At 42.6% G+C, this 62736-nt stretch overlaps 5 protein-coding genes across 6 annotated transcripts in view; 3 read left to right on the plus strand and 2 right to left on the minus strand.

The window, feature by feature from the left end:
* The window catches only part of LOC113164580 (cadherin-7-like), a 12191-nt gene extending 2045 nt beyond the window's left edge, over window positions 1-10146 (plus strand). The window contains exons 3-11 of the mRNA XM_033326498.1: window positions 1-81; window positions 5276-5443; window positions 5853-6040; window positions 6494-6747; window positions 7396-7532; window positions 7608-7729; window positions 8511-8628; window positions 9190-9438; window positions 9695-10146. The exon at window positions 1-81 is cut by the window's left edge and continues 39 nt beyond it. Of these exons, the coding sequence (XP_033182389.1) occupies window positions 1-81; window positions 5276-5443; window positions 5853-6040; window positions 6494-6747; window positions 7396-7532; window positions 7608-7729; window positions 8511-8628; window positions 9190-9438; window positions 9695-10146 (1769 nt within the window). The remainder of the gene's footprint in view (window positions 82-5275; window positions 5444-5852; window positions 6041-6493; window positions 6748-7395; window positions 7533-7607; window positions 7730-8510; window positions 8629-9189; window positions 9439-9694) is intronic.
* Window positions 10147-11276: 1130 nt separating this feature from the next.
* On the plus strand, window positions 11277-16096 carry LOC113163919 (cadherin-7-like). Its single transcript, XM_026362974.1, has 8 exons — window positions 11277-11289; window positions 12168-12414; window positions 12592-12699; window positions 13346-13482; window positions 13558-13679; window positions 14460-14577; window positions 15139-15387; window positions 15645-16096. Exons 1-8 carry the CDS (start codon window positions 11277-11279, stop codon window positions 16094-16096), a joined length of 1446 nt encoding a protein of 481 aa, XP_026218759.1.
* A 1828-nt stretch (window positions 16097-17924) lies between these two features.
* Window positions 17925-19630, minus strand: mplkip (M-phase specific PLK1 interacting protein). The gene is made up of 2 exons (XM_026363938.1): window positions 19192-19630; window positions 17925-18255 (listed from the first exon to the last, which is right to left on the minus strand). Exons 1-2 carry the CDS (start codon window positions 19501-19503, stop codon window positions 18142-18144), a joined length of 426 nt encoding a protein of 141 aa, XP_026219723.1. The 5' UTR covers window positions 19504-19630; the 3' UTR covers window positions 17925-18141.
* A 10008-nt stretch (window positions 19631-29638) lies between these two features.
* On the minus strand, window positions 29639-35170 carry inhbab (inhibin subunit beta Ab). 2 transcript variants are annotated; one of them, XM_026361402.1, is made up of 3 exons: window positions 34288-35170; window positions 30551-31360; window positions 29639-30231 (listed from the first exon to the last, which is right to left on the minus strand). In XM_026361402.1, exons 1-2 carry the CDS (start codon window positions 34706-34708, stop codon window positions 30579-30581), a joined length of 1203 nt encoding a protein of 400 aa, XP_026217187.1. In that variant the 5' UTR covers window positions 34709-35170; the 3' UTR covers window positions 29639-30231; window positions 30551-30578. The 2 variants fall into 2 exon arrangements, with proteins under 2 accessions (XP_026217187.1, XP_026217186.1); XM_026361401.1 differs by having other exon boundaries at window positions 29639-31360.
* Window positions 35171-36562: 1392 nt separating this feature from the next.
* On the plus strand, window positions 36563-60223 carry amph (amphiphysin). The gene is made up of 23 exons (XM_026363977.1): window positions 36563-36694; window positions 38667-38747; window positions 41504-41558; window positions 42046-42140; window positions 42338-42433; window positions 42505-42612; window positions 42701-42786; window positions 44171-44246; window positions 44507-44589; window positions 44785-44923; window positions 51643-51762; window positions 51851-51934; window positions 52141-52167; window positions 52389-52412; window positions 52831-53079; window positions 54897-54926; window positions 55422-55463; window positions 55988-56350; window positions 56919-56960; window positions 57859-57906; window positions 58685-58873; window positions 59025-59126; window positions 59251-60223. The coding sequence occupies exons 1-23, from the start codon at window positions 36626-36628 to the stop codon at window positions 59353-59355; spliced, it is 2313 nt and encodes a 770-aa protein (XP_026219762.1). The 5' UTR covers window positions 36563-36625; the 3' UTR covers window positions 59356-60223.
* The last annotated feature ends 2513 nt before the right edge of the window (window positions 60224-62736 follow it).

The following is a 62736-nucleotide window of genomic DNA, read 5'->3' on the forward strand; positions in this document are numbered from 1 at the left end:
ATCCAACATATGGAAACTCTGCCAGACTGGTTTACAGCATCCTGCGGGGTCATCCGTACTTCTCTGTGGAACCAAAGACAGGTGAGAACACACGTGAATACTCCAGGACCCTGTTCTGCACTAAACTAATCCAGGATCTAAAGAGTAATGCTGGATAGTGTGATCCTGTTCCAAGCACTGTACAAGTGTTACATCCCAGTATCATCACCTGCCAAAGAACAGTGTACCCCTAGTTGGATCCACTTCCTGTTCCAACCCAGTTCAAATTCAACCAGGATCTTGTTTAAACTGACTAATCCTGAGAAAACCCAGCTCCTGAGCAGGGATATTGTGAAGGTGTCAACATCATTAATTTACCTCTTACCTGTACTGAAGAACTGGGCCCTGATGTTCGGACGTGTCTGAATTAAACTCGCTGTTCTTGCTCCTCCTATCACAGTGGTAAAATTGGTTTGAGTCTGAATATTCAACAGACTGTCGGCTGAAACCGCAGATCTGATCTCATTTTTACTCAGAATATGTTCTAAAATTTGCAGCATTTTGTCTTCACACATACACCATCAAACTATACAACACTTTATAGGAAGGAACAAATGTAATTATTTAACTTGTAAGGTGACACCAGAATATTACAGGTGACATCAAAATATTACAGAATATTACAGTTTCTGGGAGCAGTCAGCAGCAACAGATTTTCTTCCCAATTAAACCTGTACATTTCTGTAATATTCTGGTGTCACCTGTAATATTTTGGTGTCACCTGTAATATTTTGGTGTCATCCGTAATAATAATGTATACTTTATTGATCCCCCTGCAAGACTGAGTTGGCGCTACTACGGGGTTTCAGTGTCTTGTCCAGGGACACCTCAGCTAGTAGCCAGGAGGAACCAGGAATTGAACCACTCACCCTGGGGTTCGTAGGCGACTGCTCTACCACCTGAGCTACTGCCGCCCCTAATATTTCGGTGTCACCTGTAATATTCTGGTGTCACCTGTAATATTTCGGTGTCACCTGTAATATTTCGGTGTCACCTGTAATCTTCTGTAATATTCTGGTGTCACCTGCTATATTTTGGTGTCACCTGTAATTTTCTGTTATATTTTGGTGTCACCTGTAATTTTCTGTAGTATTCTGCAATATTTCGCTGTCTCCTGAAATATTCTGTAATATTTCAGTGTCTCCTGTAATACACTTCTAACTGAACCAAGCACGCACATTTACATTTACATTTACATTTAGTCATTTAGCACATGCTTTAATCCAAAGCAACTTACAAGTGAGGAACAAGGCAAGCAAACAAAATCTAAGTCAAGAAGAAACACGGGATGTAGACTTGAATGATTAAATTGAGATAAGATGGAGCTGTGGAGTTAACCACTCTGTAGGCAAGAGACAGAGCTTTGAACTTGATCCTTGCAGCCACAGGAAGCCAGTGCAAAGATCTGAAGAGCGGTGTGACATGAGACCTTTTTGATTGATTAAAAATGAGGCGTGGTGCTGCATTTTGGATCATCTGGAGGGGTTTGGTCGTGGATGCTGGTAAACCCATCACTAGTGCATTGCCGTAATCCAGGCGAGATAAGATCAACGCCTGTACAATGAGTTGGGTTGTGTACTCCGTCAGATAGTATCTGATCTTTCTGATATTGTGGAGGGCATATCTACACGACCTAGAGACTGTGTGTCAGCTGATCATCAATGATGACCCCCAGGTTTCTGGCTGACTTAGTAGGGACAATCACCGCAGATCCAATGTTAATGCTGATGTTGTGTTGAGTTGAAGGTCTGGCAGGGAAGACTAGAAGTTCAGTTTTGGGAATGTTGAGTTGAAGGTGTCTTTTTCTCATCCAGGCAGAGATGTCAGAGAGACAGGCAGAGATGCGAGATGAGACAGTTGAGTCATCCGGCGGAAAAGACAGGGAGGGCTGTGTCTCATCTGCATAGCAGTGATAAGAAAAGTGAATGAGAATGGATGATAGAGCCTAGAGAAGAAGTATAGATTGAAAAAAGAAGACGACCAAGGACTGAGCCCTGCGGTACACCGGTGGAGAGGTTATGAGAGTCAGAGACACGCCCCTACCAGGATACCTTAAAGGTTCGCTCGGACAAGTATTACCGAAGCCAGGCTAGAGCTGATCCAGAGATGCCCAGGTCTGAGAATGCAGTCATGAGAATCTGATGGTTCACAGTGTCAGAGGCTGCAGATAGATCTAATAGAATAAGGACAGAAGAGTTACCTGCAGCTTTAGCCACCCGCAGGGATTCCACAACAGTCAGAAGTGCCGTCTCTGTGGAGTGACCACTCTTGAAGCCAGACTGATTGACATCAAGGAGGTTGTTCCGGGAAAGAAATTTAGAGAGTTGGTTGAAGGCTGCACGTTCCAGAGTCTTGGCCAGGAATGAAGAGAGACCGGTCTGTAGTTCTCCACAAGGGAGGGATCCAGAGAAGGCTTCTTCAACAGTGGAGTAATCTGGGCCTGCTTAAATGAGGTGGGAAAGGTGCCTGTTGTGAAAGAGGTGTTGATGATCTGTGTAATGGCTGGTATTAGTGTTGGTGCGATAGCTTGAAGAAGAGTAGAGGGGATCGGATCCAGAGAGCAGGTGGTCGGGCGATTGGAGAGGAGGAGGGTGGATACATCGTCCTCTGACGAACGAAAAAGGGTGTTGAAAAAGTGAAGTGAGATGCATCGTCAGGTTCAGTAAGCAGAATGTCATAGTCAGGAGGAGTGAACTGGGAGCTGATGGCTGCCACCTTGTTGGTAAAAAAGGAGGCAAAGTCGTCAGCTGTGAGACGGGCTAGTGGAGGTGGGGGTGGATAGAGTAGAGACTTGAAAGTTGAGAAGAGCTTTCTGGTGTCTGTGGTGTTGCTGAGCTTGTCCTGGTAGTATTCAGTCTTCACCCTGGTGACACTGTAAGAGAAAGATTGAAGCAAATCCTGATACTCAGTTAGAGCCGGTTGAGACTTGGATTTGCGCCACTTCCTCTCAGCACTCCTGAGCACTGTGCGTTGTTCACGGATCTGGTCAGTGAGCCACGAGTTGGAAGCTGAAGGACGAGCAGGTCTAGTAGATGTCAGGCACAGGCTATCCAGGCAGAACGAAAGAGTATCACAGAGCCTGTCCATGGCTGCGTCGGTGTCTTAGGTGGATAAAACCTGCGATGAGGGCAGCGCTGCAGAAGCCAGGGAAGAAAACTGCTCCGGGTTGATATCTGAGGTTGCGGCGGAAAGTTTCCAATGCAATGGAAGAATGAGATGGTGTAGAGATGAAGACTGTGAGCTGAATGAAGAAGTGATCCGACAAATGCAGAGGAGTGACAGAGATGTCGTCCACAGTGCAATTTCGGATCAGAACGAGGTCCAGGTTGTTGCCAGCTTTGTGAGTTGGAGGAGTGGAGACTAGTCTCAGGTCAAACGTGTTCAGAAGAGTGAGCATGTCAGATGCCGCACATTTAGGTACAATTACAGTTGTTATATACTTTTTGCTTATTTAGTAAATTGATCCATTTCTATTTGTCTTTTGAGCTACCTAGTTCAATTTCCTTCTGGCTTGTGTGTGGAGGTGTGTTGTATGTGTCGTCATTTAGTTCTGGGTTAGGTTTAGGTTTCGTGAACTGACAGATGTCTGTTTTCTTTGTATGTCCTTCTGTTTAAGATCGGCCTGATCAGCCAGAATATATTCTCTCCTTTGTGTTTAGTTGATTAGAACAAATTCTGAACATATTAGTTGTATCACATGGAAGTTTTTGAGATATTAATATAGACAGAATGACAACTTACAGACTGTCCCTAACTCTTTCTAACAATGTACCAGTAGCTCAGGTTCTGTTTCCCGAATCACAAACACCAGACACAGATCGGTGGATCTGTCTCCCGGAGAAGTTTCAGCCGAATGTCTGTTGAATCTCCGGCCTCAAACTAATTTCACTGCAGTCCTCCTATCGGCTGTAAATGACGCTGATGGTCGAGAGATTAATCTGCGGATTACTGATGATCCTCTGCTCGACATATTTAACCTGATAATTTAGTCACACGTGCTCTCATCTCATTTCAATCTGATGATTTTCTTTCTGTCAGACTGGCAGATCCCTCTGCTTCTCCTGCTCAGTCCAGCTCAGTGTGTCTTATTCACTGACTCATAGGTGTCGAGCCAAAAAGTGACAGAAACCGACCACCGTAGTCGGATCTCCCTGTTTATCTCCGACTCCAGCTGATTATGTTGGTATCAAACCGTCAAAGGTTAAAAGCTGTCCACTGAATACGTTCCCGTAGTAACAGTGATGGTATGTCTTTATAAAACTTGAAAGTATGTGGACATTTGAACTAAATGACCACAGTAACAGTCAGAGGAAAATACTTTAATTCAGTCCTCGGTCCAAACTGTTTCGTGTTTAAACCTGTGTGTCATGAATCCAGGACCCACGACACGTTAATGTGTCTAAATGTCTTCATGTGTCGGATTCTGTCTTTACTGATGTGGACTACATGTAAAATAAGAAAATTCTAATGAGTCAAGGACTTTTCCTGCTCTGTGCTCTGCAGGATAAACCATCCAGTGCTGGGTGACTAGTGAGAAATCGATGGGGAAATTAATAATACTGACATGTTTATAATCTCTTGTTTTGATCATTTGAGGTTTAGATCTAGGGATTTTAGTGTCACTTACATGGGCTATTACCACTGCACTATCCAGGCACTGTATCTAATTATCTGCACTCCTACTAATACTCCTACTCCTACTAATACAAAGATCTAGTACAATGTTCTTTCTTAGGCTCCAAGTGAGACTTGATTTCATGCACTGGGGAACAGCTGCTCAATCTTGTTGAGCTGCCTAGTATTAGAAACGTCTTATTGTTGCAACACTGCAACCATAACCTCTCTTAAAAACTTTATCTTCGAGTCTTTGAGACTCCAGAGACCACGTCCTGACCACATCTGTGTTTTAGACATAAGTCTAGGTTCAGGAAAATGGTTTAAGTGTGTATAGTCTCTTTATTTTTCTGTATGAAACCATCTTTCTATGACCTGAATTAGGACCGGAGGGTCTGAGCAAAACCTGAAACTGTTTTATAAAACTCACAGGAACTCTTCATGGTTTTCCAGGATCAAATGTTCTACTGGATGCTTTGACACTCCTAGAATCGACTGATATCTATTAATATAAAGTTTAAAACATGAAATAAGACGAAAAAAGAACACATTTAGAACCACCTGGCGAATCTGTTATTGTGGACTCTGTAGAGATGTGGTTTGGGCCTCACCTTTCCTGCAGGTGTGGTGCGAACAGCTCTGCCTGATCTGGATCGGGAGGTGCGGGACCGTTACCTGCTGGTGGTCCAGGCTAAAGACATGATTGGTCAGATGGGGGGTCTGTCTGGAACCACCTCTGTCACAGTGATCCTGACCGATGTCAATGACAACCCACCTCGCTTTCCCCGCAGTGAGTCAGACCACTAGAGTACTAGACCCTCAGACCACCAGTACACTCTGCTCCTAATGTAAAGGATCCATTTTGTTTAATGTGAGTAAACACGTGATGAACTTTAACACCAACAAAGCAGAAGTAGTTTACAGGGACCAACAAAGAGGAAAGTGATCGTTTCAGCTCATTCCTGTTCTGTCTGACTGCTCATTAGTGAGCTGAACATTCAAAGTTTAGTTCAAACCTGGCAACAGAATCGTTAAGTTTCCACATTATACAATAAACAGTGCAATTAAAAACAGATGATCATTATTGATTTCCGGCATAAACAAATGCACAAATACCCCAAATGGAAAAAAAAAACCACATACCCAAGGACCTATACCTGTAAGTATCTGTGTCTACTTACACGTGTGTACTCCTACAGAAAGTTACCGGTTCAGTGTTCCAGAATCTGTAGAGGTTTCAGCTGCTGTTGCCAAGATCAAAGCTCTGGATCTGGATGTTGGTCCTAATGCTGAGATGGACTACAGGATTTTGGATGGAGATGGTCTGGGAACCTTTAGGATCCTTACTGACCCAAGCACACAGGAAGGACTGGTTATCCTACAGAAGGTACAAATTTATTCCTAGTAAGGACTGGTTATAGTACAAGGGGACTGTTTCTTTGTAGTGAGCAGAAGTTCGCATTGCCCAGTTACTACTTCTTGTTTGTGTTTGATGTTTTTTTGCTTCATAATTGGAACAAGCAGCATCTGATTCAAAGTCCATCTCGTACGACATCTGCAGTTTGTCAGTCCCAGGAGAATCCTTCCTGCTGAACAGCTGCGTTTAAATTTAGATTCATGTCAGAGACTCTAGAACAAATCATCTGTTGTTTGTACCAAATAAAAATCCTCTGTGCCCAGTCTGAACCCTGATGTTTGAGGCCAGGGCTGGAGATGTGACGAGATAATTATGAAATCGTGCTCCAAGGCCAACAGATGGATTGATGTTAGAGTCCAGCAGAAATGAATCCAGCCGGAACAACAACCATCAGTTTTACTGTTTTTCTGTTTCTTCCTCGAGAGTCTGGACTTTGAGACCAAGTCCATCTACACTCTGCATGTTGAGGCGTCCAACCGTTATGTGGACACTCGTTTCCTGTCGTCAGGGCCGTACAGCGACACAGCCTTGATTTCTCTGCTGGTGGAGAACATGGACGAGCCCCCAGTCTTTTCCTCCCCTGTCAGCATGATGGTGGTCTCTGAAGCGGCTGCAGTGGGAACTGATGTGGGATCAGTTTCAGCTCATGACCCAGACTTCATAAACAGTCCAGTCAGGTACAATGAATTAGAGTTTCATTCAGCCTCAGTAGTAAAAGGTATTTTTACTCCTCCAGGTTTAGTTACTGCACAAGTGCTTGTTTAAAGCAGCTTCTGCCTCTGGAGTCACACACTCTGTCTTTAATCATTCATTACTACAAATGCTTCTTTGTAAGATTTTTCACCAGTTTACAGAACAAAGCTCAAATAAATATTGTCTTCTTTTAAAAACTCTCCAGCATTTGATTTTTATTTCTACTAAATAAAAGTTCAGTTTGTGGCAGTAACTGTTCAGATCCCAGGTTGTTGAATCTGTTCACAAATTAAACTTAACATATTGGATTCTGCAGAAACCGGATTTTTGAGACTCATGAGGAACAAATCTGGACACAAACATTCATGTTATCAACAGCATCATGTTTAACACTGCTTCAAATACTTTGTTTCTATATGATAAATTACTTCATTACTGCAGTAATGAAGTTATATCGCACAGTACTGCACAGTTATATACTACTGATGCTTTTGTACATTTTAGAGCACGTTCGTCGTACTTCAGTTTAAATAAACGTTGTATTTCAAGGTCATAGACTTATGCTTTTACTTGAACATAGCTTGTTAACTTCTCTCCTTCTGCTCTGTTTAAACACCTGTGTGATTCTGCAGGTACTCCATAGACAGGAAATCTGACTCAGAGCAGTACTTTAACATTGACAGGACTTCAGGTGTGATCAGAATCTTTCGACCTCTGGACCGGGAGACAGTTGCCCTGCACAACATCACTGTCCTTGCTGCAGAGAGCTGTGAGTTTCATGGTCCTCATGTCCTGTTTGTCCTGTCGTGAAACAATGTACTTGACAGGTGTGTGTCTCTGTCAGTGGATCCGTCTAAGGTGGGGAAAGCTGTGGTTCTGGTCTCTGTGCTGGATGTTAATGACAACGCCCCAAGCTTCGCCATTGAGTACAAAACGTTTGTTTGTGAGAACTCCAGATCCGGACAGGTAAACGCCACCTGAGAATTCACGTTTACACTGCTGTTTATTTTTAAGCGTACAGATCTTATAACTAAGTTTTGTTTAGTGTCTGAAGATGTTTCTTTATTGAGATAGTCGTTCATTTGATGATTTGTTCAAAATGATTCAAAACAACCTGACAATTATCAGACCTCACATTGCTCGGAGGGTCACATGATCCATCAACACACTCAGTGGTTTGGTGGTAACCTCAAAAACGCTTGAGGTGTTGACTCTACAGATGTTAAATATCTGGGGCTGCAGACTTTCATATCTTCAAGAATGTCAATGTGGTCCAGTTGCCACAGAACAGAACCTTTAGACCAGACCTAGGTACATAAGGCCCTTGGACCTGATGCAGCTCAGTGACATTTATCTTAAAAGGAGCAAGTTTTTACTCTAAATATGAAAATGCCAATTAGTAATTTCCAGTAGCACAGTAACTGTATCCTACAGCTTTTCGTGGTGTTCAGCTCGATTTCACAAATTAAAGTTGGCAGAACAGGGTTAGGAGAATTTCAGTCATCAGAGAGTAGAATTTGACATTTTCTTTGACTCAGCACAGCAGACATTTAGAATCCACCGTGGCAGATTACTGATGTCTCCCTCTGTAGAAAACTGTTGTAAACTGGGAGGATAATGAATAAAGGTTTGCATATCCTCCAATTAATCAAAACTAGGATGCTTGTGCATAGGTACATGAAAAACAACAACAAATGAACTTAGAAATTGATTTTAGTGTGAAGCAAATTTTGTGTTTGACCATCAGATCATCGAGACTCTGAGCGCTGTGGACCGAGACGAACCAGAACGCGGACATCACTTCCTGTTCTCTCTGACTGCCGAGGCTGCTGGCAACTTCAACTTCACCCTGAGAGACAACAAAGGTCCAGTCCACCTTAAAAAACTATTTACAACAAAGACAGCCAGATGCAGACATGTTCAGTAGAACGGCAGAATGCTGCTGTTGGTTCTCTTTAACACAGTGGTATAGGGAAAAACACCAGAGACCCCAGAATCAGGACTGTGTGGTCAGGGAGGGGCCAGAGGATTCAAATCTAAACAAAGGTGATCCATTTCTCAGTTTCTACTCACGATATGAACTGTAAGTGTATTATTATATGTGCAGTAAAAAAATTCTAATTTATAATAAAGTCTTGAGGAATCAGAAACTTTATCATTTAGCAACTTGTGAAATCAGCATCAGTGATTTTACTGATGTTTGTTGTAAAGAAGTAAGTGAATCATCTAAAATCAGTTTGTTGTCTGGAACGTGATAAATCCTCAGCTCTGTGAAACTGCGACCAGCAACATAACAGGAAGTTGACCGATGGTAACCATGACAACGATAAATGATAACATCATGTCTTCACAGAACAGGATGCTCATCTTTATCGTTTACCTGCTGACATCACTCAGGTGTCCCTGTCTCACCTGTCTACCCTCAGACAACACAGCATCTGTCCTGACTCAGCGTGCCGGGTTTCTCCAGTGGGACCAGTCGGTCCACGTCCTATCTGTGGTGATTTCAGACCGCGGCAGTCCGCCTCTTAGCAGCACAAACACGCTGTCCATCACCGTTTGTGACTGCGACCTGGACGGTAACCGTCGCTCCTGCAGTCGGGGGACGTCACCGCAGCTTGTGGTCGGACTCAACGTTGCCGCCACTGCCGTCACCTGCATCCTCACTTTGCTTGGTACAACCTGAGAGAACATCTTTTATCTCTTCTGATAAAGTTCAGGTCCAGATTGTGTTTATCCACTGGCTTTACTCTTGGATCCAATCTGATCCGGAGCAGAGTTATTCTGACTCTGGGTAAAAACCGATTCACTTTAACGGGCCCAGGTCAGAATTAGACCTATAGATAAATAAAGCAGCAACATTTCTTTCTTTCAAAATATCAAACCCAAATGACCCCCCCCCCCCCCCCCCGCCTCTTCCTGTCCCTTCAGGTATTGCTACGGTTATAGTCGTCATGAGGCACAGGAGGGCGGAGCTTTTGATGATGGACGACGAGCGAGATGTTCGTGAGAACGTTGTGCGTTATGACGATGAAGGTGGAGGTGAGGAGGACACCGAGGCCTTTGACATGTTCACTCTGAGACACTCTAACCAAACCAACACTGACCCTGTGAGAACAGAGTCCACGTTGGACAAGAACCGGCTGTTCCAAGAATTCATTAGGGACAAACTACAAGAGGCAGACCTGGATCTGACAGCTCCACCTTACGACTCACTGCAGACCTACGCATTCGAGGGCAGCGCGTCGGCTGCCGAGTCACTCAGCTCGTTAAACTCATCAGAGTCTGAGCCGGACTATGGCTCCCTGAAAGAGTGGGGGCCGAAGTTCAGGAAGCTCAGAGACCTGTATGGTCACTGGGAGGGAGGGGGGATCAACTCTTAGTGCTCAGAACGCAGGGACCAGAGCACGCTGCAGGTTAGGTCCAGCCCACCAGGGTCCTGGTCTTGGTTCTGGTTTAATAACGAACTGTTCTGAATGTTATACAGATTAAAAGTCACTGTAACATCCAGTGTTTACTTGTCTAGAGTAATGCATTACATATTACAGATTACTCTAGATTAAAAGTACCATTACTCTAGACTGTAGCTAAATACAATTTTAGGTACTTTGCTTTATCTAGTTCCTGATAAACTGAGATTTGGTCAATTTTGAAATTATTTAATAAAGATTAAAATATGTCAGCCAGCTTCAACACCTAACCCTAACCCCACTTTGTTAGTTTCAAATGCTGTTCGTGTGATGGTTGTTTACTGAGTCTTCCATTTGAACTAGGAAGTTGAAGGAACCTGACTCACCCTGATTTCTTTTTTTTTTCTGGACTGGTCATGATCCACTACAACACCAACTAGGAGTCATCAGGACTCTAGACCCTAGAGTAAAACATCCCCACCTTCAGGGACATCTGAAGACAGCTCTCAAGACCTGTGGACCCATTCAACAAGGCAGCATCCTAGTTCAGAAACTGGACAATGGAACAGTCAATGTACAAACCTGGTTATTCCTTAAATGACTGGGGTGTATCTTCTTCTCTTTCGGCTTTTCCCATCAGGGGTCGCCACAGCGAATCATCCTTTTACACCTAACTCTATCATGGGCATCTTCTACCCTCACACTAACCAACCTCACGTCCTCTGTTATGACATCCATATATCACCCCCTTGGTCGTCCTCTTGACCTCCTGCCTGGCAGCTCCATCTCCAACATCCTTCTACCAATATATTCACGATTCACATGGTTTGTTTTTGGCAATTTTTACGCCGGATGCCCTTCCTGAAGCAACCCTCTCTATTTATCCAGGCTTGGGACCGGCACGGAAGTCACTGACTTGCAACCCCTGTGGCTAGATTGGGTGTATGAGAAGCTAAAAAGATTTTTAGATAACCCAGCATACCTGTCCACTTCGAACTTACTAACACACTTGATGAGCAGTGAAATGTTTCAACCCAACAAGAAGGAAGCCCAGTTACCATGACGCAACTTACCCATAGATCTTTGTTTATCAAAATCGATCGATGACCTGGATATGTAAATACCAAGATATGGATAAGGGTTTTGATTTTCAAATTAAAAGCCAACTTTACCTTTTGCTGTTTTAGATTAATGCTTTGTGTTTGTTGTCTTTCTAGTTACTTGTTACCATAGACACAGTTAATTGTCAATAATGGTGACGACCTTTTCCTCATCCTTTCAAAATAAGACACATGATATTTAAGGACAAACTCCAGCTAAAATTTAAAGTTTTAAATTTTTTTTATTTCAAAACCAAACTAAACTTTTTTAGTGTGAATGAAAAATCGTAGTTTAAAAACTGTGTTTTTGTTAAAAACATAAGATCAGTTAACAAATCAGAACCCTGAAATCAGTAAAGTCTGCTTGTAAATCTGCTGGTGACGAACATAGAGCTGACGTCTGTTAACTGTGGTCCTGTTGTCTGGCTGTTTCCTGTCATGTTGTGTGTCTGGCTGCAGCTGCGTCTGCGGCTGTGATCGGCCTCAGAGCTGCCCAGGGATCCTGTAGCATCAATGGACTGAAATATTTCTCCACTGAGGAGTCTGGGGACTGAAAACACACAAACATTGTTTCTAATGATAAAATGTGACCAAATTTTTTCAGACAAACATGTCCAACTTCATCTATAGAACAGTATAAAATGTTTACAATATAAAAAGTGTGTGTGTGTGTGTGTGTGTGTGTTCAGAACAAAGAGACCCTGAAAGTTCCTGGTTTTGGCCGATAGCTGCTCCACCGAGGACAGCCTGTGAGAAAATATCAGACCATCAACGGTTCACCTACAGTTTAAAACCCTGTTTACACAGAAACCCTGGTCTACTGGGGAGCAGGTGGCGTGTCTGCTGTAAATATGTTCAACTGTGTTTACCACAGGTAGCCTTGTCTACCCTCAGACAACACAGCATCTGTCCTGACTCAGCGTGCCGGGTTTCTCCAGTGGGACCAGTCGGTCCACGTCCTATCTGTGGTGATTTCAGACCGCGGCAGTCCGCCTCTTAGCAGCACAAACACGCTGTCCATCACCGTTTGTGACTGCGACCTGGACGGTAACCGTCGCTCCTGCAGTCGGGGGACGTCACCGCAGCTTGTGGTCGGACTCAACTTGCCCCACTGCCGTCACCTGCATCCTCACTTTGCTTGGTACAACCTGAGAGAACATCTTTTATCTCTTCTGATAAAGTTCAGTCCAGTTGTGTTTATCCACTGGCTTTACTCTTGGATCCAATCTGATCCGGAGCAGAGTTATTCTGACTCTGGGTAAAACCGATTCACTTTAACGGGCCCAGGTCGAATTAGACCTATAGATAAATAAAGCAGCAACATTTCTTTCTTTCAAATATCAAACCCAAATGACCCCCCCCCCCCCCCCCCCCCTGTGGGATCAGTTTCAGCTCATGACCCAGACTTCATAAACAGTCCAGTCAGGTACAATGAATTAGAGTTTCATTCAGCCTCAGTAGTAAAAGGTATTTTTACTCCTCCAGGTTTAGTTACTGCACAAGTGCTTGTTTAAAGCAGCTTCTGCCTCTGGAGTCACACACTCTGTCTTTAATCATTCATTACTACAAATGCTTCTTTGTAAGATTTTTCACCAGTTTACAGAACAAAGCTCAAATAAATATTGTCTTCTTTTAAAACTCTCCAGCATTTGATTTTATTTCTACTAAATAAAAGTTCAGTTTGTGGCAGTAACTGTTCAGATCCCAGGTTGTTGAATCTGTTCACAAATTAAACTTAACATATTGGATTCTGCAGAAACCGGATTTTTGAGACTCATGAGGAACAAATCTGGACACAAACATTCATGTTATCAACAGCATCATGTTTAACACTGCTTCAAATACTTTGTTTCTATATGATAAATTACTTCATTACTGCAGTAATGAAGTTATATCGCACAGTACTGCACAGTTATATACTACTGATGCTTTTGTACATTTTAGAGCACGTTCGTCGTACTTCAGTTTAAATAAACGTTGTATTTCAAGGTCATAGACTTATGCTTTTACTTGAACATAGCTTGTTAACTTCTCTCCTTCTGCTCTGTTTAAACACCTGTGTGATTCTGCAGGTACTCCATAGACAGGAAATCTGACTCAGAGCAGTACTTTAACATTGACAGGACTTCAGGTGTGATCAGAATCTTTCGACCTCTGGACCGGGAGACAGTTGCCCTGCACAACATCACTGTCCTTGCTGCAGAGAGCTGTGAGTTTCATGGTCCTCATGTCCTGTTTGTCCTGTCGTGAAACAATGTACTTGACAGGTGTGTGTCTCTGTCAGTGGATCCGTCTAAGGTGGGGAAAGCTGTGGTTCTGGTCTCTGTGCTGGATGTTAATGACAACGCCCCAAGCTTCGCCATTGAGTACAAAACGTTTGTTTGTGAGAACTCCAGATCCGGACAGGTAAACGCCACCTGAGAATTCACGTTTACACTGCTGTTTATTTTTAAGCGTACAGATCTTATAACTAAGTTTTGTTTAGTGTCTGAAGATATTTCTTTATTGAGATAGTCGTTCATTTGATGATTTGTTCAAAATGATTCAAAACAACCTGACAATTATCAGACCTCACATTGCTCGGAGGGTCACATGATCCATCAACACACTCAGTGGTTGGTGGTAACCTCAAAAACGCTTGAGGTGTTGACTCTACAGATGTTAAATATCTGGGGCTGCAGACTTTCATATCTTCAAGAATGTCAATGTGGTCCAGTTGCCACAGAACAGAACCTTTAGACCAGACCTAGGTACATAAGGCCCTTGGACCTGATGCAGCTCAGTGACATTTATCTTAAAAGGAGCAAGTTTTTACTCTAAATATGAAAATGCCAATTAGTAATTTCCAGTAGCACAGTAACTGTATCCTACAGCTTTTCGTGGTGTTCAGCTCGATTTCACAAATTAAAGTTGGCAGAACAGGGTTAGGAGAATTTCAGTCATCAGAGAGTAGAATTTGACATTTTCTTTGACTCAGCACAGCAGACATTTAGAATCCACCGTGGCAGATTACTGATGTCTCCCTCTGTAGAAAACTGTTGTAAACTGGGAGGATAATGAATAAAGGTTTGCATATCCTCCAATTAATCAAAACTAGGATGCTTGTGCATAGGTACATGAAAAAAAACAACAAATGAACTTAGAAATTGATTTTAGTGTGAAGCAAATTTTGTGTTTGACCATCAGATCATCGAGACTCTGAGCGCTGTGGACCGAGACGAACCAGAACGCGGACATCACTTCCTGTTCTCTCTGACTGCCGAGGCTGCTGGCAACTTCAACTTCACCCTGAGAGACAACAAAGGTCCAGTCCACCTTAAAAAACTATTTACAACAAAGACAGCCAGATGCAGACATGTTCAGTAGAACGGCAGAATGCTGCTGTTGGTTCTCTTTAACACAGTGGTATAGGGAAAAACACCAGAGACCCCAGAATCAGGACTGTGTGGTCAGGGAGGGGCCAGAGGATTCAAATCTAAACAAAGGTGATCCATTTCTCAGTTTCTACTCACGATATGAACTGTAAGTGTATTATTATATGTGCAGTAAAAAAATTCTAATTTATAATAAAGTCTTGAGGAATCAGAAACTTTATCATTTAGCAACTTGTGAAATCAGCATCAGTGATTTTACTGATGTTTGTTGTAAAGAAGTAAGTGAATCATCTAAAATTAGTTTGTTGTCTGGAACGTGATAAATCCTCAGCTCTGTGAAACTGCGACCAGCAACATAACAGGAAGTTGACCGATGGTAACCATGACAACGATAAATGATAACATCATGTCTTCACAGAACAGGATGCTCATCTTTATCGTTTACCTGCTGACATCACTCAGGTGTCCCTGTCTCACCTGTCTACCCTCAGACAACACAGCATCTGTCCTGACTCAGCGTGCCGGGTTTCTCCAGTGGGACCAGTCGGTCCACGTCCTATCTGTGGTGATTTCAGACCGCGGCAGTCCGCCTCTTAGCAGCACAAACACGCTGTCCATCACCGTTTGTGACTGCGACCTGGACGGTAACCGTCGCTCCTGCAGTCGGGGGACGTCACCGCAGCTTGTGGTCGGACTCAACGTTGCCGCCACTGCCGTCACCTGCATCCTCACTTTGCTTGGTACAACCTGAGAGAACATCTTTTATCTCTTCTGATAAAGTTCAGGTCCAGATTGTGTTTATCCACTGGCTTTACTCTTGGATCCAATCTGATCCGGAGCAGAGTTATTCTGACTCTGGGTAAAAACCGATTCACTTTAACGGGCCCAGGTCAGAATTAGACCTATAGATAAATAAAGCAGCAACATTTCTTTCTTTCCAAATATCAAACCCAAATGACCCCCCCCCCCCCCCCCCCGCCTCTTCCTGTCCCTTCAGGTATTGCTACGGTTATAGTCGTCATGAGGCACAGGAGGGCGGAGCTTTTGATGATGGACGACGAGCGAGATGTTCGTGAGAACGTTGTGCGTTATGACGATGAAGGTGGAGGTGAGGAGGACACCGAGGCCTTTGACATGTTCACTCTGAGACACTCTAACCAAACCAACACTGACCCTGTGAGAACAGAGTCCACGTTGGACAAGAACCGGCTGTTCCAAGAATTCATTAGGGACAAACTACAAGAGGCAGACCTGGATCTGACAGCTCCACCTTACGACTCACTGCAGACCTACGCATTCGAGGGCAGCGCGTCGGCTGCCGAGTCACTCAGCTCGTTAAACTCATCAGAGTCTGAGCCGGACTATGGCTCCCTGAAAGAGTGGGGGCCGAAGTTCAGGAAGCTCAGAGACCTGTATGGTCACTGGGAGGGAGGGGGGATCAACTCTTAGTGCTCAGAACGCAGGGACCAGAGCACGCTGCAGGTGAGGTCCAGCCCACCAGGGTCCTGGTCTTGGTTCTGGTTTAATAACGAACTGTTCTGAATGTTATACAGATTAAAAGTCACTGTAACATCCAGTGTTTACTTGTCTAGAGTAATGCATTACATATTACAGATTACTCTAGATTAAAAGTACCATTACTCTAGACTGTAGCTAAATACAATTTTAGGTACTTTGCTTTATCTAGTTCCTGATAAACTGAGATTTGGTCAATTTTGAAATTATTTAATAAAGATTAAAATATGTCAGCCAGCTTCAACACCTAACCCTAACCCCACTTTGTTAGTTTCAAATGCTGTTCGTGTGATGGTTGTTTACTGAGTCTTCCATTTGAACTAGGAAGTTGAAGGAACCTGACTCACCCTGATTTCTTTTTTTTTTCTGGACTGGTCATGATCCACTACAACACCAACTAGGAGTCATCAGGACTCTAGACCCTAGAGTAAAACATCCCCACCTTCAGGGACATCTGAAGACAGCTCTCAAGACCTGTGGACCCATTCAACAAGGCAGCATCCTAGTTCAGAAACTGGACAATGGAACAGTCAATGTACAAACCTGGTTATTCCTTAAATGACTGGGGTGTATCTTCTTCTCTTTCGGCTTTTCCCATCAGGGGTCGCCACAGCGAATCATCCTTTTACACCTAACTCTATCATGGGCATCTTCTACCCTCACAATAACCAACCTCACGTCCTCTGTTATGACATCCATATATCACCCCCTTGGTCGTCCTCTTGACCTCCTGCCTGGCAGCTCCATCTCCAACATCCTTCTACCAATATATTCACGATTCACATGGTTGTTTTTGGCAATTTTTACGCCGGATGCCCTTCCTGAAGCAACCCTCTCTATTTATCCAGGCTTGGGACCGGCACGGAAGTCACTGACTTGCAACCCCTGTGGCTAGATTGGGTGTATGAGAAGCTAAAAAGATTTTTAGATAACCCAGCATACCTGTCCACTTCGAACTTACTAACACACTTAGAGAGAGACTTGTCCATTCCAAAGACCTGACTCCAAAACACAAAATGAGCAATATAGTTTATGCAGTCCAGTGCAGTGAGCTGCACATTGGAGAAACCAAACAGTTGCTACACAGGAGGAGTAACACCTCAGGACCTGAATCAGCTGTGGTGTGAGGGAAGCCTTGAATGTGCAAATCAACACCCTCTCAGTCAACAGAGGTGAAGAACTTAGACACAAACTGTCTCCTATTTATGATGCTGCCCTTTCATCTATCCCCAGAAAGATCAGGACCAGTTCACACCTGCACCAGGTTGGAAACACTTAACGACCCACTTTAGGTGATAGAGGTTGGCAGAGGTGTGACTACTACATTCTTCACATCCTCCTCTTCCATTGTTTCACCTAACAAGCCTATTTAGACCAGAGGGGGAGTGAAACCGACCTGGAGCATAAATTAGTGTCTCTAACCAACTGTCTTCAGACTGAAGAAGCTACTTGATGAGCAGTGAAATGTTTCAACCCAACAAGAAGGAAGCCCAGTTACCATGACGCAACTTACCCATAGATCTTTGTTTATCAAAATCGATCGATGACCTGGATATGTAAATACCAAGATATGGATAAGGGTTTTGATTTTCAAATTAAAAGCCAACTTTACCTTTTGCTGTTTTAGATTAATGCTTTGTGTTTGTTGTCTTTCTAGTTACTTGTTACCATAGACACAGTTAATTGTCAATAATGGTGACGACCTTTTCCTCATCCTTTCAAAATAAGACACATGATATTTAAGGACAAACTCCAGCTAAAATTTAAAGTTTTAAATTTTTTTTATTTCAAAACCAAACTAAACTTTTTTAGTGTGAATGAAAAATCGTAGTTTAAAAACTGTGTTTTTGTTAAAAACATAAGATCAGTTAGAAACAAATCAGAACCCTGAAATCAGTAAAGTCTGCTTGTAAATCTGCTGGTGACGAACATAGAGCTGACGTCTGTTAACTGTGGTCCTGTTGTCTGGCTGTTTCCTGTCATGTTGTGTGTCTGGCTGCAGCTGCGTCTGCGGCTGTGATCGGCCTCAGAGCTGCCCAGGGATCCTGTAGCATCAACGGACTGAAATATTTCTCCACTGAGGAGTCTGGGGACTGAAAACACACAAACATTGTTTCTAATGATAAAATTTGACCAAATTTTTTCAGACAAACATGTCCAACTTCATCTATAGAACAGTATAAAATGTTTACAATATAAAAAGTGTGTGTGTGTGTGTGTGTGTGTGTGTGTGTGTGTGTGTGTTCAGAACAAAGAGACCCTGAAAGTTCCTGGTTTTGGCCGATAGCTGCTCCACCGAGGACAGCCTGTGAGAAAATATCAGACCATCAACGGTTCACCTACAGTTTAAAACCCTGTTTACACAGAAACCCTGGTCTACTGGGGAGCAGGTGGCGTGTCTGCTGTAAATATGTTCAACTGTGTTTACCACAGGTAGCCTTGAATTATTGTGGAGATGTTTAAGGTGACGTTTAACCTGCATGTCAGATTTTTCTGCCTTTGTTAGTGGTGGATGAACCATGGTGAGCCTTTTATAGTCGAGTACAACATGATGATAAAGGACTATGGTCCCAGATTCAGGAATGTGTGGGTGATGAGAAGCTGCAGGAAAAACACTCAGACTACTACAACATGCAGCTTTGGAGAAGGGAGGAATTGATCAAGTTTAAGTAGAAGTGAGATCCTAATAATATGACTGGTTGGGCTGGGTCACCACCTTCTTCTGTTGCCTTCAACATTGCAGCGTAGCCTCAAGTCTAAAACCCATTCGAACTAAACTTCTCACACACACTCCCAGCAGGGTCTGCTTTGATCCCCTTTAGAGTACTAAAGCCGTCCCGAAGGAACAGTGTAAAAGGGGCTTTGTCTGGATTTGGGGGATCAGAGAAAACTGGGTACTGTAGTCTGGATGAATTAGCATAACGAATAATGACAAGCGTTAATTTTTACTTGGTGTGACGTAAAACCATGACGTGGATCAGGTCTGTGTGCCACAAACATCCAAACTGAATTAAAATCTGAAACTTTACCTGGAAGTTCGGACTGAACGGAAGTCGCCGGAAACCGTCGCCTCTGCGCCACATCTGTCCTCCGAACCCCCGCGAACCTCTGCCGAACCCGGCCGGAGAACGGTCCCTGTATACGCGGTCCGAGCCCGGAGAATAGGCCGGAGAACCCGGAGAGAAAGCGGGGCAGCCCTGGGGAGAAGCACCGCGGTGTCCGGAGCCGTTAAACGAGGAGCGAGCTGCGGGGAAACCCCAACAGGAGGCCGGGGAAGAGAACCTTTCGGCCGGCCGCGGAGCTCCAGGACTCCGCTGAGGTCTGACTGGAGCTCGGTACATCTGAACGGTAAACAATGAAGAGGAGAGCGGGAGAATGAAGCGAGACCAGCTGGATTCCGGTTGTGAGAGATCCGGTACAAACACCACAACAAAACACTGAGACTGAACCGGAACCGGAAACAATCAATTTCCCGTCGGGACCTGCAGCGCCGCCAGCGGCTGGAGGCAGGTTTTGTAGTTTCGACCTACTGAAAACATGTTGATATTATTTCTCCTACATTAGCTTCTCTCCATTGGCATTGGCCTGTGGAACCAGCTCCCAGTTCAGGTTCAGGAGGCAGACACCCTCTCTACATTTAAGACTAACTTTCCTTTTTTATAAAGCTTATAGTTAGAGATGGATCAGGTGACTCTGAACCATCTCTTAGTTCTGCTGCTATAGGTCTGTTGGGTGACCTCTACTGATAAACTGAGCTCCTCCTGTCTCTCTCTCGGAGCATTTTCTGAGTTTTTGACAGTATTTCTTTCTTTTTCTTTATTTTTTTCACGGTGGTGTCTTTTTAACCTGTCTAGTCTGGTGGTGGGGGGGATTCACTGGTCAGCGTGCAGGTGGAGATATGCTCTTCACCGAGCTGACGAGGAAGCACAGCCTTGAAAGTGGCCGCTGCCTCCCGGTTCTCGGCGAACGAGTGTGTGGTTGCTGTGGCCGCTGTGGTCGGTCTACAGAGGATGAACGGCTCTTTTCCTGGACAGTGTTGATAAAGTTCACCGCCTGGTTGAAAGTGGTATTGTGATCAGTGACTCCTTTGTTACCGTGTCTCCTCTCACGCAGCCCTCTAAGAAAGTCACTTTCTAATGTTCCACCGTTTATTAGTGACGAGCTGCTGCAGGGAGTTGTCCCGACACAGTAAGATACTTCACGGGGGTTACAGTCAGGGTGTACACAGCCAGAGCTGCGTCATCTCCCACAGACGTCAGGTCTACATGGTGCTGAGCAATAATTAAATTCAAGATTCAAGATTCAAAAAACTTTGTTAATCCCAGAGGGAAATTATTTTGCCTCATTACCATTGTTCTCAAAACAGACAGAAAGGAAAGGGAACCACAACCAGGAAAGATCCAACACAGAAAAACTCAATATAAATACAGAATATGTAAAATAGATAAATGAAATTGGGTCAAAATATATAGATTCACAGAAAGTATATGACACTATCACGTCCCCCACACCTTACAGAGGGGGGAGGAATTGTACAGATTGATTGCCACAGGTAGAAAGGATGGGTGGGAGGGATTGTCCAGGATTGAGAGAGTTTGGACAGAGTTTGGTCAAGTGAGGGTTTGACCAGAGGTCTGAGGGACTCCAGGATCAGCCTCTCAAAAGCCTTCATGATGTGTGATGTCAGAGCCACTGGTGTGAAGTCATTGAGGACTCTGGGACGTGGCGTCTTATTCACTGGAACCAGGCACGACTTTTTCCACCCAAGAGGAACTCTCTTCAGTTGCAGGCTGAGGTTGAAGATGCGTTGGAGAACAACACATAGCTGAGGAGCACAGGCTTTCAGCACCCTTAGGCTGACTCCATCAGGACCCGCCTGTTTTGTGGGGTGAAGCCTGTGCAGTTCTCTTCTCACCTGCTCAGCTGAGATTGTTAGGGTGGTGGCTGAGTCGTGTGGGGGAGGGACTGAGGAGGAGTTAGTGAACTGAAGTGGGCTCTGTGGATCAGCCTGGAATCGATTGAAGAAATTATTCAATTCGTTGGCTCGGTCCACTGTCCCCACAGTTACCTGGCTGCTGGACTTGTAGCCAGTGATGGTCCTCATGCCCCTCCAAACCTCCCTGGTGTTGTTCTGTTGAAGGCTCTGTTCTAGATTTCTCCTGTACATCTCCTTCCCCTACCTGATCCTGACAGACAGCAGTCTCTGGACCCTCCTTGCTGCCTTCCTGTCTCCTGATCTAAATGCCTTCTTTTTGTCATCCAGGATGGCTTTAATGTCCTGAGTGACCCAGGGCTTATTGTTCGGGAAGCAGCGAATGGTTTTTGTGGGTACCTGGGTGTCCACACAGAAATTGATGTAGTCAGAGATGCAGTCTGTCAGTCCATCAATGTCCTCACCATGAGGTTCACAGAGAGTCTTCCAGTCTGTCTCTTCAAAGCATCCCTTCAGGGCAAGATGTGCCCCCTCTGACCACCTCTTTACTGTCTTAATGGAGGATGAAGAACTGAACCTGGTGCTTAAGCTGAGAGTTGTTGATTTTGATTATGTTCTGTTTGTGACATCTGAGACTATGAAGTGTTTTGGCTGTGGGAGGGGAGGACATCTCATCAGAGCTTGTCCTGAAAAGGCAGAGGTCAGGTCTGGTGGTAATACAGCTCATAATGATGGAGTAGAGAGGCATGCAGGTGGGTGGGCAGGAGAATGAATCTGAGGCAGGTGAACTGAGGGGTGACCAGGCTGAGGTGGTGGTGACTGATGCTGCTGATAACACATCAGTTGTAGAGACAGTGAGTAAAGGAGAAGTGGTGACTGAACAGGAAGCAGTGATGGACGAAGGTGACAGTTGTAAAACAGTAACAAGTGGAAAGAAAAAAAGTAAAACTACTGTGAGCAGCTCCCAGAACCAGTCTGGGGCTGTGAAAAAGGTCAGAGGTAGGGCCCTAAGGAGCCTAAAGGCGGCCGAGTCCGACTGTAGTGGGGTCAACGACTCTCCCAGCACAGACACCAAACTGTCTGGTTCTAATTCCTCCCAGCCTCAAAGACAAAGAGTGTACAGTGTTTAAAGGGTTAAACTGTTTCTGCTACGAACTAAAAACTCAAAGGGAGTGAAAATTGAAGCTTATTTTTCTGATAAAGAACTGTTTGTGAACTCAGTCCGTGGTCAGAAGAAGGAGCAGAGGTAAAAGGGGCTACACAGAGCAGGAGATTTACAGGGTCAAGAAGATATTGTTCAAGCTGTGCCAGGAACTTGAGGATGATGGAGGGTTGTTCTCATTCCCTGCCCTGAGTTTCCTGTTGTTGATCTGTGTTGGTTTTATCTTCTCTCTCCCCATGACTACTTTCAGAATTGGCACTTTGAATCTGAATGGGGCCAGAGACCTGAAAAAGAGAATAGTTTTATATGAACTTTTGAAACTGCATCACGTCGACGTGATGTTGGTACAAGAAACACACAGTGATGGCAGTAATGAGGTTGACTGGCACAGGGAGTGGCCTGGACAGGTCCTCTTTTAGGTCCTGTTTGATCACGCCTGTTGGTTTTACTGATCACTCCATGGTTTTGTGTCATGTTTTTATTAATAACATTAAGCACAGGAGCGCATACTGGATTTTTAATGATTCACTGTTGCTTGATGAGTGTTTTAAAGATGGTTTTAGGTTCTTTTGGAAGACTTTTAAAATCCAGAAATCTGATTTTATGAATCTTAGACAGTGGTGGGACTGTGGCCAGGTTAAACAATTCTGCCAACAGTACACTCTCAATGTCACTAGAGACATTACCAGGTCGATTGAAGCTCTAGAGAGTGATATTGTGGAACTGCAGCTTTTGGCAAATTTCACAGGAAACAAAGGACATATTGAAGTCCTCAAATTGAAAAAGGCTCTTCTTGCCGGCCTACTGGGCACCAGAACACAGGGGGCACTGGTCCGGTGCACCATTTTTCTAGAGTTCTACAGAGACCTGTACAGCAGTGAGTACACTGAGGACTTGGTGTGCTACGAGACTTTCTGTGGTGGTCTTCCCAAGGCCTCTGAGGAGGTTAACGTGATACTCGGTGGACCTCTGTCTTTGCAGGAGCTGTCTGTAGCCTTGCAGAGTATGAAGGGAGGGAGGGCTCCTATGCTCAATGGTCTTTCAGTTGAGTTCTTTAAGACTTTTAGGCCTGAACTGGGGAAGGGTTAGGGTTAGATATTTGGATGTGCATTTGGGGAATGAAGAGAGTGTTAACAGGAACTGGGCTGGTGTTGTAGAGAAGGTGGAGGGGAGGCTACAGAAGTGGACATGGCTACTGCCACAGATGTCGTATAGGGGGAGGGCCAGGGTGATCAACAGTTTGGTGGCCAGCAGACTCTGGCATTGCCTGGCCTGTGTAGACACCCCTGCTGATCTTCTTAAACGGGTTCAGTCCATCATTGTGAATTTTTTCTGGGACCAGCTTCACTGGGTGCCACAGTGTGTTTTGTTTTTACCCAAAGATCAAGGCGGTCAAGGTCTGATCCACTTGTCCAGCAGTGTCCACTTTCAGACTGCAATTTGTCCACACGCTTCACCTTGACTCTGCGCTGTTTTTAATGAACTCCACTGGTATTGATATTTCTGTTTTACCTGTGTTTTATCAGAGTGTTTTTAGATCCTGGAGGCTGTTTAGGTGGAGGAGGCTGGAGCCTTCAGTCTCCCTGTACTGGCTCCTGGCTGAGCCCTTGATACACAGGGCCCAGTTGGACGTACACAACAGCTCCACTCCGGGTCTGACTCCTGCTCTGCTCTCTTTACGACTGACAACACTGAAACACCTGGTTCACGTGGCTGGTCCTGACCTAGGAAATGCACTGGCCGTGGCCTTGGCCTTGGGTCTGAGATCAGCCCGTGTTTCTGAGAGGATTTTGAAACTGGTCTTGACTAGACTCTCAGCTGATGAGCAGCAGATGCTGCAGGATTGCTGCAGTGGGGTGGAGAGTCCGGATGAGCGAGATCCTTTTCCTGAACTTGGTTTTACTTTGGATTTTAAAGACTTGACCAGGTGCTTTAACCTCTACACCATCACCTGGGAAGGAGAAGGGAGGACACAGTGTGGAGGAGGAGGCTGTCTCGAGATGTTGGGCTGAAACCTGCATTGAGGGTCCTCTACAAGCCCCCCTAAACAAAAGACCTGGGGACCTGCAGTGGAGGATCTTACATGGGGCGATTGCTGTGAACTCATTCACCCACAAGATCAGCCCACAGGTTTCCTGCACTTGTGCACTGTGGCCTGACGGAGACTGTTTTCCATTGTTTCATGGAGTGTGACAGGCTGCGTGAGCTGTTTGAGGTGTTTACTGTGGTTTTTGAAGGTTTTGATGAAACTTGGACCACGACAATTTTTATCTGTGTTGCTGGGTACCGCAGAACAGATGATAGAAAGATAGGACCTTACTGGTGTCAGAAATGTCTGAACATTTAGGACCTCCTGAACTGATAAAGTCTGGTTGTGGTGGAGTAGCTCTCTGATACTTCGGGTTAATTTGTAATGACTCCTTATGTCCTGTTGAAGGAGCCACTGCTCTTTAATAATGGGGACACAAAACAGTCTGAGGAAACAAAATGAGTTAATTTGTTATGAATAATTATTGACTGTATTTAGTATTTATGTTTTTATATGTTGAAAGGTAATTTTATTAATGTTTTTGTCATACATCAAGTCCATATTGCACTTAAACGAAAATCATAATAAAATATTGCACAGTGAATGTGATACTGCAGGCGACCTGTGTCTCCATCAGTGTTTGGTGCAGATCGAACAGAGTTTGAAGCCATTTGTTAGCAGAGCTAGTAGGAAAGATGATTTGTAGTAGGCCTAGATCAGGATCTCAGGTACTGTGAGGTGACAGTCGGAACTGTGAAACTGATGCAGCAGCTACAGGAATTCAGAGCATTTAGTTAAAATGAAAAGCTTTAGTGTGTTCTTACTGAGGACCACTGCGGTGTATAGGTTTTAATGTGTTTTACTAATGAATCAAACAGTTTAACCAGCAATTTTGAATAAATGCAGCTTTTTTATTTTGTGCTGCAGGTGGAGAAATGAATTAATCTGCATATCAAGAACCATCAAACTTCCCTTTTCTCCACTTGTCTACGTGTCTTTGGACCAGATGCTGATCCCCAGTTTTCTCCCGGTGGCTCAGGCCAGCACCGTCCACAGCAGCTCCCTCATCATTAGGTGTGTGTGGTTGTGACGCTGTGTAAAGTGCTTTTTTGACAGACTAGGTAGAAAAGAGCTTTCAGTTCAGACCATGTTGTTGATTGTTAAAGACCAAAATAAGTTGCATTTTCTGTTAATAAAAACTGTTCTTGTTGGAGCAGTTCCATCCAAAATCTCTCAAGTTATACATTTCCCAAGTTAACACTAAAAATAAATGGCTCTAAGTGCTTCTCCTAAAAATAAGAACAATTTGCTCTTAAAGACATACTGAAAGCAGCAATAGGTGATGAACAAGATGGTGGTGCCCAGTGTTGATGTTTTTCATGTGGTTTCACTGTGAAGATCGATTCTTTTACAGAGTAAATGTGATTTATCAGGGAAGCTGATTTTAGACCTAAACTAGGCCATTCAGTGACAGATTTTTTTCAGATTATTAAAATCTAAACATCTGCACAGATGTTTAAGTCCTGACAGTGTAAATATCTGACAGATCAATAATCAAATCTTGGGTTTCTATTGACTAATTAATGATTTGTATTATATATATATTTATATTATATTATATTTTATTTTTCATTATAATTTATTTATTTATTCTACATTTGTCATTCGTACTTTACTTATTACTACTTATTACTTATATTATAATGAAAGGAGAGAGGAGAGGAGCTCAGAGTATCAGTAGAGTTCCCCCAGCAGACTAACCTATGGCAGCATAACTAAGAGATGGTTCAGAGTCACCTGATCCATCTCTAACTATAAGCTTTATAAAAAAGGAAAGTTTTAAGTCTAGTCTTAAATGTAGAGAGGGTCTGCCTCCAGAACCTGAACTGTGGTTGAGCTTATGAATTAAAGAAATTGTTGAATTGTGTTAAAAGACTCCAAATGTTCACATTCTGTACAACATGCAGCAGGTTTGATGCATGATGCTGTTATTGTGTCTTGATGGGACAGATCTTCCAGGATCACCAAGCCCGTATGCACAGGTTTACTGTGTCCACAAACATACCACCCCAGTTCAAAAAGCTGGACCAGTGCATTCTGGTCTCAGGTCTAATAAATGTTGGTTTTAGAAAAACTGATCCTATTCCACTGAAATTCCTCCTTAATGACCAAACACAGTGACTAATTATACCAGACCGTGGATTTTGTGCAAAAACTCGAGCAGCTTTCTCCTAAAAACTCAGCGACCTGAATCTGCTGCACACGGCAAGTTGTCCGGCATGTGGTGTGTTTGTGTGCACAGTTTTGTTGTTCTCAAGTTGTTTGGCCTAAATTGTATCTACAGTGGATTAAAGGAGCATTCTTCTGAATGTAAAACATGGACAGGCTCTCATCCTCCTCCTCCTGCTGATGTAGATGAGTCATCTGTCACTCTGCTCTGTAGGCGTCAGAACAAACTGACTTGCTGCTGAAGCCAAAATCAAGTGAGAAAAAGATCTCGAACAGCTGACTGAATATCGGACCATAGATCCTGGAGGAGAGACACATCTGGAGCTGGTCTCCTTAAATTCTATCAACCTGCAGATAGTTTCTACTGGACTCAGATGCAACAGCTGGAGTGAGTGAGGGTTTTGGATTCACAAGCGTGGAAATTGAGACAACGTCAAAATACCATTCACTTAGAAACAAGATTAGCAACAGGTAGGAAGACCTGGCCGACACAGATGACACAAAGTGAGGAACCTGTAAATTTACTGTGGGCCAGCATGTGGGCGTCAAGGGTCCAAGTTGGACACATTGTGACATTTTTAAAAGATGATTTTTCCCAGTTTTGATTCATGAAAGAAGAATCATTTAGAGAAGAACTGGACTGTCCCAGCACACAGTTTGATTCTGTGAGGTCTTTAACACTGTAACAAGACTTGAGATGACTTTTGATGCTTCAGAAATAAACTGAATTGACTTTAATAGATTAAAATATTAAAGAAGTGTGAAACTGCGACAGAATTCCTGATGAGTTTTTTCCTGACACCAGCTGCTCGGTGTGGTCTCAGCTCCGGTCCTGACGACTGATCTCTGGTCTAATTTAGCAGGAGCAGAGTGTGAGTGAAGCTGTGGGGGAGAGCGTCTCTGAATAGCAGCAGTGAGTCTGTGCTCAGTGATGGAGTAGCAGTTTGTGGTGGAGGTGGTGTCGAGGTTATCAGGCCTTCCCTCGGCTAACAGCTGACGTGTAACGCAGCCTGCCCACACAGAAAAAATAGATCCTTCAGTTTGACTCACATGACGATCCTCCACCTCTCATCACGTTTGCCCGGACGTCTTCCCTCTGCGCTGTCCGTCTGCACATTCACACCTTTGCTGCCTCCGTCAGCGACATGCTTCATCAAAAACACCTCACCTGTAAAAATAAATGTGCACCCTACAGTGATGTCACAAGAGAGGAGGAGTGTTCATGGGGAATTTGACTCGTGAAACTGTGACATGATGCAATTATTTGAATAAAACCCTTTTCACACACAGGCTCTCTTAAAGTCACAACAAACCCATGAGGAATGTGTCTATGTTATTTTGGTCATGTTGCATATCAACTATACAGTAATCATTTTATCAGCAGAGAGAGTTCATTAAGATTATAACTCGGAGCACTGGTTCAAACCACTCAAACCAGTGCAGTCTCTGTCCTTCTCCCAGTGAAACCAGTGGTTTAGTCTCTGATGTGTTGACCAGCATGGCTTGTTGAGTATGAATGTCTCCAGCTGCAGCTAAAGGTCATTAAACTCAAAATGTTTGTCTAGTTGTCAGTTGGTATCTGATCAGTTTTAACCTGTAATAAACCGGAGCTGATGTGTGGTCAGGTTCACAGCAGTTCACTTAAAGTCAGAACTCTCTATCTGCTTCATATGTATTTGTGAGCGAAGAGAATGTGCACGTCATCTTTGGCTACACTCTGGAGTTAGGATGAGGTAGAAGTGCAGGTCATCACTCAATCACAGAGGTTTTATGTCTTTACGTTAAATGTAGATATTCTGGGTTCACTCTGGTGTGGACATGAACCGATTTTTGGATTATGGATTGGACTCTTTCCTGTGTTTATCTGGCCTTCTGGAACCTGTCTCCTGGCCTCTCTCTGTTCTGATCTCTGGATTGTTTTGGGACTGATGAGAGGGTTTATGGTTTTGTCCTAATGAGATTTCTGAAGTGCTTGTGCAGAATCTGATTCAACGTGGATGATGGCGTCTCTTACTCATCATGAACACTGACCTGCTCCCCTCCTCCAGACAGCCTTCCTGTCTACATGGTTCTGTCACCAGTAAAAACTCTCTTTCATCGTAGGACTCTCAGGATTTCTGAAACTCACCATTGTTTCTTGTGTGCAGGGTTCATATCTTGTCAGAACGGAAGAGAACCCTCACCTTGTCACACTGCTGCCCAGACCGCTCCTCTTCATTCAGTTTCTGCTCTTTCTGGGTCCAAACTTAGGCACAGGCTTTATTATGTCTGAGCTTTTAACTTTGAAGGAAACACACCAGGCGCTCTGAGCTCAGTTATGATGAAAGCTGCACATTTTAATTTGGTTTCAGAATCTCTGACCGTTTTCAGGATGTTACTCTGATGAGCTTCCAGAGTGCTTTGTGTTTGCCTCAGCAGTCGTCTTTGTGTTTCTTAAATCAACTTGTCAACTCAGAGACAGATTTGTAGGTCAGTGAACAAATAGAGCATCACCGTGCCAACCAGCTCACTCCTCCCCGCCTTTACTTTGCCTGTAACGGTTTAAGTTTACCAACATCACCGGACCCCTGGTCCAGCTCCAGCTCCAGCAACCAATAAGAGAGCAGAGGAGGACAGATGAGGAAGTGAAGTACACATAGAAGAGTTAATTGAAAGGAAACACAAAAAAGGCCCATTGTAAGAGGTGCTTTAGAACAAATTAACTCAAGCAATGAAATCAGGTAAGATGCACATACATATTTACACATAACTCATAACACAGACTATAGCTGAAACTATTACTTTTAGGTTAATTTAACTTCAACTGTGTGTAATTGCAGGAAACTGAGGATACGCCCTTAGATGCAAGTGAAGAGTGCCGCGTCAAGTATAACAGAAACATAACTACAACATGACTTAATTCATTCTGTAGGCTCTTAACCTTAGACACACAAAGTGCTTTGATATTATTTTTGTTGTGATTTGATGCTATATGAATAAACGGAATTTAACTATAAGCTTTAAACCTAACCAGGTTTTTCTTATACATTATCTCAACCAACTGAAACAACTCAGAATGTAAACCAGGACATAAATGCATGACAATGAATCAGAATCAAATTTTAGTTTATTGGGATTGTTGGTTGTTGTTGTTTTTATTTATTGCAAATGGTTACACTGTCAGGTTTTGCAGATTTGGCAGCAGAGGCTGGAGCTCAGGGGGTTTTGTGCCTGGTTCATCCCTTTGGTCATTACAAACGTGACCGATTTTGTACTTTCAACACTTTGCCGTCCTGCATTAATCAGGACCTCTACCCTTGTTCCAAATCAGTGGCCACAAAACCTACCTAAAAGGAAGTTGTTGATTTGAGGTGTTTCTTCAAAAATTAGGCTTGATGTGTTTAGAAATATGGACTAAAATAAAAATGAAGCTACTAAATAGTAAATTAGTGACAGACCAGTTATTTATTTAGGAGGCAAATAAAAAGACGAAATAAAAATAAATTATATAACGTTGGCGACAAAGCGAAATGTTCACAATACAACAACAACCATAAAGTGAAGTGTTTCTGCTGCTGCATCTCTTAACCAGAACTAAGTTAATGGTCCAGTTCATTAACCCACTGACGCCAGGTTTATCTCACTAATATTTCAGAAAGTTAACTTGTTTCTTCCTCAGTATCCACAGTCTTTGGCTTTCTTCTGACTCCGACTGAGTCCTGGCTCCGACTTTGAATCTAAGGCAAAATTTTCAGGGATGTTGTTGACATGATAACATGATAAGAATATTAATAATAATTATAAAAATGTTTGGCTCCAGGAGCCAGCTGTCACATTTGTTTCATGTGTGTTAAACCTTAAGATTTTAACACAAGCGAAACCTTCAGTGAACTGTAGATCGTATCAAAAACGATTCAGTGTTTTCTGTAACAGCAGAAAACGAGACAGCTTGACTCTACAGGATCTGTTGCATAGTATTCTCAGGTCATTCCAATGTGGAAAAGAATCTCTCCCAATAAAAAATACGATGCTTCATCACTAAACATAAATACATACTGTTTGGGAAAGTGCTGATCTCAAGTCTTTAGGAGCAGCCACACTCCTCTACAATCATGTTCTGGATGTCTTTCTTGATAATCTTCTGCTCCTCGTTGTAGTAGAGCATCGACATGGCTCTCAGCCTCGTTGGCACGCAGCATGACTTGATATTTTGAAATGGGCTGTAGCCCCTCATGCGATAATGGTTGATGACTGTTGAATGGAAGGAGAGGGACGAGCCGCTCAGACTCGCCATGTGGTTTGGACAGTCACCCTCACAGTAGTTGGCATGATAACCAGATGGAGCAATAATCCAGTCGTTCCAGCCGATGTCTTTAAAGTTCACGTAAAACTGGCGTTTGCAGCAGACACGTATTTTTCCGTCACACTCTAGACCTCGTTTGACTCGTCGCTGCGCTGCCTGCTCTCCAGCTCGCAGCACCACCATGAGGAAAGGTCTGTGCGACTGGTCTCGGCCAGCGGCGCCCTCATTGTCAGCAGACGTCAGAACAGGCGAAGCTCCGGCATCGTCACACAGAGGACACGACACCCTCAGGCTGAGCAGGCTGCCGCCACCATTGAGCAGAGTTTGAACACTGCGAGGCACAGCCAGGGTGTGCCAGCCGCTGCGACGAGTGTCCACCATCTTCTCTGAAACTAGGTCTTCATCGTGCTCGTGATGAAGCTGCAGCAGCCGCAGCATCACTTTGCCCTTCATTCGTGTTCCTTTCGACATCTTCAGGAAGATCCAGATGTTCGCCTGTTCCACAAGCAACGAGTCGCCGTCCTCCATTGAAATGTCAAAGGTCAATGTGTTCAGAGAGTGACCTGCAGCAGAGGGCACAGATTTAAGGCATTAGTTTATCCATTCATATGAAGAACAGGGTTTAGTAAAAGAAAGTCTTGAATGAATCAAATGAATCAGCCAACAAACAAACTTTGACCCGAATGAGGGTCTCTGCTGGTCTCTACTAGACTTTACGTTTCTGGGGCCATAATGTAATCATGAAGTTTAACGAGATGCTCCTGGTGACAGAATTTCCCCCCCTAAAGTCAAGATGCTCCAGGTTATATCCTGCACAGATCACGTTTGTGGTTGATCTTATTAGATATATGCTCAAGTAGTATCGAGTATTTTACAACTGGAAAATAGCAACAGTGACGACTTCTGTCTGTCACAAACAATTACAGCATTTTCAGTTTGTTCCACCTGCAGAGTCACTAGTCACTAAACTACATCATCAGAGAGTGAAAGCCCACAGAATCATAGACTGTCCAGTATTACATTATTTATGAATGGTGACTTGTTTTCTTTCTTACATTAATGACAAAAATGACAAAATTACCAGCATGGCAATAAACATCAGCAAATAAATTGACCAGCGGTCTGTGAGCTAGCTACTTCCCAAGGGTTTTAAACCTTAACCTTGTGATGTAGTCTATGTCTATTCTAGATGTTCGTTACATAGACAATATTCTGAATTTCACCAAGCCTAAATAGAGACTTAAATAGAGACTAACCCTTACCCTACTCCACCTAATGCCCATTATCACTAAGATTATTTTTTAATCAGCCAATCACATCTTCTAAAATAGTATGTCACTTTTGTTATTTCCATCTCAGAGTTGCTGTGAGCACTTTCCTAAATGTGCTACGATTCCTGAAAACATTGAAGAAGCATAAAACTTTAGAACTCAGTTTCTAAACTCACAGTTTCGTCTCTGATAAATAAAAGGGATGATCTGATTATTGGTTTTTGTTATAGTAATTATTTAAAAACAGGTTCCCCCACCCCCTCTCATCTTCTTTTTCTTTGTCTTCTGCTGCACAATAATTACTGAGGCCCAGATTTGTCTGAATGGGGAGATTATTTACGGCCTGAGACCACACGGTATGACCCCCCCCCCCCCTTTCTGTCCTCTAATTTCGGCAAGTCTTTGAGGGGCATTTTGAGTTAAAGATCTTGCTGAAAAGGGGCAACTATTTATAGCACAAAGCCATTATGTGTATTTATGTAAGCGTGGTGTAATGTGGTGTTTATGAAAAACAAAAACAGCCTGTTGTCCTCTGCATCTTAAAATCAAAGATAATCAAAGATGATATTAAGATCAGACTTTATGGAGTCACTCAGTGATTCCAATAGGTTTGAGGCAGATGGCCGCCCACCCTGTGCCTGGTTCTGCTGGAGGTTTCTTCCTCTAAAGGGAGTTTTTCCTCTCCACTGTCTCCTGGTGCTACTCAGTGGGGTTTTCAAGTTTTCTATATAAGTAGTTTCCATGTTGTCTGTCAGCTCTCAAAGAGACGAAACAGGAGTTTTAAACGAGGCCCGACTTTGTAATTTCCCTGAAGGCACCTGCAAAAGGGATCCATACAATTCTATTCTATTCTATATCGTAAGACAGTTGCTGTGATCAGTGCAGTTGCACAGATTCAGCTCAATGTACCGAGAATTGACAGGTCAGTAGCCTCCATGTGAGCCCATGTTTTTCTTACTTTCTGTTCATAGTCACACAAACTAATGCTGCTTTCTGCACTGTAAAAGTCACTAGATAAACTGGCCAGTTTAAACACCATGTTGTAGTCGATCAGTTAATCAGTCATGCTAAAAATCACAGGTTGTGTAGGTGAACTGGACATTTAGGATAAAAACACTAACCCTAACCACCCTCAAAAAATTGCTAAATCTGATCTGGTGCATCTTTCAAATTCTTTCAAAAAGTATGCATATTTATAATGTATACTATAAACTTTGCATTATAATATTATCTACGCTAAGTGGGATTGCAATGTGATTTAACAAGCCTAAAAGTAACTGGCTTTAAAAAAAATCTGTATTAGATCAGATTTTTCAAGTATTTGAAAAGCAGCTGCGGTCTGCTTATGCACCTTGTGCATAGATAGCTGATGTTACTCAGGCATTGAGGAGGCATAGGAGAAATGAAGTAATGTGGTAAGAACATGTGTTTACCCTTCATCTTAATACATTTGGAATGATGGAAGAAAAAATTATTTAAACATATTGTCTCTCCACTGTCTCCTGGTGCTGCTCAGTGGAGTTGTTGGGTTTTCTATATAATTCTGTAAGCAGTTATATTTTGTAAGGTCTTGAACTGTAAAGTGCCTTGAGATGACTTCTGACTTCTGGGATTTAGAGCTATACAAATAGAAATATACAATTCCTGCCACTAAAACCCACTGTATCTCTGCATTACCTTGTATCTGAGTCACTCCAGTGTACTGAAATTCTTGATATGAATGTGTTTCAGAAACAGAAACACAATCTAATCTATCAGCACATGTATTACACCTGGATCTACTACTCAGGTGAGTCCATGTTCTGCTGCTAAATGAATTCATGAATAATCAGAGAATGATAGAACAACATGAGAAACTGCTGTGTCAGAATTCACGTCACCTCAAACAGACTTTACTCTCAGCCGGAGTAGAATCAATAGAATCAGACCAATTATGGGAATTTGTAAGCAAACTTTGAACCTTTAGGGAATTTTGTGAATGGGCTGATGGAAACATCAAGAGAGACAGACAGATGTCTCTACTGCAGCTGATGGATGGTAAATCTCAGTATAGTAGGTACTATGGGCTCCTGACACACCTGAGGCAGGAAATGCACCTCACACACTGGGACGACTGTGGATCTGTCGGCAGGGTAGTTGACTACGAATCTGAGGGTTAGTTATTCAATTCCCGGACCCCCCCCCCCCCCCCCCCCCCCCCGTTTGGTTGTTGGACTCACCTGGCTCTGCAAAGATGATGATTTCAGAGGCAGGTTCAGGTGGTGTCAAGGCCTGGGGGCCCTCCTGGTCCTCATCCTGGATTTCCACACTGCCGTCCTCAGCCACACGGCCCACATGCAGCTTTTTAATGGCGTTGAGCAGCGCCGCTCGAGGGACTGGATGCGTCAGGTTTGGCCGTGAGCTCAGGTGCAGCATGTTAAGAATGTGACGTTTTACAGCCTCCACCATGTCGCTCTGTTCACCTGATGAAGATGAGTTCCTCTTCATCTGAAACAGAGAGCAGGAAGGGCAGTGGGAGGACAGCAGTCCGTCCTGAACCTTAGATGCCTGATTGACACCTGTAGCCGGCGACGCCGTTGGAGAGGAGTCAACCAGAAGACTGACTACGGCAAAGAATAACGTGGTAAACAGAAAAAACATGATATTTCTGACACTGACACTTCAACAGTAGAACTCAGTAGAGTCAATGTCAGTAAAGTCAGTATCTGTCTTTGCAGCAAGGCACTCAGCAGAAATATCACAGCTCCTGATGCAGAAATCCTCACAGACTCAGTAGAGTGCAGCAGCAGAATCAATAGAAACAGCAGTAATAGTAGAGTCAGTAGAAACAGTAAGGACGGATGCTTAAGGGAGAAACTACAGAAACAAAAAGAGCTAAAAGTTGAAAATCCTCACAGACCATCAGCGGAGTTCACAGAGCAGTCTGAAAGTTTGGTTCTCAATCTGGTCCACATTATTTCGGGGTATTGCAGGTCCTAGAACAGGTTTTCTGATCCTGATTAGCTGACAATAGCACGTCCAAGGTTCTGGTTCTCTCTGGTCGGTCCTGAAGTATCTGGTCCTGTCTGGTCCTTTGTGATCTGGTGCTGTGAGCTGTATCAGGGTCACTGTGCTCTCCCTGAGTGCTGTTACTGTAATTATAGCTGAGCCGTGCTGAGCCCTCCCCCATCTCAGAGGTATTTCCCTCTCACTGAGGGAGGAGGTCTCAGAATGTCTCTGGACTGTTTGCGGTGTTTCCTTCTGAACCGACGTCACGATGCCAGAGAGGGAGGAAGGAGGGAAGAGGAGGAAGAGAGAGTCCCTGATTCATTCACACACACACACACACACACACACACAGATGAGTCACTGCGGCGTCACCATCGCCTCACGTGGAGAGATTCTTTTTTAGACTCAAACTAGTTTGTTGTAGTTCAGGGTCTTGGTGGAGACACACAGATGCCTCCTGTTGGAGGGAGTCAGCATCTACAGCCCCCTCACCTGAAGCAGTTAGACAACGGCCCTGGGGTGTTTGAGCAGGAAGGATGAATTTACAGTGAGCTGCTACTCTCTGCTGGACATTTTTAAAGCTGCTGGTGGGTTCAGAAATTCAAGTTTTATACTGAACAAGGACGTTGTCGGTCAGATTAAATAATGTGATTACAGTGTTTGATTCATGTTGTTGTAGTCTATAAAGCCCAGGGTTGGCGGTTCAATCCCCAGTTCCCCCTTGATTTCTGGCCACAGTGTCAGTGTTAGAGGAGCATGTCCACAAGGAATTTCCCCAAGGGGACTAATGAAGTATGAGCATTTAAGAAGTCTCAGGCATAGAAAGTCCTGAGTCTCATTCTGACTTAATATCCAGCTCCTCATGATATTTTAAGCCCTAATGCTCCAACCTCCTTTCAGGTCCAAGAGGTTCTGGGCTGAACATGTATTACTGAGCCGATGAAGGATGGACAGAGGTCATATGCTGGGTGAAGGGTGGGGATCTGGATAATTGAGAAGCAGGTGTACAGGTGATTGTCTGAGGATGAATTGATAAGTAACAGAGGAACACTGAGAGGGAACAGGAAAGAACACTAACTGTATGTAAAAGGCAAAACATTGTATCATACAACAATCTGTAACAAATACTTGTTAGATTACAAAGTTAAACTGCTGAGAGGCATGTTGGGTATTTTTTATATAGGCCAGTATTAGTCAAGTTCACTTAAGTAGAAGTACATGTATAAGCCAAATAGATATTCTGTAAACTGTTCAGTTTACACCAGATACTCTCATTTAGTGTAGTATTTAGACTATACTTGCTTATTTTTAGTTTTTAGAAGTTATACTAATACTTGAATACTACCCCTGTACATCTGTACTACTCCCTACATTTTGGAGGGGTAGTACACGAGTATTGTCTTTGATGACAGTAACTGTACCGAGAACGGGTGGACGGAAACGCTGTGATCAGCTGACTGTCCCTTTAAGCTCCGTCCCTTACACATGCGCGCGCAGGAACACGCGCGCACCTCCCCCTCCTGTCCGCGTCTCTGTCGGTGTTAATCCGCCTCTGTCTCTGCAGTCATCATGGCGGAAATCAAAACAGGAATATTCGCTAAAAACGTGCAAAAGCGGCTGAACCGAGCTCAGGAAAAGGTAGGAACTGAGGATGATGGTGGTGATGGAGGGATGAAGGTGGAGGGTTAGAGGCGGAGGGTGAAGGACAGATGGAGAGGAGCTGACTGGAGGCAGCAGGCCCGTGCGGCGTTTCACTGTTGTTATCACGCATTGCTCACATTGTTGGGTTTAGATCTTTATCAGACGCTGGAGGATCAACGTGATCAAATATCTATCAAAATATGAGCCTCAAATCAAAACGTGACGATAAAATGAACCGATAAAAAACAAACATCAGCAAAAACTGAGGGACAGCGTTCTGATTGGACCAGGCCCACACCGATTGTCATTGCGTCATAAGTGCGTCACTCATTAACTTCACGTTTTAAATAAGAGACGTGAGGAGGGTTGGGGGGTGTCATGCGAAATGACGTAATTCTTGATGCCAAATCCACTGTTACACTGCACAGTATTTATAGAAGGGAAGACGACAGAGCAATACATGTTAAAAAAAACTGCACTGTAACACGTGTACTGGCTATATATGTAATGCACATTGTACTGAGTAGTGTAGTTATACTGTGTACTCAGACACTGTAGATGTACTGTGTGGTGTACTCATATAGTGTAGATGTACTGTGTGGTGTAATTTTGCTGTGTAGTTGTACTGTGTGGTGTAATTTTGCTGTGTAGTTGTACTGTGTGGTGTGCTCATATAGTGTAGTTGTACTGTGTGGTGTACTCACACAGTGTAGTTGTACTGTGTGGTGTACTCACACAGTGTAGTTGTACTGTGTGGTGTACTCACACAGTGTAGTTGTACTGTGTGGTTTACTCATACAGTTGTACTGTGTGGTGTGCTCATATAGTGTAGTTGTACTGTGTGGTGTAGTTACAAAGTGTAGTTGTACTGTGTAGTGTACTCACACAGTGTAGTTGTACTGTGTGGTTTACTCATACAGTTTTACTGTGTTGTGTGCTCATATAGTGTACTTGTACTGTGTAGTTTACTCATACAGTTGTACTGTGTGGTTTACTCATACAGTTGTACTGTGTGGTGTGCTCATATAGTGTAGTTGTACTGTGTGGTGTACTCACACAGTGTAGTTGTACTGTGTGGTGTACTCACACAGTGTAGTTGTACTGTGTGGTTTACTCATACAGTTGTACTGTGTGGTGTAGTCACAAAGTGTACTTGTACTGTGTAGTGTACTCACACAGTGTAGTTGTACTGTGTGGTTTACTCATACAGTTGTACTGTGTGGTGTAGTCACAAAGTGTACTTGTACTGTGTAGTGTACTCACACAGTGTAGTTGTACTGTGTGGTTTACTCATACAGTTGTACTGTGTGGTGTAGTCACAAAGTGTAGTTGTACTGTGTAGTGTACTCACACAGTGTAGTTGTACTAGACCGTGTATAGGACCAGGTTATGACAGTGAGAACTGTCCATGGTGCTGAAAACCCTCAGGGATCCATAGTTCATCTCTGCAGTCACAAGTGCTGTTGATGCTGTGATAATGTTTTTATCAGTGTTTGAACACAGCTGATTATGTCCCCAGCTCCTCCAAGGTCCAAATGCTGCACAGTTTCCAAGACACTGAACCCCAAGTTTCTCTGAGTGTCTTAGGCCAGCACCTCCCACAGCAGCTCCACTCACCTCGTTAGATGTGGTTGTGAAATTGTGTAAAGTGCTACTGTGCATAAACCAAACAAAATCTTCAACATTGATGTGTTTTGTCAGGGTTTGACTTTCTTTGAGTTTCTCTAACCTCCCAGGCTTACTGAAGGTGTCAAATACTAAACCTCCAGAGCCAATTTTTAAATATGGACATAAAGCTGAGGTGCTATTCTTGTTGTCATCACCTTGTTTACTTCCTGTCTCTGCCAACAAATGAAAATGGTTAAATCAGTTATCTAACTAACTAACTAACTAACCAACCCTGTGTTTGTGTGTTTTACGTGTCTCATGTCAGAAGTTATAACATGTTTTATAACAATATTTTTCTCAGGTGCTGCAGAAGCTCGGAAAAGCAGATGAGACCAAAGATGAGCAGTTTGAACAAGTCGTCATTAACTTCAGAAGACAGGAGGTGAGAGGTGTTTGCAGAATTTCCTTTTCTTTAAACTACTTTCAGCTGGACAATAACTGGATAAACAAAAAACACATCATAACAACCACTAAACCTTTTGTTGCTGTCCATCCTGGGATTGTGAGAAACACATTTCATTTCATTTTCAATTTTGTAAGGTTATAAACCTTAAACACTGCAAAGTGCCTTGAGATGACTTCTGTTATGATTTGGCCCTGTACAAATCCAATAAATTGAATTGAATTTAATTGAATAATCCATACTATGGTAGGCAGATTTCAGTCTGGATCCAAGTGATGAACAGAAGTGAGGACAAGCTCTCTACAACAATTTCATCAGAGTTCTGTCAACCTGAAACTTGTTTAGCTTTCGTCGACCAAAAAGTCATTGTTGACTTTTCTTGCACAGCATGTTTGTATTTTGTTCAAATGTTTATTGTCATTATGGTGCTGAGGTATTTAAAGGACTCAACTGTTTCTACAGCCTGGACATTTGTGACAGTGCGGACAGAACCTGGTGCATTACATGTAAAATCAATACACATTTCCTTAGTTTTACTTATATTCAACTCATGAAGGACTCAGACTCAGCATTTAATAAATTCATCCACCACAGGACCATGAGACAACTTGACATTGTTCAGCAGGCAGACGGGCACTGTGTCATCTGTAAATTTCAAATTTCTATTTTTTCAATGATTTTTTTTAAACCTGCTGGTACAGTCGTTTGTGTATGAGATGTATAAGGAGGAGAAAGAACACAGCCCTGTGGTGAACCAGTTGCTGTGGTTTTGTCTGAGAAGTGTCTGTTCACTCTCACTCTCTGAGTCGTGCAGGTTTGAAACTGTTCACTGAGTTTATTCACCATCAGGTGGGGTTGGATGGTGTTAAATGCTGATGAGAAATCCACAAACAGCAGTCCAGCATTATTTCCTGGGTTAGGGTTAGGGTAAATTGCACGAATTGCAAGGGCTCCAAAAAAGGGACGTCTGTGGCTTCATATGACCTTTCAGGTCAATGCAGGTTAGTGCTACAGTTTTTTCTATTCAGTTTTATTTATAAAGCACCAAATCATAATTATTTGAACCCCAGCTGATTTCGTAAGTTTCCCCACTAACAAAGAAATGATCAGTCTATAATTTCAACGGTAGGTTTATTTGAACAGTGAGAGGCACTCACCAACAATAACAAAAAATCCAGAGAAATGCATTTCAAAAACAGTTATAAATTAATTTGTATTTTATCCCTTTGTAGAACGTGCTTTAGTACTTGGTGGCAAAACCTTTGTTGGCAATCACAGAGGTCAGCCATTTCTTGATGGCTTGGTGAGGCAGAGCTTCAGCGGGCCTTCCTTCCTCTTGTGGTGTGTCAGCGACAACCCCCTCCCCATCTGCCCCCACCCGACATGTGCCGCTAACGACCATCTTAACATAATAAAAGCAGCTGTCCACAGGGGGCCAGGTGGTCATTTGACCACACTGCCGGGCTCCTAGGTATATTGTCATTTGGCTCGTCTGTCGTACTTCTGGTGTTAAACATTACATATCTGGAGAGATGGGAAAACATGCACAATTGCAGTTAATTTTTTCAATATATATTGAGTTTGGCCTGCGACTTTGTTCCGGTTTTAATTTTGGCCCACTGCGAGTTTGAGTTTGACACCCTGTGGTATGGTTTGTACTTTTGTTCATGAAGTTTTCTGCAAACAGTAGATGGTGATACCTACACTCTGCCCTCTGGAGGTTCTTCTGATGTCCCTAACAGTTGTTTTATGGTCTTTCTTTACAGCTCTCACAATGTTTCTGTCATCAACTTCTGTTGTCTTCCTCAGTCTACCTCTTTGACGTCTGTTACTTTGTAAACAGTCGTTTCTTTCTTCTTCAGGACATTCCAAATTGTTTTATTGGCTATGGCCAATGTTTTTTTGTGATGCTCTAATGGATTGTCCATATTCTCTCAGCTTCACCTATAGACAGCTCCCTGGTTTTCATGTTGGTTACACCTGTTAACTATAAATACAGTCTGTAGAGATAAACCAAATCTGAGTAGCAAAAATAAAGGAACTGACCTCACTGTTCCAATACATTTCTTCCCATTCAGAGATGTTTCCCATGCTGATGTCGGGTCAGTTCAAACAACACAGATACTGGGACATAAGTTTATTAGTAACACATGGAAAAGAACATCAGCTGCTCCAGTTGTTAGTGGATTACTCAGGTTGGGCAAATGCAGAATTTAAACAATTCTCATTTAAGTTGGTAAACAGATGTAAGGACTTTCATAAAAAGTGGCGTAAAGGGGAACCTTTTTATTAGGTGACTCCAGTAGTAAGAACCAGGCCACATTCTCTTCACTTTCATTACTCTGGGTCACCTCCCCATCTTCATCTCTAGTAATTGTTCTGTACTTTTGTTCTCCATGAAATACCCAACAGGGTAAATACATTTGTTTTCACCATATAACAACCATTTTCATTCATGTTGTAATGTATCCTTAGTTTTCTTCTCTTGATTCTGTAATATTAATATGTACTATTTTGTGAATACGGACAATTCAAACTGTGTAATTACTATATTTACTGTACAAAGTGAGAATTAGCGCTTCATCAGCAACGTTTCTTTCAGTGTCTACAGTGACTGCCAGCTTCACCTGTTAAATAGAAATAATAAAAACAGGATTTTTACCAAAGTAAATTATTGATGTACAATAGTTGTGTGTGTGTGTGTGTGTGTTAACCACACCTCTGTCTTCTGTCAGTCTGAAGGCTCTCGGCTGCAACGGGAGATGAAGGCCTACATCTCTGCGATTAAAGGTAAGAACAAGTCTTTTTTGGTCCCGGGTGAGATAAACAAACAGCAGATATCATCATGTATCATCTTACTCTATGTTGGGTTTAATGTATGAAGTAAAGGAGATATCCTGGTCAAAGATAACTCTGAGATTTCTTACAGTATTACTTGAGGCCAATACTAAGTCATCAAGGATGAGAACGTGATTAGAGATAGTGTCTCTGAGATTTTTAGGCCCAAACAAAAAAACTTCTGTCTTGTCTGAAAATAGGAGAAGGAAATTGGAGGACATCCAGGCCTTTATGTCTTTTAAGAATGCTTGAAGTTTGATTAATTGATTAGTTTCTTCTGGTTTCATAGATAAATATAGCTGGGTATCATCTGCATAACAATGGAAATTTAGAGTGTTAGTGTTTCCTAATTATATGTTTATTATTAATAATAATAATAATGTCAAATATTAACTGCCAAATAACTAAATGTAATGTAATGTCCATTTTGTACCTGTAGGGATGCAACAGGCCTCAATCAATCTGACCCAATCTCTGCATGAAGTCTATGAGCCAGACTGGCACGGAAAAGAAGACGTTGTCACAATTGGGAAGGTTTGAAACATGTAACATTATATGACAGGACAACACGTGAAATGTTGTACAGACGTGTGATGTCTGTGTGATGTCACATGCAGTTAATATTGTGCTCAGGTAAAGTGGCAGGTAAATGCAGTTACCTGGGCATGTTGACCCATAGTGTCGTATAGGATGCTTTTATTTTAGATGTGACATGAGTTGTTTTTCTGCAGGACTGTGATGCCTTGTGGGAAGACTTTCACAACAAAATAGTGGACTCCACACTGCTGAACCTGGATGCATACCTGCAAGAGTTCCCTGACCTGAAGGTAATAACACTTTTCAGAGTCTATACAGAAGTAACTCTGAAAACCTAAACAAAAACCTTGTCATTTTTCAGATTCGTGTGGCCAAAAGAAGTCGGAAACTCATTGACTACGACAGCGCTCGTCATCATGTTGAAACTCTGCAGACATCTGGAATGAAGAATGACCGCAAGATGATGAAGGTGAACCCACAAATGTAAAAGATAACATACAGCAACTCTACACTCTATTTGAGCTGTCCAGGTGTTTTAACTCTGTGTTGATTTGTAGGCAGAAGAAGAGTTGAAAAAGGCTCAGAAAGTGTTTGATGAGCTGAATGCAGGCCTGCAGGATGAGCTTCCCACTCTGTGGGACAGGTGAGTCACATCACAGCCTTGGGGGTACGGGAAAGGAGCTGCAGGGTTACCAAGACTCTGCAGCACTGACTCTAAAAACATTTTTAAAATTGTTCCAGCAGACAAATTCAACTAAATTAATTCAGTTAATTTCAGTTTATTTATAAAACACAAAGTCACAACAGAAGTCATCTCAAGTCACTTTACAGTATTTAAGGTTTAAGACCTTTAAAAATCTAACTGGATACAGAGTTATGTAGAAAACACAACAACCCGTGGAGAGGGAAGAAGAGGAGCTCAATGTATCAGTAAAGGTCCCCCATTAGCTCAGGTGGTAGAGCAGTCGTTTACAAACCTCAAGGTGAGTGGTTCGCTTCACCGATCCTCCTGGCTACTTACAAGACACTGAAATCCCGTATAGTGCTGATATGTACTGTCTGGCAGCTGCCAAACCACAGTTTCCCCAAGGGAATCAATAAAGTATTTCACTATTATTATTATTATTATAACTAAGAGATGGTTCAGAGTCACCTGATACATCTCTAACTATAAGCTTAATAAAAAAGGAAAGTTTTAAGTCTAGTCTTAAATGTAGAGAGGGTGTCTGCCTCCAGAACCAGAACTGGGGGCTGGTTCCACAGAAGAGAAGCTTGATACCTAAAGGCTCTGCCTCCCATTCTACATTTGGAAACTCTAGGAACCACAAGTAAACCTGCAGTCTGAGAGTTCTGCTTGGAAGATATGGACCTATGAGGTCTTTAAGATAAGATGGAGCCTGATTATTAAGTGTTTTATATGTGAGAAGAAGTGTTAATTGCATTAATAGAAGGGCATATGTGAATATGTGAATGGGTTGGGGAGTTAGGCTCATTTGAATGGGATGTTTGTCATCGTGATTTTTAGGCCTTAATTAATCTGGATGAAATTTCCTTTTGTGTTTATGCTTAAAAACAAATGAAACACAGAAATCCCTCTTTAAATATTGCTACCTCCCCCAAGTTTGGACCTGTTGTCAGTCACACAAATTGTCTTAGTAGATCATCTGCAAATTTGCCCAAAAATTAAACATGCAATTTAGGACTCTCTATTTGGAGTTGGGCCATATATTTTAGCAGTGGACAATCCTAAACACAACAAAGGTATGCAAAAAATAGAACATATGAAGGTGTCATGAACAGAAAAAGTGGAACAACATGAGCAACAGCTGTGACCCAAAGGGAGTGTGTGTGTCTCTGACAGATGAGTGGGGTAAAAGGCAATACATCATAATTAAATGATCTTGGTCTTTCAGCCGCTTTTTTTTTGTACACGTGAGAATTTAGGATTAAAACATTTAGATATTAACATGAGTTCATCAATCCTTTTTTATGAATTAATCATAACTTCATTATTTCTCTTTCTGCAGACGAGTCGGCTTCTACATCAGCACCTACAAGAGTGTGACGAACCTCGAGGCAAAGTTTCACCGTGAGATCTCTCTGGTGAGTTTTTCATTAAAAAGGTGACACTAAAACAATAAAAGTGTTCCAGCTGCTTTGAATGTGAAATAATGCAGAAAAAGAATCTGTGTGAGGCAGAACAGACAACCGCTCTGTCCCCAATCACACCCCTTAGTTACCTGGGAAGATGTTTTAGTGGGTGGTTAAAGCTCATGCTTCATATAAAGGTGAACTAAAATGTTGCACTAGTTTTTTTAAATAGATGTCACTAACAAAAATTTAACTTCACTCTACTTGTCCAGGTGTGTAGGCAGCTGTATGAAGTGATGACCAAACTGGGTGAGCAGCACTCTGACAAAATGTTTACGATCCAAGGAGCACCAAGGTCAGTCCAAGGTTTCACACGAAACAATTATGATTCTTTTGTCTGTTGGAATTTTAAAAACTTCAGAGATTAAATGAAATAAACTGGTTAGACCAAGCTACTTTGTGTCATTGCAAACACTTGGCATACAGGTACTGACAGTGCCCCATCAATAAGAAGACTCTCATGTCATATGGTTTCTTTCTTGTCTCTCAGTGATTCAGGACCACTACGACTCGCAAGAACTCCATCACCACCAGAGGACGAGAGTCCACCTGAGAGTCCAGAAGCCAGCTCCAATCATATGCTCCGTCCCATCTCACCTGGACCACCACGGCCCAAATCCCCCACACAGGTAAATTTTTTGCTAACTGGATCGAAAGCGCATCACAGGTAATCTGAGCCATAAGATCGGATAAACTGTAGATTAAGAGACAGATAACAGTGAATATCTTAAAGATAAACTGTGTTTAGTTTAAACCTTATTAATGAAATTTATAATGCTGATGTTTGCGTGTTAATTAAATATATTAAACTTTACTCATTAGCCACAACTTAAAAACCACCAGGTCAGTTGTTGTGGGTAATCTGTCTGTAATTTAATGGAATTGAAATGAGTGTTTTCAGTTAACTTCACAATAACTCTCTGTGTTTTCTTTGCTGCACTTTTGTCTGTTTTTGGTGAGTGAAAATGTAACATCAGTGTTTTCTCATTTGTCTGTTATGTGATACAAATATATATATATATATATGTGTGTGTGTGTGTGTATGTGTATGTGTATGTGTATGTGTATGTGTATATATATATATATATATATATATATATATATATATATATATACACACACACACACACACACACACACACACATATATATATATAGACGTGGACAAATTATTGGCACGCTTCCCTTTAAAAAAAGAAAAACTCACATTGTTCACTGAAATAACTTGAAACTGACAAAAGTTATAATAAATAAAACTGTACTAAAAATTAACTCATGAAAATCTGACATTGCTTTTGACTTATTGTTCAACTGAAGATTTCTTTTACAAAACACACTAATAAAACTGACCTGGTCAAAAATGATGGCACCTCTTGAAAAGAACTTAAATAACTTGACTATGTTAAACTAAAGTGTGGGTTAACCCTAACCCTCCTGTACTTTGCATCACTTTGCATCACTTTGCGTCTTCAAACTTGTGATCAGTCAGTCTGACTATTTAAAGGGTGAAAAGTTGTCACTGTTGTATTTGGTATCATGGTGTGTACCACACTGAACATGGACCACAGAAAGCTAAAGAGTTGTCTCAGGAGAGTAGAAAGTGAATGATAGGCGAACATGTTAAAGGTAAAGGCTGTAAGACCATCTCCAAGCTTATTCAGAAGTTTAAGGTCCACATGACTGTAGCCAACCTCCCAGGTCGTGGCGGCAAGAGGGCAGTCAATGACAAATTGAAGAGACAGATAATACGAATGGTAATCAAAGAGCCCACAACAACTTCCAAAGACATCAACTCACCATCACTGTTTGAGCCAAAATGGACTTAAAGGAAGATGACCGAGGAAGAATCTACTGTTGAAAGTAAATCATAAAAAAATCACAAAGGTTCTGGCAGAATGTCCTTTGGACAGATGAGACAAAACTGGAACTTGTTGGCAAGTCACATCAACTCTATGTTCACAGACTCAAAAATTAAGCCTACAAGAAAAGAACACAGTACCTACTGTGAAACATGGAGGAGGTTATGTTCAGTTATGTTCAAGTCAAGTCAAGAAGCTTTATTGTCATTCCAACCACATATAGCTGAAGCAGTACATAGTGAAATGAGACAACGTTTCTCCAGAACCATGGTTCTACATAAGACAGTAACGAGACAGAACATGGGGCTGAGGACTGCTAAGTTGTCCTAGCCACATAAAGTGCATCCTGTGCAACCTAGTGCAAACAGTGCAATAACGCAAAGAGAAAGTTCAGACAGACGTCTGAAGACAACACAAAACACAAAACAGCAGCGACCAGTAACTGAAATGTACAATTTACATCTGAGGTACTATAAAAGCGATGGTGGAAATTTTGTGCAAGAACAGCAAGTTGGACATGTCAAATCCAGTGTGTGTGTGTGTGTGTGTGCATGTGTGTGCTCAGTTCAGTTTTTTGTGTGTGTGTTGAGGAGCCCGATGGCTTGGGGGAAGAAACTGTTCAACAGTCTGGTTGTGAGGGCCCGAATGCTCCGGAACCTCTTCCCTGATGGCAGAAGTGTGAAGATTGGGTGTGAGGGGTGGGTGGGGTCATCCACAATGCAGGTAGCTTTGCGGGTGCAGCGTGTTGTGTAAATGTCCGTGATGGAGGGGAGAGAGACTCCAATGATCTTCTCAGCTGTCCTCACTATCCACTGTAGGGCCTTGCAATCTGAAACGGTGCAGTTCCCGAACCAGGCAGTGATGCAGCCACTCAGGATGCTCTCAATGGTTCCCCTGTAAAATGTAGTTAGGATGGGGGGCGGCAGATGGGCTTTCCTCAGCTTCCTCAGGAAGTAGAGACGCTGCTGGACCTTTTTGCTGATGGAGCGGGTGTTGAGTGACCACGTGAGGTTCTCCTCCAGATGAACACCAAGAAATTTGGTGTTCTTGACGATCTCCACTGACGATGATCAGTGGAGAGTGGCCACTCTGTGCTCTTCTAAAGTCAACAACCATCTCTTTAGTTTTCCCAATGTACAGAGACAGGTTGTTGGCCTTGCTTGAGCTTGAGCTGACTCGTCGTTCTTGCTGATGAGACCACCACAGTCGGGTCATTGGCGAACTTGATGATCTGATTCGAGCTGTGCATCGCTACACAGTCGTGAGTCAGCAGTGAACAGAGTGAACAGCAGTGGACTGATCACACAGCCCTGAGGGGCCCCGGTGTTCAGTGTGGTGGTGCTGGAGACGCTGTTCCCGATCCGGACTGACTGGGGTCTCCCAGGAATGATGGTGTTGAATGCTGAACTGAAGTCTATGAACAGCATTCGAACATATGTGTCTTTGTTGTCCAGATGGGTGAGGGCCAGGTGGAGAATAGTGGTGATGGCATCATCCGTGGAACGATTTGGACGATATGCAAACTGCAGAGGGTCCAGTGAGGGTGGAAGCTGGGACTTGATGTGCCTCATGACCAGCCTCTCGAAGAACTTCATGATGATGGGTGTGAGTGTAACAGGGCGGTAGTCATTGAGGCAGGAGACAGTAGACGTCTTCGGCACCGGCACGATGGTCGTTGACTTGAGGCATGTAGGAACAACGGCACTGCTCAGGGAGATGTTGAAGATGTCGGTGAAGACATCCACGAGCTGTTCTGCACATTCCCTGAGGACCCTGCCAGGAACGTTATCTGGACCAGCAGCCTTCCGATGGGTTGAGTCTTCCTCACGTCGGATGTGGAGAGACAGAGCACCTTGTCATTTGAGGGAGGGGTGGATTTCTTGGTTACCGCGTTATTCTTTACCTGTACCTCAAATCGGGCGCAGAAGTCATTCAGCACATCTGGGAGGGAGGCGTCGCTGTCACAGACGGGAGTTGTCTTGTAGTTAGTGATCGCCTGGATGCCCTGCCACATGCGCCGGCTGTCTCCGCTGTCCTCAAAGTGGCCGTGGATCCTCCTGGCGTGCGCGCGCTTCGCCTCTCTGATGGCTCAGGACAGTTCAGCCCTTGCTGTTCTTAAGGCTGTCCTGTCTCCTGCTCTGAAGGCGGAGTCCCTCGACTTGGGTGAATGTGTAGTTCTTCCTGTGGGGGGGGGGGGCGTAACAAAAAATAATTGAGAAGCACTGGATTATGAAGAGATGGATAAAAATAAATGAGTGAAGGGCCAATGATTATAGTCTAGGGTAGAATGACAGCAGTTATATAACAAGAAATTGTCGGTTGCCCCACCCTATAAAGCCTGGGTGTTTGTCGGATGGAGCAGAAGTATGATGGCGTCATCCACTCCAGCTTGGGGTTGATAGGCAAACTGGAGGGGGGTCAAGTGTGGGTTTGACCAGAGGTGGGAGGGACTCCACGATCAGCCTCTCAAAAGCCTTCATAATGTGTGATGTAAGAGCCACTGGTCTGTAGTCATTGAGGACTCTGGCACGTGGCGTCTTATTCACAGGAACCAGGCACGACTTTTTCCAACCAAGAGGAACTCTCTCCAGGTGCAGACTGAGGTTGAAAATCTGCAGGAGAACACCACATAGCCGAGGAGCACAGGCTTTCAACAGCCTTTGTGGGGTGAAGCCTGTTCAGCTCTTTCCTCACTTGATCAACTGAGATCATTTGGATGATGGCCGAAATATATATATATATATGTGGGGACGGGACTGAGGAGCGGGTGAACTCTGCTGCTCAGTTGGGAATCGATTGAAAAAAAGACTTGTAGCCAGTGATGGTCCTCATGCCCCTCCACACCTACATGGTGTTGTTATTTACATTTACATTTACACTGACATTTACATTTAGTCATTTGGCAGATGCTTTTATCCAAAGCGACTTAGGAACAAGGCAAGCAAACAAAATCTAAGTCAAGGAGAAAAAACATCAAAGCAAAGTCCTATCAACAGTGTTTCTGTTTCATGAGATGTAAGTACAAGAGAGCAGAAAAGTTTTTTTTTTATTTTTATTTTTATTTTTTTATTTTTTTAGTGAAAGTGGAGGATGCGTAAGAGTTCTGTTCCGTTTTTTGTAAACATTATAGTGAGGTGGCTGAGCGTACAGAGTTTGGCAGCTCTTTCCACCACCGTCGAAACACTAAGCTGAAGAGTTTTCCTTGGTGTCTACTGTGTGGTGCTGGTACCAGATGTTGTTCACTGGCCGAGCACAGTGGACGGGAGGGGATGTAGACCTGAATGATTGAGTTGAGGTAAGTTGGAGCTGTAGACCCTCCTCGCTGCCTCCCTGTCTCCTGACCTGAATGCCTTCTTTTTGTCATTCAGGATGGCTTTGATGTAAATGATAAATGTTCTGCATTTATAAAGCGCTTTTCTACCTCTTTTCACACACCGATGGCAGAGCTGCTATGCAGCTGACCTGACTCATCGGGGGCAACTTGGGGTTCAGTATCTTGCCCAAGGACACTTGGACAGAAGGAGCTGGGACTGAACCACAAATCCTATGATTGGCAGACAACTGCTCTACCTATTGGCTTGTTGTTAGAAAAGCAGCAAATGGTTTTTGTGGGTACGTGGCATCTTTAACATATAGCTTACAACAGGTCCAATTTCCTCTCCCCTCTGGTGGGACAGCTCACAAACTGGGTAAAGGTAGGAAGTGTCTTGGTGAGGGTGACGTGATCTCCAGAGATCATAAAGAAGGTGTAAGGGTGTCTGGTCTGCAGGCTGGAGGTGACCGTCTGCATGACGTCAAACGCAGCAGCGGCGTTAGTGGATGGAGGATTGTAAACAGAGATTAATATGGAGTGAGAAAACTCTCTGGGCAAATAATATGGACGGAGTCCCACCCTAACCCTGGAGTCTGGAATACCATCATGCAGTCATGTCTCTGTAAAACAAAATCAGACTACACTCACACTGGTGATGGATGACCAGGTGCACCAAGTCCCATTTGAGCAGCACTAGGAGATATTGGAGAGAAAAAGTCTCCTTAATGGAAGAAACATGCTTCCCTCTCCTGGTTGAAGAACAGAAGTGGCAGCCTGGGAGCATGCAATCTGCCAGCAGCTCTCTGTCGTAATTCTTTGCTGGGACAAGACTGCTTCCACACTAGTGTTAGAAGCCGCCACTTTGACAAGAAACTCACTAGTGGGATTAAGAAGAACCAAAAAAAAAACATCAAACTCTCATCCAGGTATAAGTAAAAGAAAATGTGTTAACAGTGTTACTGTCCTTTCGGACATTTGGAGCCCATAATAGATTTCTGGTTGACTTCATCCTGGGAACCAGTGTTTTAAAAAGTACCATCCATCACCAGAGGAGTAGAATGTAAACTGTGGAATGTACCATGCACCATCGGAACTGAGGAATTTAATTCAATTTTATTTGTATAGCACCAAATCACAACAGAAGTCACTTTACAGTGTTTAAGGTTAGGGTTTAGGGACCTTACAAAATAAAACTGTATACAGAATGAATAGAAGCTCAACAACCCCACTAAGCAGCACCAGGAGACAGTGGAGAGGAAAAACTCCCTTTAAAGGAAGAAACCTCCAGCAGAGCCAGGCTCAGGGTGGGCGGCCATCTGCCTCGACCGGTTGGGGTGAGTGGAAAAAGGAGATAGAAAAGAACAGCAGGCAACCAAAACAACAACAAGCAGTAAAAACATTGGGAAAGTCTGGAGATATACAGCTCCAGGCCGAGGGTATCTGCAGAAAAGTACAGAGAGGAGGAAACAACTACGGAAGAGAGAAATGATGATGGTTCCTGGGTTGTTCCATCTGAACCAATGCCCCCTCAGCTGAGTGGGAGTTTCGATCAAAGAGCGCAGCTATAAGCTATAGTCAATCAGTGGGTGGATATGTAGTTTTAAATCCTGTGTGGTTAGTCTTGAATCTGATGCCAAAACAGGTAGTGCTCAGTGATGCAGGGCACAAATAAAACTCACCTTCACCTTTCCTTAAATGTTTAATTTTAAACTAAAACAATAAGCAAACAAAAGGCAAATACCAATGGGCTTCAGTGCATTGAATGAACTGCTGAAAATAGAAACAGTAACTGTTTTTCCCAGAAAATGTTTACAACAGATGAACAATCAAATGTCTAAATATCTGCAAAAAATTCAATGGTACATTATTTTTTCAGTGGATAAGTTAAGAACAGCAAATCTACTTTTTGGCAAAGATCATCAAATCACTAAGCTTGAGAATATGAGACATGATTTCTAGTGACCAGAGTTACTGAAAGAGAGAATGCATCCAGAACAGGTGCCCCCCCTACATTTCAGTGTCAATATGTAAAACATAGGATGAAACAGACTGTAGTGTGGAACTGTGCCATTGTTTCTGCATTGTCCGAGTGTATTTCCATCCACCCTTTTCAATTTTGAACATAATAAAATAAATTAGAAAAAGTAAAGCTAACATCTGTGACTTGTTTCTGCAGCTTAAAAAGGGGCCACCGGTGCCCCCACCACCAAAAGTCACGCCTACAAAGGAGGTGGCAGAGGAACAGATAATCGACTTATTTGGGGGAGAATTTTTACCAGCGCCTTCACCATCACAGGTCTGTATGTCCTTATACTGTCACATTCACCACATTTAAAAAGTTAAAACACACCTATTCGTACCTTGTATTGTTCTGATGTCTGCAGCCCAATGAGCGTCCTGGAGAATCTCTTCTCGATCTGGACTTTGATGCTTTTCAGCCAGATGAAAGTGTTTCACCGATACCACAGGTTGTTTCAGTAAACACACTTGCAGCGTCTGATACACAGTCTATGCCTGAAAATGTCAATGTTTGATCAATTGGCTTGTTGTAGCCAGGGTGACTGATCACCTAATCAGCTGATAATCCTCTAATCTTAATTCTAAACAATTTTGAAAATAATCTTCCTAGTCTGAGGGTTCAATATTTCTGACAGCATGTGCTTTTTCCTTTCAGACTGCTGTACCTTGGGATATGTGGTCGGTGAGTCTAGCTTTCTGTCGTGTTTAAAAATGTTTAATGGTATAAACATACATCATCATCATATATTCACACTGAGAATTGAGGGTAAAACTTATTTTGAGGAGATTAATAAAAAAATCCAGAAAAATAAATATATAGAGCAACATGTATGTATAACTGATTGACTGATGACTACCATGTTCTCTGTTTTTTTTTTTTTTTTTTTTTTTTTTTTTTTTAAGGCTAACACCCAAACAGCTCAGCCTGTAAGTATGCACGTTCATCATCACAATAACCAGTTTTATTTTAGACTCACTGTCTCCACAAAGACCATGTTCATCTCCTGCTATGTCAGTATAATCACAGACTGTAATCTGGCTGTAGTCCTGTTTCAGTTGGGACAGTTTGCACAAAGAAAACTGATCAATAGATGGCTTCATTCTGTTATTCTGTACACATAAACTGTCCAGTTTTATAATTTGACTAACTGATGAAGACAACTACAAACATCTTGACAACTCTTGAAGACAGATATTTGCCAGCAGGATCAGTCTGTCTTTGTGCAGCCTGTCTCTATACTGACATTTTTCTGGACTCACTCTTCATGCATGCCAACCACTCTGGCAATTTGGAGGAGGGGTAGGGGGGTCAAACTTTAACCCTTCATTCCCTGCCTTTCCCAAGCAGGCTGCAGACGCTGGTTTTGTTGCAGACTGGTCAGCAGACTTTGGCTCCATGTCAGCGAACGGAGAAGCTGCTTCAGGAGCTGACACACAGGTTGCTCCTGGGGTCCCTGCTGAAAGGCCAGAGGGGGTGCAGGGCGGGACACAGGGCGGGGCTCAGAGCTTGCCTGGGGCAGATGGCTGGCAGCTGATTGGAGACAAAGCACCACCTCCTCAGGACAGTGAGGCAGCCACAGCAGCTCAAGATGAGGTTAGAAATTGGGCCCCTCAAACTAAACCCAAACCTAATTTCTGTGGAGACGATGAAAATGAGACAGGGCAGGCAAGTTCAGAGGATGACGTAGCAGGAAGGCAGGAAGACCGCAGGAAGTCCACTCCAGGACTTATATTCACCAATGAGTATGGGGAACAGGTAGAGGACAGCTCAGAGGACAGAGGAGACAAGTGGTCCAGGTCTCCAGAGGGTTCTGGATCTGAATATGAGACTGCTGAGGAGTGGGGTGATGGAGGTCAGGGGGGAGGCTGGATGAGTGCTGATGATGAACTTTCTGAGTGGTCGGTAGGTGGACCCGATAGCGTGACAGGAGTCAGACAGATTTCAATACAGAGCGACACACAAGACAGAAATAATTCAACAGAAGAAGAAGAGCAACAAAAGAACCGAATGTTCTCCCCCGAGGTTGACAAGGCTTTGATAGAAACCCAAAGGGGGCTGGATAAAACAGGTCTTCATTTGGAAACTCAGAGAGGAGGTGCATTTGATTCAGATTCTTTAGCTAAAACCTGGGGAGGAGGTGCGTTTGATTCTAATCCTTTAGCTGAAACCTGGGGAGGAGGTGCGTTTGATTCTGAACCTCTAGCTGAAACCCAGGGAGGAGGTGCGTTTGATACTGATCCTTTAGCTGAAACCCGGGGAGGAGGTGCGTTTGATTCTGAACTTCTAGCTGAAACCCAGGGAGGAGGTGCGTTTGATACTGATCCTTTAGCTGAAACCCGGGGAGGAGGTGCGTTTGATTCTGAACTTCTAGCTGAAACCCAGGGAGGAGGTGCGTTTGATACTGATCCTTTAGCTGAAACCCGGGGAGGAGGTGCGTTTGATTCTGAACTTCTAGCTGAAACCCAGGGAGGAGGTGTGTTTGATACTGATCCCTTAGCTGAAACCCAAAGAGGAGGTGCGTTTGGTTCTGATCCTTTTGCTGAAACCCAGGGAGGAAGTGCGTTTGATTCAGATCCTTTTGCTGAAACCCAGGGAGGAGGTGCATTTGATTCAGATCCTTTTGCTGAAACCCAAAGAGGAGGTGCGTTTGATTCAGATCCTTTTGCTGAAACCCAGGTAGGAGGTGCGTTTGATTCTGATCCTTTTGCTGAAACCCAGGTAGGAGGTGCGTTTGATTCTGATCTTTTTGCTGAAACCCAGGTAGGAGGTGCGTTTGATTCTGATCCTTTTGCTGAAACAAAGTTTGGAAATAAGGGTGGTGTTTCTGAAGGTGAGGTTTTGGTCCCTGGGTGGGGTGTGGACCCTTTTGCAAATGCTTTTCCAGCAGTCTCTTCAGCCTCGAGCACCACATCGTTTCAGGAAGTTAAAGGCAGCAGTGGCATTGAGTCTTCTGTTGCTCAACAAAACTCTGCATTCATCAGTGGAACCACAGCAGGAGGAATTAAAGATGTAAATGTTACCAGAGTTCACAAAGAACCAGAAAATTCTGACATGTCCGAAGATGAGGCGGCAAACCGGAGATTTGGAAAGTTGTACCAACAGCTAGATACAGAAAAGGAAGAGGTACTGGACTTCCCTTCAGTGTAGTAGATTAGCTTTGAGTACATTAGTAATCAATAAAAGCCCTCTCCTGTTTTCTATCCTCCCACAGACTGAGAAACAAAGTGAAAGTAGTTTTCCTAAAACCTGGACCCCTGCCTGAGTTCCTCTCACTTCTCCTCATGCCTGTTTTCTCTCCTCATTCATTTCACTTTTAGATTTTCACATTCAATCAATTTTTAGAAATTATTTCACACTCGTTTGACCAAATGGCTTCTAACACTAATTTGTGTCTCTGCGATTTAATTCAGGTGAACAATGCATTTAATGGATTTTCACAGGTAACCAAACTAAACCAAAATCTTCACCTACTGTCCAAACAATCAAAAGAGTTGAATGGGGCTTTTAATGACAGTGTTGTCTGTGATTTTCCAAATAGTTTGTCGTAAATAGTGGAACATTGTTTCTCCAACTTAAAGTTTCAAACCAACTGGAGTTAAGTGGCAATGTGGCCAAAATGTGAAGAAAAGACATGAGAAGCAGATAAATTATCACATAATTGTCTTTAACTACAGCTAGAAGTGACACGTTCACCAGTGTTAGTGATGAGCCACTTGCGCTGTGAGACTTTCAGGATCAAGTTCTGTCTCTACACAAACATTTGACTGCACATTTTCAACAACTCAGCTTTTTATTGCACTGTCCCCAATGTCTCTTCCCTGAATGTCTTGTCTATTAATGTCTAATTTTAAAAATAATCTTTAATTGTATTATTCATAACTTTCTGTTCTTGATTTTGAGTTTGATTTCTTCTTTGTCACACATGCCCCATGAAGGATGCTTCTGCACCATCATTTTTTGCTGATTTTGACAAGATGGTGAGTATTAAAATAAACTTTGGTGACATCTTTTAGATATTTTATCATGTGATTCTAATAATAACTGTTTATGATAGTGTGAAATTAAACGTACTATTAATCAGTAGCGGGCTTCAGCAAGGAAGTTTCTTTCATTGTAAATATAGTTTAGGTTGGAAAAAAACAATAATAGAAATCCATAATTCCAAATGGAAAAAATATTTTAGAAAGTTCATCTTCTAGAAGCTGACTGGAGTCCACCTGTGGCATTTCTAAAAAAATATATTTTTTGAATTTGTCATTTTTTGTTTTTGGTATTTGTAGTCTGATGGGCAATATTATTTATTATAACACAGCAACCTGATGTTAGAATCATGCAGAGATATGAAGGATATGTTCTATATCAGAAGTGTTGGCTGGATTAGTATTCTTCAATTAATATGGGGGAAACCTGCTTCTAAGAGTCAGTCTCCTATTGGATTTTATGCTAAATGTCTGAGGACGAGATGCCACAAGAGCTGACCAGTTTCTTTCGTTCACAAAAGAACAAAGATAATGCTAAATCATTGGAGGCTCCTGACACCACAGAGACACAAGCTACGAAGGAAGAAGACAAAGCCTCATCTCTCCCTGCTGGTGAGGAACCTATCCCTTCACTTTCTGGAGAAGACCTGGAGGAACATGCAGCTCCCCCGTCTGATGAAGTGGAGGAACCTGCACCTCCCCCAGCTGGTGAGATGGAGGAACCTGCAGCTCCCCCAGCTGGTGAGGTGGAGGGACCTGCACCTCCCCCAGCTGGTGAGATGGAGGAACCTGCAGCTCCCCCAGCTGGTGAGGTGGAGGGACCTGCAGCTGGTGAGGAAGATGCAGCTGAAGGTTCTGGGATAGTGGAGGAAGATAAAACCACTGTGAGTGGATGTGTGCAACACAAGTTATCTAAAACAAAAACCCTTTATTTACATCATTATTATTTTCACTATCATCATCATCATCATCATCATCATCACCACCACCACCACCACCACCACCACCACCACCATCATCATCATTACTGTGACTTGCCCGCCCCGCCCTTATCAATACCACTGTGTTCCTGAGCAAATCAGAGCAGAGCTGCTCCTGGGTGTGAGTGTGACCTAGGTGTTCTTGACAAGGACTATATGTTGAATATAATGTATAAATGTAAAAAAATCATTATCATTTGATGCTATTATAGTTTAACTTGTAGCTGTGTCACTACATCAAACAAGAGAAATGTCAGCATGTTAAAACTCATTACACTAAACTGTTTCAAACTAATAAAACATGGTTTTATGTGAAGTGAGCATAGCAGGACATGGTTCTCTGTCGATCTGTTATTCACTACTGTGGAAATACTGATTGTGTCAATTGAAGTTGATCACGTTCAGAGTAGCAGTGAATTTTCTCCCCTCAGGAACAGGTGCTATTTGTGAACTGTGATTTTTCTCTCTGCAGTCTGTTAGATCTCCCAGCTCTGAGAAGGCAGAACTAAGTGAGGTATGTAGTATAATTTGTTTTTCTTTATAATTTTCAATAATTTTATAATAATTCTGAACAGTATCTTTCCAGAGTTCTCCAGGTCAGGGTTGTTCCAGCATTGCTTGTTTTAAGTTCTTGAAGACATTTCACCTTCTTCAGTGAAGAAAGCAGTTTACGGCAGGACTGAACGACCTTCATTAAACAGAGGAGGTGGTCACAGACATAATATCAACCACTAACAATCCAGATCTTTCATGACTTCCTAGGCGGTTTCACAGTCATTCACATTGTGTCTCAGGTGGTCACTGGGACACACCTGAAACCTAACCTTAACTCTAACCAGGTGGAACAACAGGTGACCATTGAATGCTAAAAACTCTGTGACTATGCTGAGTTTACAGGTTTCCATCAGTCAGAACTTATGAAACTTCTGGGTAGAATGTCAAGAACTTAAAACAAGTCCAGTTGATGCTGAACAGTATCAGCTGAACAGCATAAGAATGTGACATTAAAGAGAATTAGAAGGAGCTGCACAAACCATGATCATGTCAAACTTAATTTCATAGTCATCAAAAATTAATTAGGCCATAGTTATCCTAAGTAGAACTGAATTTTTTTGAACAAACCTGAGGCTTTAGCAATGAGCTTTAAGGCCAAACAATGTGGACGGATAAAAATCTCCAAATCCAGCAGCTCTCATTAGAAGTCCTTGACTCATTTTGTAGTTTTTTGCCATTAGTTAAATAAGCAACATGTTGGTTTAGTGTTGATGAGTTGTTAAATAGATTAGAAGAACAACAGAAACCTGAACTTTTAAAATGTATATTTGTGAGTCATTAATGTAAATCTGAAGGAGGTTTGTGATTTAAAAAAAATCATGTCATAAAATCATAAAATCATGTCTGTGGGCTTACAGGTCCCTGCTGAAGAAGGAAAAACCCCTTCAGCTGAAGCAGCTCCATCGGTAAAAATTACTCACTACACAACTCGCTCCCATTCAAACCCCGGGATCATGAGCATCAAAACCATAATAAATTGTCATTTTCATGAGGTAGAGGAATCAGAGCGGAAAGAGAAGAGAGAAAAGAACAGCAGGGAATAAGACAACAACAAGCAGCAAGAACATTGGGCAGGTCAACTGGATTCTGGAGATGTACAGCTCCAGGCCGAGGATACCTGCAGAAAAGTACAGAGAGAGGGAGACAGAGAGGAGGAAACACAACTACAGGAGAGAGAAGACACAAAGTTAATGACATGCAATGGTGGCATTTGCATTGATATAGGAGAAAGGAGAGACGGAGTTCCTTCAGAACAACTTTATTCCAGCATGCTGGAACTCAGGGAAATTCCCCTCTACAGCCTCTTCATGCACAGAGCTGGTCTAAATACTGTACCATACCTAAAGTGGTGGCATTGGCCTTTTTAACACTGTTAGTTCCAGGTTCAGATCTTGTTGTGTATTTCACTGTAATTGCAGGTTTAGGCAAAAGTTAATGGTTGTGATTACCAAATCTGTTCTCTTTTGTTAGCAGTTTATTTCTGTCACAATAGATTTTTGCTTTGTGTGTTTCAGACATAACATTTAGTAACATTATGGAAACAAGCAACAACTACACAACTTTTACTGTTAGATATGTTTCACAACAAAAATGACTTATTTGCCCAGACACTTGTTTTTGTTTTTTGTCATTTGGAGAGAAAAGTTCTTGATGTGAAAGCTAAGTGTGTTTTGTCGTCTTCAGGACAAGATGCCGATCCCCTCTGTGGTGATTGAACCAGCATCCAGTAATGAAGGTGATGATGATCACGATGCCGACATAATCGCTCCCACTGCCATAAGTGACAATAGAGTGACTGGTGAAAGCCAAAACATTAAGCACATGAGTCCCTCTGGTGGAGTTTCAGGAGTTCCTGATGACTTTCTCTACAAGGTGAGACATGCTAACTGTGAACTCCACATTCTCTGTGTTTTACTAAAATGTTTTACTTCCATTACTGTCCACTGAACAGCATTTTGCGGGATAATCATGACCTGTATGACTGAGAATCTTCAGACACAATTATGATGTTTGTTTTTTACAGGTGGAGACAATGCATGACTTTGAGGCTGCAAATTCAGATGAGCTGGAACTAAAAAGAGGGGATGTGGTGCTGGTGGTTCCAACTGTTTCAGTAGAGGATCAGGTGAGAACAGCAAGTGAAGCATTAGTGCACAGTAACAACTGTAGGTTTTGAATGAAGGAAACAACAGAATCTTCATAGGAAATACTGTTGATAGTGATCATTTTTGTGGTGATTGTTTGTGCAGGAAGCCGGCTGGCTCACAGGAATCAAAGAAAGTGTCTGGTATATGCTTGGAGCTGCTGCGCAAAAAGGACTTTTCCCAGAAAACTTTACTCAGCGTCTGGAGTAAGAGTAAGTCTCTTCTGAAAGAATCTGCTGCAGCCATGTACTGGACAACACAGATATTCTCCAGTAGATAAGTCTCCAATGTACTAAAAAAAACAATATATATATATATGTAGCTCTTTTCCCAGTATGACAGAAAAGTAAAAAGCATGATGTGATATTGTGGTCAACCCTTCCTGGAATTGAGATCTGATATTTTGAAAGTAGAAACGATATGTGGTTTTGATGAAAAGCAGCAAAGATGTTTTTCAGAACAAAACAAAGAAAATGTAAAAAGAGAGATGAACACTTTGTTTTCATCAAATGTGTTGTGATATTATTTCTTTTGCTCTGCTGTGGAATATTCCAGAAGCTGTAGTGCTGTGATCTTTGTCAGTATACTTTCTACACCACTGTTAATTTATTCCAACACGTCATGACTGTTTGATTGATTTGAACTGTTCATACATGTTCTATGAAGGTTGAGTGTGTGTGTGGTGACGTGTTGTTTGGCATTTATGCTAATCAATTATGGCTATTGCACATTTTATTAAATTAATGTCAAATTATAAAAAAAAAAAGTTGCTGGCCATTCAGCATGAATATGTTAAAAAACAATTATTTTATTAAAATAAGAATTACAAGAAAAAACAACCCACTATCAAAATATCAATGTGTATTCGTGTATGTCCTCAAATAATCATATTTTTAAGAAAACTCAGCCATGCGGTAGTGTATGATCACAGGCAGAGGTATTTGGAAATCCAATATGCAATCTTTGTTGTGTGTAAGTTTCAGGTGTCTGCAAAGTACTGAGATGAAACCTCAATATAGATGTATTTGTGATGTACATATGAAAAACATTTATGTCAAGATGAATAAATAACAGTGCATAAGCTCAAATGTTTTCAAGCTTTTTTGTGTCCACTGTACAACTCCGATACCAAAAAAAGTTGGGCCGCTATATAATGTCTGAATAAAAACAATGCAATGATTTGCAAATCTTATAAACCCACATTTTATTCACAATAGAACATAGAAAACATCAAATGTTGAAACTGGGAAAATTGACTATTTTAGTGCAAATAGACACAACAAAATGCACACATTGTAAAACGTTTTACCACAAACTCAACTGACTCGTTTCTCTGATTTCACCTTTTGAAATTTCAAAAAAATGGATCACCTGGTTAGGTGGGGGGTGGGGGGTTAGGGTTGGGTAAATTTATTTTTCTCAAATGACTCTTCCTGCCCCAGCTTGGGCAGAGTGCGGTTTGGTATGGAGGGTCAAAGAAAGTATATGGGCCAGTACTTGTCAGTCAGGTTCCAAGGTACTATAGGTCATATAGTGGGTTTGTCCTTTGTAGAATTAGTTTTAGGTTAGTAGAAAAATCCATTTTAGGGTGGTCAATTTCAGGTTCTAGGCCTCAAAGTGTTGTTGACTGTGGCCAGTGTTGAAGACAATCCCTCTTTATTAGTGAATTCTAATAAAGACATTTTTCATTTAGGCCTCCATTCAGTGCCTTTCTTTCCGTTTTTTTATTCGCCTACCATCCGTCCAGGTGGGTTGTGACTCATTGTTGGTTGCAATGGAGGAGCGAGTGGGAGTCAGCCCAGAGAGTGTATCTCTCTTTATCTTCCTTAGGAAGGATCTAGGATAACCTCTCCGCCGGAGACTCCTGAACAACACCTGTATTGCCTCTATCATGTCAGTAGATTTGGAGCAGATTCTATGAAAACGGATGATCTGTGACTTAACTATGCCTCTAAAAGTATGTTTAGGGTGGTAGCTGGTTTTATGGAGAAGAGCATGTGTGTCAGTTGGTTTAAAATACACTTTAGTGAGAATTCTCTTCTCCGTGGCAGATAACTGTTCAAAAAAAACTGTAGTGTCTAAAAAATTAACATGTTCCTTATGTAATGTATACTTAAGTTTAATAGATGGGTGATGATTGTTTAATGTCTGAAAAAAATCTATGAAACTGTGTGTGTCATGTGTCCATATTCCTATGATGTCGTCCAGGAATCTCCGGTAAAAGGTAGGTTTAAATTTGCATTTTATTAAAGCCTCTCGCTCCCACTCGCTCATGTAAAGATCTGCATATGAAGGGGCATACCTTTGGCCCATGGCAGTCCCCTGCACCTGCAAATAATGTTCGCCATTAAATTCAAAGTCATTATTATTCAGACAGATTTCTAGAAGTTTAAGAAGATGTTGGTCTGGCCTCTTGGGGTCAGGGTATCTGCTGAAGACTGTTTGTACCGCTTTTAAACCCATTTCGGTGTTGATGTTTGTGTAGAGGCTTTCCACATCAATTGTGAACAACATAGCAGAGCAGGGGAGTACCATGGGCCGAACAGTGTCCAGGAAGTGGTGAGTATCTTTTAAATAGCTAGGATGCCTGCCGGAGAGAGGTCCAAGGAAATGATCTATGTATTGCGATATATGGTAAGTACAGCTATTACAATCAGATACTATTGGTCTGCCCGGGGGAACTTCGTGGGGAATTGTCCATGTTTCGGATTCTTTATGTATTTTTGGCAAGAGATAAAATAATCTCGCTCTAGGGTCATTGGGGCCGTACAGATAGTCTCTCTGCTTTGCGTTGATATATTTGTCTGTATATAATTGTTGTATAATAGACCGGATTTGGAGTTGTGTCTGAGACTGTAGACTAGTTGTAATACGTTTGTAATGGTTCTGATTATCCAATTGTCTATGTGCTTCATAAACGTACTGCTGTTTATCCATAATAACTATTTTAGATCCTTTATCAGCCGGTTTGATAATAATATTAGGTTGATTTTGTAATTGTTTAAGAGCTCTTTTTTCGCAGGCAGAGACATTATCTGCACGGTCCACTGTCGGTTGATAGCGGGAGAGACAAACTCTATCTTTTTTAATGAGATCTTGTACTTCACCGCTCAACTGAGACCACTTGGGATGCCAATTGGATGGATTAGTGAATGGAATGAATGTATGATCATTAGTTTTAAAGTAATCTATAATTTTAATGCGTCTATGATATGCATACAGGTCCCCACGAAGTTCCGCCATATTAATGGATGATGGTCGTGGAATGAAGGTCAGGCCTCTCTCCAGCAGGCCCAGCTGAGTGGAGGTGGGAGAAAAGAGTTTAGACAGGTTTAGAACGTTTGTTGTGTCACTCCTAGAACTATTTTCTGTGGCATTATTGTTAGTGTGTATTTTTGTGACAGAAGGATTATTCCTTCTGTCCTTAATGTCCCAATTAGGGTTTGAATTTACATAAAATTTAACTGTAAATTTTGACACCACAGATTTAAGATGTCCTGCGCCGTCCCCTTGGTCCAATGGATGTTGTCAGATACTGTATAAAAGCTGTCCTGTGGAATTCTAGGCAATGAAGGTAAGTTATTTGATATG

The sequence above is a fragment of the Anabas testudineus genome, chromosome 17, assembly GCF_900324465.2.
Source record: "Anabas testudineus chromosome 17, fAnaTes1.2, whole genome shotgun sequence".
In the NCBI taxonomy this organism is placed as follows: domain Eukaryota; kingdom Metazoa; phylum Chordata; class Actinopteri; order Anabantiformes; family Anabantidae; genus Anabas; species Anabas testudineus.

Coding starts and splice junctions, on each gene's coding strand:
- LOC113163919 (XM_026362974.1), top strand. Junction 12,415..12,591: donor CTGCATCCTCACTTTGCTTG/GTACAACCTGAG, acceptor TAAATAAAGCAG/CAACATTTCTTTCTTTCAAA. Junction 14,578..15,138: donor CACCCTGAGAGACAACAAAG/GTCCAGTCCACC, acceptor GTCTACCCTCAG/ACAACACAGCATCTGTCCTG.
- mplkip (XM_026363938.1), bottom strand. CDS start 19,503: ATGTACCGAGCTCCAGTCAGACCTCAGCGGAGTCCTGGAGCTCCGCGG. Junction 18,256..19,191: donor CGTTCAGTCCGAACTTCCAG/GTAAAGTTTCAG, acceptor GTGTGTTTTCAG/TCCCCAGACTCCTCAGTGGA.
- inhbab (XM_026361402.1), bottom strand. CDS start 34,708: ATGTTTTTTCTGTTTACCACGTTATTCTTTGCCGTAGTCAGTCTTCTG. Junction 31,361..34,287: donor CATCATCTTTGCAGAGCCAG/GTGAGTCCAACA, acceptor CCTCTGCTGCAG/GTCACTCTCTGAACACATTG.
- amph (XM_026363977.1), top strand. CDS start 36,626: ATGGCGGAAATCAAAACAGGAATATTCGCTAAAAACGTGCAAAAGCGG. Junction 51,935..52,140: donor GTGTTTCACCGATACCACAG/GTTGTTTCAGTA, acceptor TTTTCCTTTCAG/ACTGCTGTACCTTGGGATAT. Junction 53,080..54,896: donor CCACAGCAGCTCAAGATGAG/GTTAGAAATTGG, acceptor GATTTAATTCAG/GTGAACAATGCATTTAATGG.